Source organism: Oncorhynchus nerka, linkage group LG2 (assembly GCF_034236695.1).
Source record: "Oncorhynchus nerka isolate Pitt River linkage group LG2, Oner_Uvic_2.0, whole genome shotgun sequence".
Classification (NCBI taxonomy): Eukaryota; Metazoa; Chordata; class Actinopteri; order Salmoniformes; family Salmonidae; genus Oncorhynchus; species Oncorhynchus nerka.
Window position 1 is genome coordinate 39,611,324 of NC_088397.1, and position 67,480 is coordinate 39,678,803.

Sequence of the window (67,480 nt, forward strand, 5' to 3'; positions counted from 1 at the left end):
TCAGTAGAAACCACATTTGTTTCACCCGGTCAGCCATATCAGCTATGTATTTTTAAAAGGCAGTAAATGAGGCTGAATGAACCAGACAAGGCTCTGCTGATAGCCAGGTGTTACAAATCCCTTTTGGCCCGACAGTCTAGGGGGGGATGGTAATGAGACCCGTAACATAACTCATGCAAATTATAATTGTGACAAAATAAAAGTGAGAACGAAATAACCACAACTACTGAAATCTACCGTCAAACTCGGGGTTTATTAATAAACACACGGTAATGGGGGGGGGGGGGGGGGGGCAGGAAAAGGGGCTGAACTGGACCCAAGGAAAGAAATAATAAGTATTCAAAAACACCCCTAAACTAGACTAGCCTATTTTAACAACAACTAACTAACTAACCAAAAATACAGTGGGTGATCCGCCCAGTTCTAACTAGTGTATTCAACAAAGTTTACCTACGGGTAGTGTATGCCCATGGGCGACTTGTCTTGGTTCCCCCTTTTCCCACCAGCAAACAAACACCATAACCAAAAACAATACTCACAGGTGATGACAAAGTGCTATGGAGGTGCTCAAACAAAAGATGGCTCAATACATAAAGAGAGTGAACCAGCGAGATCTACAGACATGGCATTTACAGAGAGATTGAGCTCTAGAGCAAACAACTGACAGGGTTTTTAAACCAAGGGAAATTAACTGTGATAGGGTAGGAAACAGGAGGAGGTGTGTCTTCTGATTGATGATTGGATTGGTGACTGACTGGGGAGTGATGATTTTCACCTGTGAGGGGAGAAGGAGAGAAAAGAAACACACACAGGATACACACACAGGATACTTGTATCCGTCCGTAACACCAGGTGTAGCAGTGGTAAGGTGTTGGGACTATTGGGACTAACAGTTTGTGGGCACCGTTTGTCACCATTATAGTGCAGATAATGTATTGTTTAGTGTTGTGTTATGTAGTGTAATGGCTATTCGGGACCAGTTCATACAGGCGCTCTGTCCTACGAAACTGCACATACAGACCCAGCTGGCTCTTCCTGAGTCATTGCAGAAAGCCTTGGAGATTGCTTTGGAGAGGGAGCTCATGTGGGTTGGGGCTTCAGCTGCGGTTTCGGTGGGGGTGCATGGAGACACACCCACTGTGCGTGCGGGATGTGGTGCAGAGCAGCCCAGAGCCGGAAAGCCTGCATGGGTGGCTGAAATGACTGAACTCATTTGTGCTGTGTCGCTTCATGTAGCAAGCAACACACACCCTGGTCCCATGGTCTGTTGGGTGTGTGGCCAGCCAGGCCATCTGCGCCGGAATTGCCCCATGTTCCCCAGAGCTCAGGGAAACGACTCGGGGTCCACGTAGAATGAGCATTGCAGACCCCTGGCTCTCTTTACCATCCACCACCATCGCCAGGAGGAGCCCACGGGCAGACGGGGGAGCAAGGCTCCACTTCCCCCAGAAGCAGACGAATGCAAGCAGAGGCAGCCTGTTGTTATGGTGGGCCGGACCTCTGTTGGGGACTTTTGTCATGTGCCTGTTACTGTGGAGGGGGTGCCCTGCCCTGCCCTGGTGGACACTGGGTCCACGGTAACCATAGTGAGGCCGGATAATATTGTGCCAGGTTGGACTCAGTGTGAGCCCACAACTGTGCAGCTCCGCACAGTCACAGGTGAGCTGGCACCCATGAAAGGGAAGGGAATAATGACTCTGACAGTAGAGGGCAGGACTGTGCATCATCCTGTGTGGGTGGTGGCTATGCAGAATCAATCATCAATCAAATGTACTTATAAAGGCTTTTTTACATCAGCCTATGTAAAACGGCAAGCAATGCAGCTGTAGAAGCACGGTGGATAGGAAAAACTCCATGGAAAGGCCAAAACCTAGGAAGAAACCTAGAGAGGAACCAGGCTCTGAGGGGTGGCCAGTCCTCTTCTGGCTGTGCCAGGTGGAGATTATAACAGTACATGGCCAAGATGTTCCAACGTTCATAGACGACCAGCAGGGTCAAATAATAATAATAATAATAATCACTGTGGTTGTAGAGGGTGCAACAGGTCAGCACCTCAGGAGTAAATGTCAGTTGGATTTTCATAGTGACCATTCAGAGTTAGAGACAGCAGGTGCGGTAGAGAAAGAGAGAGTCGAAAACAGCAGGTCCAGGACAAGGTAGCACATCCGGTGAACAGGTCAGAGTTCCATAGCCTCAGGCAGAACAGTTGAAACTGGAACAGCAGCACAACCAGGTGGACGAGAGAGAGAGAGAGAGAGAGAGAGAGAGAGAGAGAGAGAGAGAGAGAACACAGGGGAAATACTCCAGATATAACGGACTGACCCTAGCCGACACAAACTATTGCAGCATAATTACTGGAGGCTGAGATAGGAGGGGTTGAGAGACACTGTGGCCCCCGGACAGCAGGATATAACCTCACCCACTTTGCCAAAGCACAGTCCCCACGACCAAATTACTACCCTGTACAGCAACCAAAGATGTAAAATACTAAATAATGGTTACTTCTCTGAAAGAGCTTGAGCTTTAAAGAGGAGGTTGTCTGTTGTCTCCATATCTATTTATTATGGCTATTGATAGAGGAAAATATAGTTTAGATAATCAATTATGTATACATTAATGATTAGAACCATTCATGCTAATACTTATGTTATGATTTGAAAAGTATGGGTTCTTAATTGTACTGTTACTGAAAATGTAAGCAGAAATGAATTGTGTCTGTGTCTCCTGGGAAAGGGATAAGATCGTTTTTCAAACTGATGAGAATGTTTTGGTTGGATTCCATTAGGGGAGAGGAGTTTATCCTTTAGGCAGGTTGAAATGTAGAGTTAACGTGGGAGCGAGGCTGTGGCGGTCCGACAGATAAGAAATGTCTGGGAGACGTTCCAGGCCTGATGAACAATGGGCTCTTGTGAGAATCAGAGAGAGGGTGTAACTGATGACGTCATTTTATGTTCACTTCCTTTAAAATGTAATGTTCTTTGTATTTTGGGTCAGTACTCATCATTGAGAATAAATAGGGGAAGATAACATATTTTGAGCCAACAGGGCAGGGAAGAAATTGAGGTATTTTTGTTTGATTTTAACACCCGTGTACAGGAGTGTCAAAAGATGGGGGACATTACCTGTGTAATGGGGGAGGGTGTCCGTATGGGGATTACATGATAACCAATTTGGGACAGTTCTGGGACTGGAGAAGAGGATATCCTTATGGCATAGGGAATCCCACAAAGGTGGATAGGTTTTCCATGATATGGGGGAAACCTGGGAGTACTGTTGAACTTTGTAAAGGTGATGAAATCCTACTAACCATCAAAACTATTAAGCTCTCTGATGCAGGCACTTACATCCCCGGACTACAAAGGACGAGGACAGACATGATGGGTGTGTTTTCTATTAAGGTACTGCCAAGACCAGAGGTAACCGGACACACTCCTCTACCACCACTGTGTTAAAAATACCATTCAGGTAATTAATGTTAGAGACTATTCGGCTATTGATCAATTAGGCATTGAGACTGGTTTTGATGGTAGGGACAATTTGTGGTTGTAGAAGAAAGGACTGCATTATTTGTAGTCATGCTAGACCTGTTCTGGCTACACATCCATTTGCTGTAGGAGAATGAGAGGGGTGGTTGTGTATTCTGAGAAGTTGTTACCAGGTTAAGCCCAAGGAGTCTGTTCTCTTGGCCTGGTTTGGTAAGTACACTGATATGATGGTTACTGGATTTCTGACCCTAATTCTTGTATTATTTGTTATTGATGTCATGTGCTGCTTGCATCATACCGTGTTATTAGAAGTCTGTTACAGATGCGTTGAAGGCTTCAGGCATGATGCCTTTGCTTGATGCTCCAGTTGGAGAGGCTGAGGTGAAGCATGCCTTGAGGGAAGGATAAGACTGACTGAGGATGACCCATGTATGTTTGTTCTACCTGTCGTGAAGGGTGGCATGGGGCCCACCTGGTGCTGGATAAGAATAGCTGAGAGGACCAGATGGGTTATAAGAATGCTTTGTTCTGCTTTACTCTGTTTTACAGGACCAAAGTTTTATTCCACACTTTGCAGCACATTAAATCCATGTTATTGTCAGATAGAATACTGAGGGTCCCCAAGGAGAGGGCTTGTTAGTGTAGGAAGGATTTTTAATATGGTTAGCATTTATTAGATTATAAGTTTTTAAATAGTATTATATTTAACAGGAATATAGGACATCTATGAGGAGTTAGGATTATTGTTAGGATTAAGGAATTTGGAGAAAAGCAGCTCATAGACATGTTTCTTTTCTCTAAAAGAGGGTCCATGGGTTTGGATGGAGCCAAACAGTGAGACATGAGTAACATAGCTATAGGCAGACAGAGGAACCATCCCCCGCACTGCAGAGACCTTGAAGGTTGGAGAGCAGAGAAGTTTTACAGGGGGGCCAGGACGAGCAAAGATAGCATAATGGGTGGATAGAGTTGCTGGGTGGAGACAGGGGTGAGAGTTGGACATGTGGAAAATGAAAGGGACACTCCTAAATGGAATTTCAGACATAAGGATAATTCACTAAATCTTATCTAAGTCATTGTATAAGAATAAGGCAAGGTTGTTACCTGGGCAGAGCCAGGTAACAAAGGGGGGATGGGTAAATAGTGTTCTAGAATAGGATGTGACCTACGGGATAATTAACTAATAAAAAATAAAAAAAATGTTAATTGGTTTGACGAATAAGAAACTATTTATAGCGACAATGGTTCCCATTTTTCTAATCAAGTAATTGATCATATAGGTCAGAAATTGGATATAAATATGAAGAAACGTTGTTCTTATCACCCCCAAAGCGCTGGCCTTATCGAGAACATGAATCGATCGGTAAAAGGTCGATTAAGGAAAACACACCTAAGTACTGGAATGAACTGGGTAAAATTCCTGCCCATAGTGTTAATGACTATTAGAATAACCCCTGATAGGGAGGGGCTATCTCCATTTGAGAAGGTTTTTGGTAGACCCTATAGAATGCCCCAATTAGGGCGATTGGAGGAAGCAAATGTAGAAATAGAAAGCAGTATGGTGGAACACATGAGGAGGTTGTTCATTAATCAAACACGTATGTCAAAAGTTTTATGCCCAGCAGGAGAACTACAGAGGGAGGTGGCACACGAGATTCAACCAGGAGACTGGATCTGGGTCCAATCGCTAAAGAGAAAAAACTGGAAACAGCCTCGGTGGGAGGGACCATTCCAAGTACTACTGGTGACTGCCTTCGCTGTGAGAATAGCCGAAAGAGCTACCTGGGTGCATATCACACATTGTAAGAGGGTGAGTCACACAGCACTGTCGGACGTTCGCAGGAGTTGGAGAGGAACCGTGACCCATATGGAACGGGGGTCAAACTCCTTCTGAAGATTCCCTATACCTGACCTTTCCCCAGCTGTGAGCGTTCATAGAAGTGAAGTGATGGCTTGACCTCTGGCTGTTGATATGTTCTCGGGGAGAGGGTGGGGCTTCACGTGTGCACTGACCGTCCTGAGCTGTTTTATTGTGGGGGCCATATTCCTGGTTCACCATGGTCCCCCGGAAAGTGCCAAAGAGCCAAATTTGACTCATGTGCTAGATGAGGGAAATGGGATGTTACCTAAGATTCTCAAAAGGTCACTGAAACAAAATAGTAAGGAAGTGAGGGTGGAATTGGGCAAGGATCTCTCAGTAGAATTTTGTGTAGACCAATTGGGGTCATTCACCCCTTGGCAGTCTAGAGCCATGGGACTCTATGGGAAGTATTTGTGTAAATCACCGTGTAAGTCGTGGAGCCAGGTCATAGCTCACACTGAAAGGGATGGCTACGTAAACCCATACACTCAATTTGGGACCAGGTGGAGTATAGTAAGGGTTGGCGTTTTGGACTGTGTTCCCGAGCAAAGGAAGTATTGTATAAAGGTGCGAACTAACATTAAGGCGGTCAATACTCAGGACCTCGGTTATAGTATGTGGGCTTCGACCAGTTAAGTTATAGAGGTGGAGACTGGGTTTGGGGAGTCCAACTTATGGTTGGAATGGATTCAATATACGGCCAGATCAGTGGCTAAAGAAGAATGTTATGTCTGTGCGAACGCTAAACCCCAGTTAACAACTATCCCTATCCCACTGAACGGAATTAATTCCCCTAAGGGAATGGCATGTATGGTAAAGCTGTTCATGAAAGCAGGAATGCCAGATAATGACAGTTGTAAAATGGGCCAGTGACGCCATCTGGTGGTTGTGCGGGGGAATGAGTTTGACTGATTGGACTGGTTAGGAATGCATTTTACACTCATACAACAACAACATTTACATTTACATTTAAGTCATTTAGCAGACGCTCTTATCCAGAGCGACTTACAAATTGGTGCGTTCACCTTAAGACATCCAGTGGAACAGCCACTTTACAATAGTGCATCTAAATATTTTAAGGGGGGGTGAGAAGGATTACTTTATCCTATCCTAGGTATTCCTGAAAGAGGTGGGGTTTCAGGTGTCTCCGGAAGGTGGTGATTGACTCCGCTGTCCTGGCGTCGTGAGGGAGTTTGTTCCACCATTGGGGGGCCAGAGCAGCGAACAGTTTTGACTGGGCTGCGCAGGAACTGTACTTCCTCAGTGGTAGGGAGGCGAGCAGGCCAGAGGTGGATGAACGCAGTGCCCTTGTTTGGGTGTAGGGCCTGATCAGAGCCTGGAGGTACTGAGGTGCCGTTCCCCTCACAGCTCCGTAGGCAAGCACCATGGTCTTGTAGCGGATGCGAGCTTCAACTGGAAGCCAGTGGAGAGAGCGGAGGAGCGGGGTGACGTGAGAGAACTTGGGAAGGTTGAACACCAGACGGGCTGCGGCGTTCTGGATGAGTTGTAGGGTTTAATGGCACAGGCAGGGAGCCCAGCCAACAGCGAGTTGCAGTAATCCAGACGGGAGATGACAAGTGCCTGGATTAGGACCTGCGCTGCTTCCTGTGTGAGGCAGGGTCGTACTCTGCGGATGTTGTAGAGCATGAACCTACAAGAACGGGCCACCGCCTTGATGTTAGTTGAGAACGACAGGGTGTTGTCCAGGATCACGCCAAGGTTCTTAGCGCTCTGGGAGGAGGACACAATGGAGTTGTCAACCGTGATGGCGAGATCATGGAATGGGCAGTCCTTCCCGGGAGGAAGAGCAGCTCCGTCTTGCCGAGGTTCAGCTTGAGGTGGTGATCCGTCATCCACACTGATATGTCTGCCAGACATGCAGAGATGCGATTCGCCACCTGGTCATCAGAAGGGGAAAGGAGAAGATTAATTGTGTGTCGTCTGCATAGCAATGATAGGAGAGACCATGTGAGGTTATGACAGAGCCAAGTGACTTGGTGTATAGCGAGAATAGGAGAGGGCCTAGAACAGAGCCCTGGGGACGCCAGTGGTGAGAGCGCGTGGTGAGGAGACAGATTCTCGCCACGCCACCTGGTAGGAGCGACCTGTCAGGTAGGACGCAATCCAAGCGTGGGCCGCGCCGGAGATGCCCAACTCGGAGAGGGTGGAGAGGAGGATCTGATGGTTCACAGTATCGAAGGCAGCCGATAGGTCTAGAAGGATGAGAGCAGAGGAGAGAGAGTTAGCTTTAGCAGTGCGGAGGGCCTCCGTGATACAGAGAAGAGCAGTGTCAGTTGAATGACTAGTCTTGAAACCTGACTGATTTGGATCAAGAAGGTCATTCTGAGAGAGATAGCGGGAGAGCTGGCCAAGGACGGCACGTTCAAGAGTTTTGGAGAGAAAAGAAAGAAGGGATACTGGTCTGTAGTTGTTGACATCGGAGGGATCGAGTGTAGGTTTTTTCAGAAGGGTGCAACTCTCGCTCTCTTGAAGACAGAAGGGACGTAGCCAGCGGTCAGGGATGAGTTGATGAGCGAGGTGAGGTAAGGGAGAAGGTCTCCGGAAATGGTCTGGAGAAGAGAGGAGGGAATAGGGTCAAGCGGGCAGGTTGTTGGGCGGCCGGCCGTCACAAGACGCGAGATTTCATCTGGAGAGAGAGGGAGAAAGAGGTCAGAGCACAGGGTAGGGCAGTGTGAGCAGAACCAGCGGTGTCGTTTGACTTAGCAAACGAGGATCGGATGTCGTCGACCTTCTTTTCAAAATGGTTGACGAAGTCATCTGCAGAGAGGGAGGAGGGGGAGGGGAGGAGGATTCAGGAGGGAGGAGAAGGTGGCAAAGAGCTTCCTAGGGTTAGAGGCAGATGCTTGGAATTTAGAGTGGTAGAAAGTGGCTTTAGCAGCAGAGACAGAAGAGGAAAATGTAGAGAGGAGGGAGTGAAAGGATGCCAGGTCCGCAGGGAGGTGAGTTTTCCTCCATTTCCGCTCGGCTGCCCGGAGCCCTGTTCTGTGAGCTCGCAATGAGTCGTCGAGCCACGGAGCAGGAGGGGAGGACCGAGCCGGCCTGGAGGATAGGGGACATAGAGAATCAAGGGATGCAGAAAGGGAGGAGAGGAGGGTTGAGGAGGCAGAATCAGGAGATAGGTTGGAGAAGGTTTGAGCAGAGGGAAGAGATGATAGGATGGAAGAGGAGAGAGTAGCGGGGGGAGAGAGAGCGAAGATTGGGACGGCGCGATACCATCCGAGTAGGGGCAGTGTGGGAAGTGTTGGATGAGAGCAAGAGGGAAAAGGATACAAGGTAGTGGTCGGAGACTTGGAGGGGAGTTGCAGTGAGGTTAGTGGAAGAACAGCATCTAGTAAAGATGAGGTCGAGCGTATTGCCTGCCTTGTGAGTAGAGGGGAAGGTGAGAGGGTGAGGTCAAAAGAGGAGAGGAGTGGAAAGAAGGAGGCAGAGAGGAATGAGTCAAAGGTAGACGTGGGGAGGTTAAAGTCGCCCAGAACTGTGAGAGGTGAGCCGTCCTCAGGAAAGGAGCTTATCAAGGCATCAAGCTCATTGATGAACTCTCCGAGGAACCTGGAGGCGATAAATGATAAGGATGTTAAGCTTGAAAGGGCTGGTAACTGTGACAGCATGGAATTCAAAGGAGGCGATAGACAGATGGGTAAGGGGAGAAAGAGAGAATGACCACTTGGGAGAGATGAGGATCCCGGTGCCACCACCCCGCTGACCAGAAGCTCTCGGGGTGTGCGAGAACACGTGGGCGGACGAAGAGAGAGCAGTAGGAGTAGCAGTGTTATCTGTGGTGATCCATGTTTCCGTCAGTGCCAAGAAGTCGAGAGACTGGAGGGAGGCATAGGCTGAGATGAACTCTGCCTTGTTGGCCGCAGATCGGCAGTTCCAGAGGCTACCGGAGACCTGGAACTCCACGTGGGTCGTGCGCGCTGGGACCACCAGATTAGAGTGGCCGCGGCCACGCGGTGTGGAGCGTTTGTATGGTCTGTGCAGAGAGGAGAGAACAGGGATAGACAGACACATAGTTGACAGGCTACAGAAGAGGCTACGCTAATGCAAAGGAGATTGGAATGACAAGTGGACTACACGTCTCGAATGTTCAGAAAGTTAAGCTTACGTAGCAGGAATCTTATTGACTAAAATAATTCAAATGATACAGTACTGCTGAAGTAGGCTAGCTGGCAGTGGCTGCGTTGTTGTTGTTCTATCTCTCTATAGTGCTGTTTCTTGTATTATGGTCTCTTGTTTCTTTAGAGGTTTCACTTTGTTGTCCTTTTTCTTTTCCTTTTTCTTCTGTCCTTATTTTGTCTTCCTTTCTTCTGTTAACTAGATATTTTTTAACAAGACATGAAGTTAGCCAAACGAGAGAAAAGAGATGCTCCATCTGGGTCTTTTGACGACAGAGTATATATTGATAACATTGGGGTTCCACGAGGGGTGCCAGATGAGTTCAAGGCAAGAAATCAGATACTAGCAGGATTAGAGTCAAGTATTTTTTGGTGGTCTACTCTCAATAAGAATGTAGACTGGATTAATTATATTTATTGTAATCAACAGCGCTTTATCAATTATTCCAGAGATGCGATTAAAGGGTTTGTAGAACAGACTGAAGCAATCAGCTGGAAGACCTGACAGAATAGAATTGCATTAGATAAAAGGAGAAAGTGGGCGTGGTAATCAGGACCGTGTCTTACATCCCAGGTAGCACAGCTCCGGACGAATCAGTGCCCGAAGCCTCAGCTGTTTTGACCACCCTGGCTCACAGATTGGCAGAAACTCTGGGGTGGATACTTCTCTGAACTAAATTGGGTAGACAGTATTTATGGAAAAATGTGCTGTTATGGGCCACTTTAACCGGTGTGACTGTGTTAGTCTTGTACGTACGTGGTTGATTGCGTGTATGTATGAAAGTTATTGTTTCCAGGACTCTGGAGAGATCAATGACACTACAGATTCCAGATTCCAGGTTCTGACCCATGGAGGACTGAAGGCATGTCTACAGAGGAAGTGGACGAATCCGGATCTGTCATTTGTGGGGAATTTATGTTTGATGAGAATAGTGTTGAGATGTAGGGGAATTGGATTGTAATTTGTTTCAATGATTAAACTGTTTTTTAATAAAGATTGTAAAAAGAAAAAAGATCCTGAAAGAGGAGTTATGATTCTGATGCAGGTTTAAAAACAGTTGGAGTTAAGGTTAGAATTGATTAATGAAATGTGGAGAGTTGGATAAACATTTATAATTGATTTGTTGATTATTTGTCTATTCATATGATAATCTGATAAACCTCTATAAAAAGGTTAATTAAGTTCGTTTATACTTTCATTTTTTATGATTAAATAAAACTAGATGTAGAATTGAATGTATAATATTTGATCAAAGGGAGGATTGATAGAGGAAAATATAGTTTAGATAATCAATTATGTATACATTAATGATTAGAACCATTCATGCTAATACTTATGTTATGATTTGAAAAGTATGGGTTCTTAATTGTACTGTTACTGAAAATGTAAGCAGAAATGAATTGTGTCTGTGTCTCCTGGGAAAGGGATAAGATCGTTTTTCAAACTGATGAGAATGTTTTGGTTGGATTCCATTAGGGGAGAGGAGTTTATCCTTTAGGCAGGTTGAAATGTAGAGTTAATGTGGGAGCGAGGCTGTGGCGGTCCGACAGATAAGAAATGTCTGGGAGACGTTCCAGGCCTGATGAACAATGGGCTCTTGTGAGAATCAGAGAGAGGGTGTAACTGATGACGTCATTTTATGTTCACTTCCTTTAAAATGTAATGTTCTTTGTATTTTGGGTCAGTACTCATCAAGAATAAATGCTGAACTTGTTTTTAAGACTGGTCTCGTGCTAATTCATGCAAATGATAAACTTACAACTTATCATGAATTAGAAATGAGTGTGAATTTAATTGGTTTTGGCAATTAAACATAATCAGCTATTGAAATGCTAGCTATTAAAATTAGATCCAACAATTACATCAAGGGCTTAGAAATCCAGGGGATAAAAACAAAAGTGTTAATGTTTTTAATAGCTAGTTTATTCTTAAATCTGTAATCTGGATCCCAGCACAGTCTCATTGAAGATCTTGATCACTTTTCTAGCCTCTCTGGATTAAAACCTAATTATGACACGTGTACCATGTTACGTATTGGATTGTTAAAAAATACAATGTTTACACTACCTTATAGTTTACCAATCAAATGGGGGGGGGGATGGTGAAGTAGACATACTTGATCTTCACATCTCAAAAAATATAAATTAACTTACCACAATTAATTTCAATAGAAAGTTTGCAAAAATAGGTAAGATTCTGCACCCACGGAGAGGTAAATACTTGTCTATTTATGGAAAATCACATTGATTAACTCTATGGTCCTATCACAGTTTACGTACTTACTAATGGCAGGCTATGGCTCTATGGCTCTATGACTTGTTTTTTAAAAATCATATGAGCAAAAAATATTTTACTTTATTTGGAATGCTAAGCCAGACAAAATTAAATGTCAAATCAAATTTTATTTGTCACATTCACATGGTTAGTAGATGTTAATGCGAGTGTAGCGAAATGCTTGTGCTTCTAGATCCGACAATGCAGTAATAACCAACGAGTAATCTAACGTAACAATTTCACAACAACTACCTTATACACACACACACATGTGTGAAGGGATGAAGAATATGTACATAAAGATATATGAATGAGTGATGGTACAGAACGGCTTAGGCAAGATGCAGTAGATGGTATCTGTCAGGACCCGGTTATGAACCCGGGTCTCCGGTGTGAGAAACAAACAGTCACTTAGCAAACTGAGCCACGAAGTCGGCAGAACCCAGAAGATGAGGCAGACACAGCAGTACTTGAGACAGTGTTTTAATAAAGTAAAAGGAAAGTTTTTCAGGCAAAAATATAAATCCACAACGTCAAAATTCCAAGAGAACAAAGGTGATCCTCCAAGTCAAAAAGGTAAATCCACAAGGTGGTAGGTACAGCAGAAAAAAGCCTCAAAAGATAATCAAAAAATAAATAAACAAGAACAAAAACAGAGTACCACAAGATCGTCCAACTGGAGCAACAAATGTTCACAGCATCACTGGGTCTGGGTGCTAACATTCAAACACAGAGCAAAGAACTGAGGAAAACTAAGGGTTTAAATACAATCAAGGGAAACGAGGCACAGGTGCAAATAATAACTGGGAACAAGGTCAAAAAAGCACAATGGCGGCATCTAGTGACTAAAACCGGAACAACCCTGTCCAAATCCTGACAGTATCGAGTACAGTATATACATATGAGATGAGTAATGTAGGGTATGTAAACATATACAAGTGGCATTGTTTAAAGTGGCTAGGGAAACATGTATTACATAAAGATGGCAAGATGCAGTAGATGGTATAGAGTACAGTATATACAGTGGGGCAAAAAAGTATTTAGTATTTAGTCAGCCACCAAATGTGCAAGTTCTCCCACTTAAAAAGAAAAAATCCAGAGGATTTTTAATTAATATATTTGCGAAATGATGGTGGAAAATAAGTATATGGTCAATAACAAAAGTTTATCTGAATACTTTGTCATATACCCTTTGTTGGCCTTGACAGAGGTCAAACGTCTTCATAAGGGTTTCACACACTGTTGCTGGTATTTTGGCCCATTCCTCCATGCAGATCTCCTCTAGAGCAGTGATGTTTTGGGGCTGTTGCTGGGCAACACAGACTTTCAACTCCCTCCAAAGATTTTCTATGGGGTTTAGATCTGGAGACTGGTTAGACCACTCCAGGACCTTGAAATGCTTCTTACAAAGCCACTCCTTCGTTGCCCGGGCGGTGTGTTTGGGATCATTGTCATGCTGAAAGACCCAGCCACGTTTCATCTTCAATGCCCTTGCTGATGGTAGGCTTTGTTACTTTGGTCCCAGCTCTCTGCAGGTCATTCACTAGGTCCCCCCGTGTGGTTCTGGGATTTTTGCTCACTGTTCTTATGATCATTTTGACCCCACGGGGTGAGATCTTGCGTGGAGCCCCAGATCAAGGGAGATTATCAGTGGTCTTGTATGTCTTCCATTTCCTAATAATTGCTCCCACAGTTGATTTCTTCAAACCAAGCTGCTTACCTCAGTCTTCCCAGCCTGATGCAGGTCTACAATTTTGTTTCTGGTGTCCTTTGACAGCTCTTTGGTATTGGCCATAGTGGAGTTTGGAGTGTGACTGTTTGAGGTTGTGGACAGGTGTATTTTGTAGTGATAACAAGTTCAAACAAGGTGCCATTAATACAGGTAACGAGTGGAGGACAGAGGAGCCTCTTATTAAAGAAGAAGTTACAGGTCTGTGAGAGCCAGAAATCTTGCTGGTTTGTAGGTGTTCAAATACTTATTTTCCACCATAATTTGCAAATAAATTCATTAAATATCCTACAATGTGATTTTCTGGATTTTTTTTCTCATTTTGTCTGTCATAGTTGAAGTGTACCTATGATGAAAATTTACAGGCCTCTCTCATCTTTTTAAGTGGGAGAACTTGCACAATTGGTGGCTGACTAAATACTTTTTTCCTCCACTGTACATATGAGATGAGTAGTAGGGTATGTAAACATTATATTAAGTGGCATTGTTTAATTAAAGTGGCTAGTGATACATTTTTTACATCAATTTTCCCAATATTAAAGTGGCTGGAGTTGAGTCAGTATGTTGGCAGCAGCCACTCAATGTTAGTGTTGGCTGTTTAACAGTCTGATGTCCTTGAGATAGAAGCTGTTTTTCAGCCTCTCGGTCCCAGTTTGGATGCACCTGTACTAACCTCACCTTCTGGATGGTATCGGTGTGAACAGGCAGTGATTCAGATGGTTGTTGTCCTTGATGATCTTTTTGGCCTTCCTGTGACATCGGATGCTGTTAGTGTCATGGAGGGCAGATAGTTTGCCCCCGGTGTGATGCGTTGTGCAGACCGCACCACCCTTTGGAGAGCCTTGCGGTTGAGGGCGGTGCAGTTGCCATGCCAGGCTGTGATACAGCTCGACAGGATGCTCTCGATTGTGCATCTGTAAGAGTTTGTCAAGGTTTTGGGGGAAAAGCCTAATTTTTTCAGCCTCCTGAGGTTGAAGAGACGCTGTTGCACCTTCTTCACAACACTGTCTGTGTGGGTGGAACATTTCAGTTTGTCTGTGATGTGAACGCCACCTTCCACCTTCTCCACTGCTCTCCTTTCGATGTGAATAGGGGGGTGCTCCCTCTGCTGTTTCCTAAAGTCCACGATCATCTCCTGTGTTTTGTTGATGATGAGTGAGAGGTTATTTTCCCTACACCACACTCCGAGTGCCCTCACTTCCTCCCTGTAGACTGTCTCGTTGTTGTTGGTAATCAAGCCCACTACTGTTGTGTCGTCTGCAAACTTGATGATTGAGTTGGAGGCGTGCATGGCCACGCAGTCGTTGGTTAACAGGGAGTACAGGAGGGGGCTGAGCACCCACCCTTGTGGGGCCCCAGTGTTGAGTGTCAGCGAAATGGAGGTGTTGTTTCTTACCTTCACCACCTGGGAGCGGCCCGTTAGAAAGTCCAGGACCCAATTGCACAGGGCGGGGTTGAGACCCAGGGCCTCCAGCTTGATGATGAGCTTGGAGGGTACTATGGTGTTAAATGTTTAGCTGTAGTCAATGAACAGCATTCTTACATAGGTATTCCTCTTGTCCAGATTGGATTGGGCATTGTGCAGTGTGATGGCGATTGCATCATTTGTGGACCTGTTGGGGCGATATGCAAACTGTAGTGGGTCTAGCGTAGCCGGTAAGGTAGAGCTGATATGACCCTTGACTAGTCTCTCAAAGCTGTTAATGATCACAGAAGTGACTGCTATGAGGCGATAGTCATTTAGTTCAGTTATCTTCGTCTTCTTGGGTACAGGAACAATGGTGGCCATCTTGAAGCATGTGGGGACAGCAGACTGGGATAGGGAGTGATTGAATATGTCCGTAAACACACGAAGTCCGCAAGTTGTGACTGGAAATGACGTATCTACACACACACCTCTACACAATCACTCAATGCCTGTGTATGAAAGAGAGTGAAGAGCTCTGAGAAAAAAGGACCCTTGTATCCTGGGGTTGGACTTTCTTAGGAGCACAGACTGCCAGTTAGACTTAAATGGGGGCACACTGAGCTTCCAGGGAAGGCCGGCAGTCACCATAGCCCCCCCCCCCCCAATGTCACATTCACACAACCCAACAACTCCCTCACGCCAACAGTTAAAGCAGCAGAGACTCATAGGCCCCTTTGTCACCTACGGCTGTGTGTTACATTCCCCCAGTTACCTCCATAACACATCCCTCCGCTAGCCCAGATGGGAGAGGACACTGTCTGCAGTGAGGGAGATAAGGGGGAGGAACTGTGTTGGTCTTGACCCCGAGCAGCAGAAACGGGGGGAGGGGGCGCTGGAGAGGCTGGCTGCCGCAGGCCTGAAGCTCTACCCACAAGAAGTGCCATTTCATGAGGAGAGGAGTTTCCTTCTTGGGCCATTATGTGGGGAGGAGGGTATCAGCACCATAGAGGACAAAGTTGTCCGAGGCCCCCCTGACCTCACCTTTATCCTGGTCACAGACGCAAGCAATGTGGGCATGGGTGGGGTGCTGGCCCAAGTGGGGCCAGAGGGGAAGAGAGTGGTGGCGAACTATAGCAAAACATTTGACAAACATGAGCGCCGCTACTGTGTCACCCGGTAGGAGCTCTTGGCTGTTGTGGCTTCCATCAAACACTTCAAGTACTACCTGGGTGGCCTGCCCTTTACTGTAAGGACTGACCACTCTGCTCTCCAGTGGCTCATGTCTTTGAAAGAGCCAGACGGGCAGGTTGCACGCTGGTTTGAGGACTTCACAGTCATCCACAGTCAGCACAGTCATACGACTTCACAGTGGTGCACAGGGCAGAGGCACGCCACTCCAATGTCATGACCCGTCGACCCTGTACTGCAGACGGGTGCCACCACTGTGAGCGGAAAGAGGCCATGAGAGAGAGCTGTGTGCTGAGGAGGGGGTCTGGGCCACAGTGTGTCAGTCGAGAGGGCCTGTCTGCTATCAGAGGCAGACTGTCGACGTGGCTGAATCAGGGCAGCAGCAGGGACGGGACATAGACTTACAGCCAGTGCTACAGTGGGTAAGAGGCACAGCTGAGACCACCGTGGGAAGAGGTGGCAGCCCCGTGGCAGCTCTCTCACTCGCAACCAAAGGGTTGAGGTCAAGTTTGAGAGACTGCGGCTGGCTTATGGCGTGCTACAGCGGACATGGAAGGAACCAGCTATGGGAGAGGTGAGGTGGCTGGTGGTGGTACCTAAAAGCTCTGCGGGAGGCTGTGCTCCAGGGCACTCATGGGGGGGTGGGGACTGGACACTTTAGGATCACAAAACCCTCCGCCAGGGCTTTTACTGGGGCAGCACAAGAGGGACGTGTCCAGGCCGTTCTCATGCTCAGCTCTAACAGTTCCCAGTTAGGGCTCCCATGGAGAGGGTGGGAGTGAATGTGGTTGGGCCATTCCCCACCACACCACTTTGAGTCAAGCGTGTTTTCCACCATGTGTGAGAGGCTGGGTATGCACAAGACCCGCACTACTTCTCTCCATCCTCAAAGTGATGGCCTTGTGGAGCGATTCAACAAAACGCTTGGACAGCAGCTTTCCATCGTCTCTGCCAAACACCAGCGTGACTGGGACAAGTACCTGCCCAAGGTCCTCATGGCATGCCGCTCCGCTGTCCAAGATTCCACCTACTGCATGCCTGCCCTCATGCTGGGGAGAGAAATCCGCACCCCTGCAGAGATGGTGTTTGATCGGCCCCTGGGTATAGATAGATATGCCCGGAGACTCCAGGACTGCCTGGAGATAGCCCACATCTTCGACAGAGAGCAGCTGGTGAATGCAGGTGTGAGGCAGAAGAGGTACTATAACATGCACATCTGGGGTAGGCACTTTGTGGCTGGGGAGCTGGTCTGGGAAAGGGAGATACCCCAAGTTGGACAGCCACTTGGTGGGGCCCTGCAGCATCCTGGAGAGGTTAGGGAAGGTTGTGTACTGGGTGCAGGGTCCGACATGTCAGTCGACCTGCTATCTGCCAACCACGTGAATGCCTGGAGTGTTCCGATTCGGGGCATCCTTGTGGTTGGTGGTGTGGTGTGGGGGGGGGGTGGAGCACTGCAAGTTTAAGAACATGCTTAGCCATTGTTCTCTCTCTTTACGTCTGGTCATAACAAGAGATGGGTCACCGTTGTTTGATACTGTTTTCCTTGGTTTATTTGGGGTGGGCTACGGCCAAACAAGCAGCCTGTGTTGAGTTTGGTTAATAAACTGGGAATTTGTAAACACAATCCTCTGTCCGGACATTTGTTCATTTATGATCTAGCCAGGTCATTACAATATAATCTGTGTCTGGAATAAATCCATTCAGTAGTATCCAGACATGCATTAGGCTATTTATTGATCATTTGATAATTTTGGTGATAATTGAATAGGACTAAGTATGTAAATTATGTGCATTTTCATCTGTCGGAGTCGTTTACCTTTGAACAATGTGTATGAATCTGAAGGACCATAACGATGCTCTCTGACTGGTTGCCCAGTAATGTGCACTTGAGATCCACTCTATAGCGCCATTGAAATTTAAAGGCAATGTTCCTGTTGTCGCGTAGACCACATTCACAGTAAATGCTGCACAGTAAATGCTGTGGGAAAAGTCCCACACAGATGTAGATGTAGGGGGTAAATGCTGTCAGCTCAATTGGAAATTACCTTAAATTTCAAAGAGCAATAACACGGATCTTTAGCAGTACGGATTGAATCTAGCCCTTTCCTATTGGTTGTCACTCTTTGTTGCTGCTGAAAAATCATGCTGAAGAGGAAATGTACAAACAAATAATGGTTGTTGCTAAGGCACAGTTAATAATGCGCAGATCCTACTGCCTGCATTGGAGAAATATACTTGGTGGTGGCCAGGATTTTGACCCTTCAGTTCAAGAATGTTTCAGAAATAAAGGGAGGCAGTGTGTTGATTGGTAATTATGTTTTTATTAAACATGAACAAGAATAACACCACAGCTTGATTATAGTCAACCACACACAAACAAAATTCAACCATATGTCCTCACAAATTCAACTTTCTTTCACTCACACACAGATACACACATACATTTGGGATTTCAAATACAAATGCATTAGAAATTGTCAATGTGGACAATAAAATGTAAAGTATGAAAGTGCATTGAGCAATAAGGACGATAACTACTCAAAATAATACGTACAGTATGCTCATGTCACATTTGCTTCATAAGGTAAGGTTTATTTAAAGTCAGTGTTCAGTATTCCTATATTTCAATGTGTTTTTCCATGTCGAAGTCTTTGGGGTCACACCATGGTCCAAGAGTAAAATATTTTAAATATAATTATACCACACTGTTTTAAAATTATTCATTTGTATTTTAGTATATGTATTTATTAAGGATCCTCATTTTATAATTACGAAAAATAACAAACCACTCATTTCCAGCCTTGAGAACATACAAAACAACAAGTCCATCTCGGAAATAGATGTAACAGCAATCAACCACATACATAGCTATCTTTACCTAATCTCAGGCATTTGTTTGCGCAAACCAGTAGACAAATAATGAGATCACTTTGAACTGTTGTGTGGGAACAGTTTAACATGATTCACCCCACAGACACATACACATGGATTTTGTACTCTTCCTGGTGTCCAGCAACACTAAGGCAGTTATGTATAACTTCAAATATTACATTATATTATATTTCAAAACACTTTTCACAACACATTAAGTGTGTTCCCTCAGGCCAATACTCTACCACATATCTACAATACAAAATCCATGTGTGTGTAGTGGAGTGCGTGGTGAATCATGTTAAACTGTGCGGGGTGCATCATGTTAAACTGTTCGAGATGTAGATTACATCTAGCATTCCAGTGTTTGAACGTATAAACAACGCATGGAACTGATGCAGACAATCTATCTGCAATATTAAAGCTAATCCTCCCCCCCAGGCTCAAGATTTATATTCTTTGGAATACAACACGAGTGAAGTTTCCATAGTTTAAAGCGCGTGTTATTAGATAAAATGAGGGTCAACCTAATACTGGGCAACATACTGTAAATGTGTACATTACAGGAACTGATTATGAAAGCTGTAAAATAATATGGTATAGATTGACTACGAATGGCAGCTCAAAACGGTCTCTAAAAAGACATTAAACTGTAAAACTCCTTATTAAGGACAAAAGCGCTGTGTTTGCGAGAGTGCAAGAACCATATCTATGTATATTTCTCTTCTTTGTGGGGACATAAAAGGGCAATGTTTGAGTCACATTAATTCAAGCATTTTCACTGCAATGGAACCATAAGGATTGATTTAATGCTTTTTCTGTGGTTGTGGTTTAACCGTCAGTCAAAGGCCCTCGGGTTCTTGAAGGTTCCTTCAGTATAAGGCTAGTTCAGTGCAGCATGACGACATGTACAGAACAGGGAAGAAAGTACATTGACTTCAGAAAGTATTCATACCCCGTGACTTATTCCACATTGTGTTGTGTTACAGCCTGATTTTTTTTTAAATCTCACCAATCTACAAACAATACCCCATAATGACAAAGTGAAAACAGTTTTTTTGATATTTGTGCACATTTCTTAAACATAAAAAACAGATACCTTATATACATAAGTTTTTAGCCCCTTGGCTATGAGACTCGAAATTGAGCTCAGGTGCATCCTGTTTCCATTGGTCATCCTTGAGATGTTTCTACAACTTGATTGGAGGCCACCTGTCCACCTGTACATTCAATTGATTGGACATGATTCGGAAAGTCACACACCTGTCTATATAAGGTCTGACAGTTGACAGGGCATGTCAGAGCAAAAACAAGTCAGGATTGTGTCGAGGCACAGATCTGGGGAAGGGTAACAAAAAAATTCTACAGCATCGAAGGTCCCCAAGAACACAGTGACCACCATCATTCTTAAATGGAAGATGTTTGGAACCACCAAGACTCTTCATAGAGCTGGCCGTCTGGCCAAACTGAGCAATCGTGGGAGAAGGGCCTTGGTCAGGGAGGTGACCAAGAACCTGATGGTCACTCTGACAGAGCTCTAGTGTTCCTCTGTGGAGATGGGAGAACCTTCCAGAAGGACAACCATCTCTGCAGCACTCCACCAATCAGGCCTTTATGGTAGAGTGGCCAGACGGAAGCCACTCCTCAGTAAAAGGCATATGACAGCCCACTTGGAGTATGCCAAAAGGCACCTAAAGACTCTCAGACCATGAGAAACAAGATTCTCTGGTCTGATGAAACCTAGATTGAAATCTTTAGCCTAAATGCCAAGCGTCACATCTGGAAGAAAGCTGGCACTATCCCTACAGTGAAACATGGTTGTGGCAGCATCATGCTGTGGGGATGTTTTTCAGTGGCAGGGACTCATACTGGGACAAAAGTTCACCTTCCAACAGGACAAGGACACTAAGCACGCAGCCAAGACAATGCAAGAGGGGCTTTGGGACAAGTCTCTGAATGTCCTTGAGTGGCCCACTAGTCACATTCCCTACTGGGAAGCATGCTGTGGGGATTTTCTTTTTTCAGTGGCAGGGACTGGGAGAGTAGTCAGGATCAAGGTAAAGATGAACAGAGCAAAGTTCAGAGCAAAGTTGATGAAATCATGCTCCAGAGCACTCAGGACCTCAGACTGGGGTGAACATGACCCTACGCACACAGCCAAGAAGATGCAGGAGTGGCTTTGGGACAAGTCTCTGAATGTCCTTAAGTGGTCCAGCCAGAGCCCAGACTTGATCCCGATCGACCATATCTAGATAGACCATAAAATAGCTGTGCAGCAACGCTCCCCATCCAACAAGACAGAGCTTGAGAGGATCTGCAGATAAGAATGGGAGAAACACCCCATTAAAGGTGTGCCAAGCTTGTTGCGTCATACCAGAGAATAATCAATGCTGTAATCGATGCCAAAGTTGTTTCAACAAAATACTGAGTAAAGGGTCTGAATACGTAAATGTAATATTTCAGTTAATTTTTTTATAAATTTGATTTGTCATTATGGGGTATTGTGTGTAGATTGATGAGGGGGGGGGGAATAATACATTTTTTAATTAGGCGGTAACAAAATGTGGAAAAAGTCAAGGGGTCTGAATACTTCCCAAAGGCACTGTAAGTATTCACACCGTTTTACTATGAAACTCCAAATTGAGCTCAGGTGCATCCAGTGCATCCAATTTCTTTTCATCATCCTTGAGATGTCAATACAACTTGATTGAAGTCAACCTGTGGCCAATTCAGGATTTAGAAAGAAACACATCTGTCTATATAAGATCCCACAACTGTCTGTAGATCTCTGAGGCTGTAACACAACAAAATGTGGAATAAGTCAAGGGGTATGAATAGTTTCTGAAGGCAATGTACATGATTCAAGTTTTTGTTGTGATTTGAGGACTCCCGTTTGTGGTTTTGGTTGTTTGTGTTGCTCATAGGCACTAGTTGCAGAGAGCAGGGCACATATTTGACTGTCTCTGACCACCAGACCACTACACTCTAATGGCTTCATCCTGTACACACCACCCCTGCTCATTCTCATCTCCTGTGCAGCTTAATTTTGCCCTCTGTGTCAAGCTTTTGGATAACCTCCATCTCAAAATCAGCATGGTGGACTCCGGTTTTCCTAAACGCGCCGCCGTACTTGTTTTCCTCCCAGTAGTGATGCCAGTTCCCATGTTGATCGGCTCCATAGCCAAATACCGACACCTGTAGAGGCGTTAGCATTAGCATTACTAGTGTTATTAGCATTCTGTTTACTTTCAACCAGGCTTCTCATACCAAAGATACGGCTCTTGATATCAAAGGATACACACCTCATCGCAGATGTGCAGGGCAAATATTATGGCCAGCATGCCCGTGGATGGGTATCTGCCATGGCGCTCTGTCCACCGGTCGTGGGTGTACTTAAAGAATGCTGGATTTATCACCATTACCTGCAAACAAGAGGGTGATTAGCTGTAACGCAACACACAAAAAGCATTAATAATTAAATGTTTTCATCCAAAATTACAATAAAAAATAAAAAATAAATGTGTTTTTTCAGCTTTTTCTTTTGTTACATGTACAGTCCATGCTACACACATTTTACATAAATGGCATTTTGATTACATTTTTCACAGTAATTGCATTGCAAAAATCAAGTTATTTGATATTTTGATATACATAACATTTCTGTAGATAGATAGTAATTTTACATTGTAAATCATGTTTTCAGAATTTTGTACAATCATTTAAATTGAATAACACTAAGTTTTGAATCAAGTGTTGGTTTGTGTATCAGTTCATAAACCATGTGCCATGGAATTGGCACATCACAAACTCTTTCCAACTATTTTGCAACCTGTATGGCGCCGCAGTCAACATTTTGTCAAGTAAATGACAAGACTTACCTTATCCTTGTCAGCCTGTACTCGATCTTTCACCCTCATGTATGTCCTGAAGAAACATGAAAGGAAAACAACAATAAGATAGTTTTATTTATTTAACCAGGTGGGTCAGTTGAGAACAGTTCTCATTTACAATGCCAAACATTTGTCACGATTAAAACGGAACAGTAAAAATTGACACAACAAAGACAACTGTCACATACCTCATTTGCACATACTGTATATAGATTTTTCTACTGTATTATTGACTGTATGTTTGTTTATTCCATGTGTAACTCTGTGTTGTTGAACTGCTTTGCTTTATCTTGGCCAGGTCGCAGTTGCAAATGAGAACTTGTTCTCAACTATCCCACCTGGTTAAATAAAGGTGAAATAAAATGTAAATAATAAAAAAACATAAAAAAACAGACTAGGGCCTAGATTCAATCAGATCAAGTGTTAACCGGCGATAGCCTACATACTGTAGTGGAGGTGTGACTATGTTGGAGCTGTCAAATCTGTGAGCAGCTGGTCTTGATCATTGTCACGAAGCCACATCTATCCCACACACTTTAGAAGTCCAAAACGAGAAAGTGTAGACTATTTAGAAATAATGGCACTCAAAAAGAAAATCATTAAACTAAATAATGAGGATTTATATCAGCCTAGTCGAGGTGTAGATTACACCTCACATTCCAGTGATCGAACTTGTCAACAAGACTGCATGAATGTCAGCTTTGTGGATATGACAGCTCAGACACCACTATGTGGATGTCGGCTTAAGTGGATCTGATTGAATAGAGCCCTAAGCGTCAGTATAGAGACAAAGTAGAATCTCAATTCAACGGCTGGGTCTGGGTCTACAGTCAATCACGGACTACAAGAAGAAAACCAGCCCAGTCACGGACCAGGATGTCTTGCTCCCAGGCAGACTGAATAACTTTTTTGCCCGCTTTGAGGAAAATACAGTGCCACTGACACGGCCTGCAACGAAAACATGCGGACTCTCCTTCACTGCAGCCGAGGTGAGTAAAACATTTAAACGTGTTAACCCTCGCAAGGCTGCAGGCCCAGACGGCATTCCCAGCCGCGCCCTCAGAGCATGCGCAGACCAGCTGGCCGGTGTGTTTACGGACATATTCAATCAATCCCTATACCAGTCTGCTCTTCCCACATGCTTCAAGAGGGCCACCATTGTTCCTGTTCCCAAGAAAGCTAAGGTAACTGAGCTAAACGACTACCGCCCCGTAGCACTCACTTCCGTCATCATGAAGTGCTTTGAGAGACTAGTCAAGGACCATATCACCTCCACCCTACCTGACACCCTAGACCCACTCCAATTTGCTTACCGCCCAAATAGGTCCACAGACTATGCAATCTCAACCACACTGCACACTGCCCTAACCCATCTGGACAAGAGGAATACCTATGTGAGAATGCTGTTCATCGACTACAGCTCGGCATTCAACACCATAGTACCCTCCAAGCTCGTCATCAAGCTTGAGACCCTGGGTCTCGACCCCGCCCTGTGCAACTGGGTACTGGACTTCCTGACGGGCCGCCCCCAGGTGGTGAGGGTAGGCATCAACATCTCCACCCCGCTGATCCTCAACACTGGGGCCCCACAAGGGTGCGTTCTGAGCCCTCTCCTGTACTCCCTGTTCAGCCACGACTGCGTGGCCACGCACGCCTCCAACTCAATCATCAAGTTTGCAGACGACACAACAGTGGTAGGCTTGATTACCAACAATGACGAGACGGCCTACAGGGAGGAGGTGAGGGCCCTCGGAGTGTGGTGTCAGGAAAATAACCTCAACAAAACTAAGGAGATGATTGTGGACTTCAGGAAACATCAGAGGGAACACCCCCCTATCCACATCGATGGAACAGTAGTGGAGAGGGTAGTAAGTTTTAAGTTCCTCGGCATACACATCACAGACAAACTGAATTGGTCCACTCACACAGACCGCATCGTGAAGAAGGCGCAGCAGCGCCTCTTCAACCTCAGGAGGCTGAAGAAATTCGGCTTGTCACCAAACGCACTCACAAACTTCTACAGATGCACAATCGAGAGCATCCTGGCGGGCTGTATCACCGCCTGGTACGGCAACTGCTCCGCCCACAACCGTAAGGCTCTCCAGAGGGTAGTGAGGTCTGCACAACGCATCACCGGGGGCAAACTACCTGCCCTCCAGGACACCTACACCACCCGATGTTACAGGAAGGCCATAAAGATCATCAAGGACAACAACCACCCGAGCCACTGCCTGTTCACCCCGCTATCATCCAGAAGGCGAGGTCAGTACAGGTGCATCAAAGCTGGGACCGAGAGACTGAAAAATAGCTTCTATCTCAAGGCCATCAGACTGTTAAACAGCCACCACTAACATTGAGTGGCTGCTGCCAACACACTGACTCAACTCCAGCCACTTTAATAATGGGAATTGATGGGAAATTATGTAAAATATATCACTAGCCACTTTAAACAATGCTACCTAATATAATGTTTACATACCCTACATTATTCATCTCATATGTATACGTATATACTGTACTCTATATCATCTACTGCATCCTTATGTAATACATGTATCACTAGCCACTTTAACTATGCCACTTTGTTTACATACTCATCTCATATGTATATACTGTACTCGATACCATCTACTGTATCTTGCCTATGCTGCTTTGTACCATCACTCATTCATATATCTTTATATACATATTCTTTATCCCCTTACACTGTGTATAAGACAGTAGTTTTGGAATTGTTAGTTAGATTACTTGTTGGTTATTACTGCATTGTCGGAACTAGAAGCACAAGCATTTCGCTACACTCGCATTAACATCTGCTAACCATGTGTATGTGACAAATAAAATTTGATTTGATTTGATTTTGATTTGATAAGACAAGATCAAGGTCAACAATTGTCAACAATTAACTACGCCATGTGTTTTAGTCAGTCAGACGAATACCATGCAGTAGTCAGTTGAGTGCACAAATGCAGCTACTGCAATTTGGGAAGTGACAGTAAAAAGCTTGTAATTGGCGTAGAGTAGACCTACGTTTTGATCTCTCCCGTCGACAGGGCGCTGGCTACCCACTGTAGATCGCGGAGTTTAAAGGGCAGCAGGACGAGGTGGACCCCAGGGCCGATGTCCACTGCACTCTCAGGGTACATGAAGTGGTGTGTCGTTCTGTTGCCCACGTCCGCCTCAAACCCTAATGTGGTGGCTTTATTCATTCTTGACAGAAAAGCGAGAACATTGCTTCAGCTCACAGGCATGTCATGTATGGCGTGCGAGATAACAATCAGACACTATTAGATTTATTAACATGGTAACCCTGCAGCTATTGCGCTGTAGTGTACTGTATTCATTCATTCCAGACAGTCAGTCAACCACCTGACTTAACCAATAGTTAACTAATTATGGTGTTGATTGAGCTCATGCGGTATGCCTCACTGGTTTCAGGAGATGAGGTAATTGGGTCAGGTGGTTTGTTGCGTGTCTGGAACTGAAGCCTGGTCACTGCAGTTCATCAGGCTCATTATTGCCTAATCCTGCCAATGTGAATAGCGGTGGGTTGTTTGGATCATGGCAGTGATTGTGTAAAGCCTGCTCTCGCTTTTTAGACTATGTTGGTGTGTGATAAGCATGATTCTTTGGATTTTCTATTGTGGATGTTTTGTCTGTTAATGGTTGTTTTGAATGTTTGATTGATTGTGTTGTCTGCATTGGGTCATGTTTTCTCTGGGCCATACCTTATGACACTGTTATGGGAGTCTATCAAGGAGCCATATTGAGAGCCCAGCAGGTTTCCTGAGTTCCCCACCACTGCACACTTCCTGCATTGAGCTTGTTTGGGTTGGACATCCCTGGGGGAGCGATGACCTGGAACATCTTCTGGATCACCTCGTATATCGTACGCTCATCGGTGGACCGCTGCAAAGCCTGACGGGAATGTTCAAAACTCACTTTAGATGTGGAACAAGAATATCTCACAGGAATAATGCCTGTGCTCTCCTTTGGCTACCAACAAACAAAAACAGGGCAATATACAAGGGTCCTTTTAATATTCAGTACTCAGGAAATCACCAGACTAAATAGATTCTAATTTTGGCAGCTCCAGAGGGAGGCCTTGTGTTAAATGTGCCTCTTCATAACCAGCCAGCCTCTTTGTGGCCATCTTACTAACAATTTTGGCATGGCATTCTTAGCAGACCAACACTGTGTGTGTGTGTGTGTGTGTGTGTGTGTGTGTGTGTGTGTGTGTGTGTGTGTGTGTGTGTGTGTGTGTGTGTGTGTGTGTGTGTGTGTGTGTGTGTGTGTGTGTGTGTGTGTGTGTGTGTGTGTGTGTGTGTGTGTGTGTGTGTGTGTGTGTGTGTGTGTGTGTGTGTGTGTGTGTGAAATTTAAAATTCAGCATTAGTGGAGACTGCATTCACGGTAAACGCTGCATATCTCTTCTCGATTGGAAGTTGCCGTTGAATTTCTAACGAATTTCAGCGATAAAGATTAAATAGAGCCCTAAATTCCTCATATGAATAAAATGATAATTGGCGAGTATATCTGGGAATACACACATTACAGATCCATATACAGTGCCTAGTGAAAGTCTACACACCCCTTGCATGGTCTTTACATTTTGCTGCCTTAAAATTACATCTAAAAGGGATTACATTTGATATTGTTTCCCGAAGATCTACACAAGCTACTCCACATTTTCAAATACTTGGTGGAAGCACTATTACTAGCAGCTATTACTACTGTGAATATTTTGAAATAATATCCAACCGACTTTGCACAACTCTTAGAGCAGAGAGTATATACTTTTTCCACATTTTGTTGTGTTCTAGCCTGAATTTAAAATTGATTAATTTGAGATTTTGTGTCGCTGGCTTACAAACAATACCCCATAATGTCAAATTATTGTTTTCGACATCTGTACAAATTAATAACACAAATGAAAAGCTAAAATGTCTTGAGCCAATACATATTCAACCCCTTTGTTATGGCAAGCCTAAATAAGTTCAGGAGTAAATGTTTGCTTAACAAGTCACAGACTAAGTAGCATGGACTCACTCTGTGTCCATTAATAGTGTTTAACATGATTTTTGATTGACTACCTCATCTCTGTACCCCACAATCGAGCAGTGAATTTCAAACATAGACCAGGGAGGTTTTCCAATGCTTCGCAAAGAAGGGCACCTATTGGTAGATGGGTAAAGATAATAAAAAAACAGACATTGAATATCCCTTTGAGCATGGTGAAGTTAATAATTACACTTTGGATGGTGTATCAATACACCCAGTCACTACAAGACACAGGCATCCCTCCTAACTCAGTTGCAAGAGGAAGGAAACCGCTCAGGGATTTCACCATAAGGCCAATGGTGACGTCAAAACTGTTAAGAGTTTAATGACTGTGATAGGAGAAAACTGAGGACGGATCAACAACACAAGACATCACTGAGTACCACTCTTCATATCTTCAAACATGGTGGTGGCTACATAATGTTATGGTTATGCTTGTCATCGGCAAGGAATAGGGAGTTTTTTGGGGGGAAAAGAAACAGAATAAAGTTAAGCACAGGCAAAATCCTAGATGAAACCTGGTTCAGCTTGCTTTCCAGCAGACACTGGGAGATAAATTCACCTTTCGGCAGGACAATAACCCAAAACACAAGGTCAATTATACACTGGGGTTGCTTGCCAAGATGACATTGAATGTTCCTGAGTGGCATAGTTACAATTTTGACATAAGTCAGATTGAAAATCTATGGAAAGGCTTGAGAATGGCTGTTTAGCGATGATCAACAATCAACGTCATGAATAATGTGCAAATATTGTACAATCTTGGTATGCAAAGCTCTTAGACTTACCCAGGAAGACTCACAGCTGTAATCACAGCCAAAGGTGATTCTAACATGTATTGACTCAAGGGTGTGAATATTTATGTAAATTACATAATTGCTAAAAGTTCTAAAAACATGTTTTCCCTATAATAAGATTTTAAGGCAACAAAATGTCGACTGTGCAAGGGGTTTGTAGACTTTCACTGTACCTTGAATTCTTTTCAAATGACTTATTATTGAACGATAGTGAACAGAATATATAGTAATACAATGTAATACTACATTATTACTATCATTACTGAGTAGAAATGTATTACATTGTACTGATGTACTTCTAATAATGTACAGACATATTATTTGGGAAAGTGTCAGAGATTACTTTCTGTAATTTTTGTTACAATATACAGAATTTTTGCTGTATGGTCCTACATCTTTAACAATAAGCTGACAGTATTTGGCCACATACATGGTCACAGTCTTTGGCCCCTCTCATCAATAGTAATGGTCTTACCAGCCACCACTTTAGGGACAGGGGGTCCATGTTGTTGTCTCTGTCTGTGAGGAAGGGCTGCTGCTGGGGGTCATAGTGCTGAGCGAACCACGCAGAAACCTTCATGTCCGCTATGCAGGATGGGCACTCACATATCCTGTCTGGACTGAGCACCATGGCACTGGGTGTTGCCCATGTTCGGTTAACAGCGGGCCCTGGCACAGTCCTGGAGGTGGCATGGGTCTCCATCAAAGTCATAGACAGGATGTTGTTCTTCTGAATGGTGATCATGACAAAGAGAATCCCACCAAACAGAGAAAACAAGCACAACTTCCTCTTGAAAAGCATGACCGGACGTTGTGATGTAGGTAGAGAGGTGTACAGTCAGTGCCCTGGTGAAAAGGCAGTCCAGTGATAGGCGTTGGCACCAGGAGTTTCAGTGATGGAACCCAACTTAGGCAGTCCAGTGTTATTGTCTTGGCTTATATACTTAGTGATTCTGGATTCAAAGTTAAGAACCAGAAACATTCAGCAACTACTTTCTGATGTTCTATCTCCCTGCTGTCCCAGCCAGAGAGATGGCACACTTCTTAAAATCACAGGTAACACAAACATGCAGAAGAATTGGTTGACACCTGAGTTTATAAAGGAAAGAGGGTGTCAGCTGGATTTTGACCCTGGCCTGATGTGTCCTAGTTGATCGAGGAGAATAAGTCCCATGAAACAATTTGACCCAAAAATGTTGTCTGCCGCTTACGAGGGAGACTGCCTTGCTCTGCTCAAGGCAATCGCAGAGGAAATGTAAAAGAGGAAGGGAAACATATAGCCTTCGGTTTCCAAATTCCCTACCCAAGCCTAAAGAAGGCCTCTCATTGGTAACACCTCCATGTTTCTCTCCAGAGCTCCGCACAGCTTCCTGCTTCTAGAAGACACAAACACACAGCATCAATGCAACGATTCAGCTGCTTTAAGTAACAAATAGGAGATGGGGAGAAAAATCAATACTCCAAGAGCCACATACTGAACAGTCAACGGCAGCTTTTGATAAACTGCCCATCAATTTAGGACTAAATACATACCGTATCTTGAAAACATCCATCAAAAATATACTGTGTGCATGGCCATCTGTTATTTACAGTATTTGCACTGAATATATGCGCTCAGTACTAACTCCACTTCTTATCAGCACGATCGATAACAAAGCTTGCTGTGAAACTTCTGTTGTTAGCACCCCTCTTCCTGTGTGTGCAGAAAGAGGAAATTCAGCAGAACTGTTAACGTGCAGCCTTTTTTCTTCACCTTGAGTTCTCAGAGCACAACACTACCATCGAATGAGTGGAAAGCCAAAACAACTGTTGCCTCTCGCTGAGGCACACAACTGAGCCTGAGCGTCCACTCTGCAACACACAAGTTTATAAATAAAGTCACACGCTGGCCCTGCATTAATGCATCTCCCATAGATGCAATACCCCCCCACCCCCTTTGGGGCCAGACTCAGTGACACCAGGGGTGCAGAATCACTTGCATTGAACTCACTTGCATTGAATAAGCCAGCCTGCTGACTTCCCTCACTGGGATCCTGCTGCCTCTGGATATTAGCAACAGAGACTCCCCACCTGGCTGCCAAACTAAAGCCACAGTGGTTATAGGATCCGAGAGAGGAGGGGTTGGAGGGAGAATTCCCAGGGATCAGCTGATCGTCAGCTGATGCAGTGGAAGAGTTCTGTTAGATGAGATGAGATCATATCGGTGTATCCCTGCCTGCGTGTCTGTCTGCCTGTCTGTCTGGTCCTGGTGCATAACAAACATCCCTGCATCTTATCCTCAGAACAGCGCAACAAAAGACCCAGGCCCAACCAACAGGCCAAGGCCCAGACACTTCACATTCATTATTCAATCAAATGAAGCCAGTGAATCCTGAATTACAATGGCAGGGCAAGAGAGAGAACACCCACATAGGGATACACACAGGGCATCACAGCAGAGTCTGCTTTGTATGTGCCAAGGCATATACACATATGCTTAAAAGGAGTAGCTACAGGGCCTTCAGAAAGTATTCATAACTTTGTTGTGTTACAGCCTGAATTCAATATGGTTTAATTTTTCTACACACAATACCCCATATAATGGGTCAATACTTTGTAGAAGCACTTTTGGCAGTGATTACAGCACTGAGTCTTTTCTAGGTAAATCTGTAAGAGCTTTCCACTCCCTGGACTGTGCAAAACATTAGCCCATTGGTCTATGCAAAATTCTTAAAGCTCATTTTCAGGTCATGCCATAGATTTTAAAGTAGATTTAAAGTGCTGTGGAAAAGTATTTGCCCCCTTCCTGATTGTATCTATTTTTGGGCATATTTTTTTATACTGACCGGACGGATGTTATCAAATCTTCAAACAAAACCTAATATTAGATATAAGGGAACCTGAGTTAACAAATAACAAAAAAATATATAGAATGATTTTATTTATTGAATTAACAAAGATACGCAACACTCAATTCCCATGTGTGAAAAAGTAATTGCTCCCTTACACTTAATAAGTGGTTGTCCCACCTTTAGCTGCAATGACTGCAACCAAATACTTCCACATCCCTGGTCGCTCCTCATTTCAGTTCGCTGCAGCTAGCGACTGAATCAAGCTGCAACAAACACTCAAACTGCACAGTTTTATCACAATCTCTTCATTCAAAGACTCAATCATGGACACTCTTACTGACAGTTGTGGCTACTTTGTGTGATGTATTGTTGTCTCTACCTTCTTGCCCTTTGTGCTGTTGTCTGTGCCCAATAATTTATGTTTCATCTTTTGTGCTGCTACCATGTTGTGTTGCTACTATGTTGTTGTTATGTTGTGTTGCTACCATGCTGTGTTGTCATGTGTTGCTGCCTTGCTATGTTGTTGTCTTTAGGTCTGTCTTTATGTAGTGTTGTGTTGTCTCTCTTGCTGTGATGTGTGTTTTGTCCTGTATTTATATGTATTTATTGATTTATTTATTTTAATCACAGGCCCCCATCCCCGCAGGAGGCCTTCTGCCTTTTGGTAGGCCGTCATTGTAAATGAGAATTTGTTCTTCAGTGACTTGCCTAGTTTAATAAAGGTTCAATAAAATAAAATAAACGAAGTTGCTGGTCAGTCTCTCACATCGCTCTGGAGGAATTTTGGCCCACTCTTGCATGCAGAACTGCTTTAACTTCTTAAGGTACAGAGGGCAGCATTTTCACTTTTGGATAGATAGCGTGCCCAATTTCAACTTCCTGCTACTCATGCTAAGAATATAAGATATGCATAGTATTAGTAGATTTGGGTAGAAAACACTCTGAAGCTTCTAAAACTGTTTGAATCATGTCTGTGAGTATAACAGAACTTATGTAGCAGGCAAAACCCCGAGGACTAACCGTTCAGAATTTCTTTTTTTAGGTGTCTGTCTGTTCACTGAGGTCTCATTGGCAAACGATATTTCTTAGAAACTTGTTTTCAGTTCCTACCGCTTCCACTGGATGTCATTAGTCTTTGGTTGAGGATATTTGGTTGAGGATATTCATTTGTGCAATGAAGAAGTATGGCCATCCTGGAAAAGGGTAACGCTGTTGAGAGTTGGCCAAGACTTGAAAAGTAGCTTTAGTTTCCTCTCATCCTCTATTGAAAACAGATAGACCCGTCGTCAATTTGATCGATTATTAACGTTTAAAAATACCTAAAGTTATATTGCAAAAGTAGTTTGAAATATTTTGGCAAAGTTTATAGGCAACTTTTGAAATATTTTGTAGTGACGTTGCGCATTTTGGAAGCTGTTTTTTTCTGGATCAAACGCGACAAATAAACTGACATTTTGGATATATATTAATCGAACAAAAGGACCAATTGTGATGTTTATGGGACATATTGGAGTGCCAACAAAAGAAGCTCGTCAAAGGTAAGGCATGTTTTATATTTTATTTCTGCGTTTTGTGTAGCGCCTGCAGGATTGAAATATGCTATCCTCTTTGTTTACTGTTGTGCTATCATCAGATAATAGCTTCTTATGTTTTCGCCGAAAAGCCTTTTTAAAATCTGACATGTTGGCTGGATTCACAACGAGTGTAGCTTTAATTGAGTATCTTACATGTGTGATGTAATGAAAGTTTGATTTTTATATCAATTTATTTGAATTTGCCGCGCTGCATTTTCCCTGGTTTTTGGCCAAGTGGGACGCAAGCGTCCCCTATACCATAAGGAGTTCACTCAGTGACATTTGTGGGTTTTCAAGCATGTTTTCACCGCTTGTTTCAAGTCCTGTCACAACATTATTGTTGTCTATCAACAATGACAAGCCACCGGGTCTGACAATCTGGATGGAAAATTACTGAGGATAATAGTGGACGATATTGCCGCTCCTATTTGCCACATCTTCAATTTAAGCCTACTAGAAAGTGTGTGCCCTCAGGCCTGGAGGGAAGCTAAAGTCATTCTGCTACCCAAGAATAGAAAAGACCCCTTTACTGGCTCAAATAGCCGACCAATCAGCCTGTTACCAACCCTTAGCAAACTTCTGGAAAAAATTGTGTTTGACAAGATACAATGCTATTTCCAGTAAACAAATTGACAACAGACTTTCAATACGCATATAGAAAAGGACACTCAACAAGCACAGCACTTACACAAATGACTGAAGATTGCCTGAGAGAAATGTATGATAAAATGATTGTGGGGGCTTGTTAGACTTCAACGCAGCTTTTGACATTATCGATCATAGTCTGCTGCTGGAATAACTGATGTGTTATGGTTTACACTGCCTGCTATAATGTGGTTAAAGAGTTATATGTCTAACATAACATAGAGGGTGTTCTTTAATGGAAGCCTCTCAAACATAATCCAGGTAGAAGCAGGAATTCCCCAGGGTAGCTGTTTAGGCCCCTTGCCATGACTACTACGTTTCCACATTAGGTAACTGATGCGAGCAGTAGAATCAGATTTAAAAAGCAGGTAAAAATACACTTTATTGAACAGCAGAGAGTGTGAAGTAACACAAACATAGACACATACATTTACATTTACATTTAAGTCATTTAGCAGACGCTCTTATCCAGAGCGACTTACAAATTGGTGCTTTCACCTTATGACATCCAGTGGAACAGCCACTTTACAATAGTGCATCTAGGTCTTTTAAGGGGGGTGAGAAGGATTACTTTATCCTATCCTAGGTATTCCTTAAAGAGGTGGGGTTTCAGGTGTCTCCGGAAGGTGGTGATTGACTCCGCTGTCCTGGCGTCGTGAGGGAGTTTGTTCCACCATTGGGGGGCCAGAGCAGCGAACAGTTTTGACTGGGCTGAGCGGGAACTGTACTTCCTCAGTGGTAGGGAGGCGAGCAGGCCAGAGGTGGATGAACGCAGTGCCCTTGTTTGGGTGTAGGGCCTGATCAGAGCCTGGAGGTACTGAGGTGCCGTTCCCCTCACAGCTCCGTAGGCAAGCACCATGGTCTTGTAGCGGATGCGAGCTTCAACTGGAAGCCAGTGGAGAGAGCGGAGGAGCGGGGTGACGTGAGAGAACTTGGGAAGGTTGAACACCAGACGGGCTGCGGCGTTCTGGATGAGTTGTAGGGGTTTAATGGCACAGGCAGGGAGCCCAGCCAACAGCGAGTTGCAGTAATCCAGACGGAGATGACAAGTGCCTGGATTAGGACCTGCGCCGCTTCCTGTGTGAGGCAGGGTCGTACTCTGCGGATGTTGTAGAGCATGAACCTACAGGAACGGGCCACCGCCTTGATGTTATTTGAGAACGACAGGGTGTTGTCCAGGATCACACCAAGGTTCTTAGCGCTCTGGGACGAGGACACAATGGAGTTGTCAACCGTGATGGCGAGATCATGGAACGGGCAGTCCTTCCCCGGGAGGAAGAGCAGCTCCGTCTTGCCGAGGTTCAGCTTGAGGTGATGATCCGTCATCCACACTGATATGTCTGCCAGACATGCAGAGATGCGATTCGCCACCTGGTCGTCAGAATGGGGAAAGGAGAAGATTAATTGTGTGTCGTCTGCATAGCAATGATAGGAGAGACCATGTGAGGTTATGACAGAGCCAAGTGACCAGAGCCAATACACACACATGATAACATGTGCACTATACACACAAGTACACAAGGATTTTGTATTGTAGATATGTGGTAGTGGAGTATGGGCCTGAGGGCACACACTTAGTGTGTTTTGTGAATTCTGTAATGAATGTATTGTAATGGTTTTAAAATGGTTTAACTGCCTTATTAATTCTGCTAGACATCTCAAGTGGGATTAGGTCTGGACATTGACTAAGCCATTCCAAAACTTAAAAAGTGTTGCATTTTAACCATTTATATGTAGACTTGATTATGTGTTTTGGATCATTGTCTTGCTGCATTACCCATCTGCGCTTCAGCTCACAGATGGATGGCCTGACATTCTCCTGTAGAATTCTCTGATACAGATCAGAATTCATGGTTACTTCTATTAAGGATTAGCCCCTTTTTTTAAATGTTTGCCTAAAATAACATACCCAAATATAACTGCCTGTAGCTCAGGCCCTGAAGCAAGGATATGCATATTCTTGGTACCACTTGAAAGGAAACACTTCGAAGTTTATGGTAATGTGAAAGGAATGCAGTAGAATATAACACATTAGATCTGGTAAAAGATAGTACAAAGAAGAAACTCAGTCAGCTGTATAAGGAAATAAGCAAACAGAAAACCACTCACCCAGAGGTGGCGCTCCTAGTGGCCGGAGACTTTAATGCAGGGAAACTTATATCAGTTCTGCCAAATTTCTATCAACAGGTTAAATGTGCAACCAGAGGGAAAACAATTCTAGATAACCTGTACTCCACACACAGAGACACGTAAAAAGCTCTCCCTCACCCTCCATTTGGTAAATCCGGCCAAAACTCCATCCTCCTGATTCCTGCTTACAAGCAAAAATTAAAGCAGGAAGCACCAGCAACTCGGTCTATAAAAAAAGTGGTCAGGACTGTTTCGCTATCACAGACTGGGACATGTTCCGGGGTTCTTCCGATGGCATTGAGAAGTACACCACATCAGTCACTGGCTTTATCAATAAGTGCATTGAGGACGTCGTCTCCACAGTGACTGTACATACATACCCCAACCAGAAGCCATGGATTACAGGCAACATTCACACTGAGCTAAAGGGTAGAGCTATCGCTTTCAAGGTGCGGGACTATAACCCAGAAGCTTACAAGAAATTCTGCTATGCCCTGCGACAAACCATCAAACAGGAAAAGCGTCAATACAGGGCTAAGATTGAGTCATACAACACCGGCTCCGATGCTCGTCTTATGTGGCAGGGCTTGCAAACTATTACAGACTACAAAGGGAAGCACAGCCACGAGCTGCCCAGTGACACGAGCATACCAGACGAGCTAAATCACTTCTATGCTCGCTTCGAGGCAAGCAACACTGAGGCATGCATGAGAGCATCAGCTTTTCCAGACGACTGTGTGATCACGCTCTCCGTAGCCGACGTGAGTAAGACCTTTAAACAGGTACACAAGACTGCAGGGCCAGACAGATTACCAGGACGTATGCTCCGGGCATGTGCTGACCAACTGGCAGGTGTCTTCACTGACATTTGCAACTTGTCCCTGATTGAGTCTGTAATACCAACATGTTTCAAGCAGACCACCATAGTCCCTGTGCCCAAGAAGACGACGGCAACCTGCCTAAAAGACTACAGACCTGTAGCACTCACGTCTGTAGCCATGAAGTGCTTTGAAAGGCTGGTAATGGCTCCCATCAACACCATTGTCCCAGAAACCCTAGACCCACTTCAATTTGTGTACCGCACAAACAGATCCACAGATGATGCAACCTCTATTAGAGGTCGACCGATTAATCGGGATGGCCGATTTCAAGTTTTCATAACAATCGGAAATCGGTATTTTTGGACACTGATTTGACCTTTTTTTTTTACACCTTTATTTCATCTTTATTTAACTAGGCAAGTCAGTTAAGAACACATTATTGGGCCTCCTGGGTAGTGCAGTGGTTAAGGGCGCTGTATTGCAGCGCCAGCTGTGCCACCAGAGACTCTGGGTTCGTGCCCAGGCTCTGTTGTAACCGGCTGCGAACAGGAGGTCTGTTGGGCGATGCACAATTGGCCTAGCGTCGTCCGAGTTAGGGAGGGTTTGGCTGGTTGGGATATCCTTGTCTCATCACGCACCTGTGACTCCTGTGGCGGGCCGGGCACAGTGCACGCTAACCAAGGTCGCCAGGTGCACGGTGTTTCCTCCGACACATTGGTGCGGCTGGCTTCCAGGTTGGATGCGCGCTGTGTTAAGAAGCAGTGCGGCTTGGTTGGGTTGCGTATTGGAGGACGCATGACTTTCAACCTTCGTCTCTCCCGACCCCGTACGGGAGTTGTAGCGATGAGGCAAGATAGTAGCTACTAACAATTGGATACCACGAAAAAGGGGTAAAAATTAAATAAAAAATAACACATTCTTATTTTCAATGACGGCCTAGGAACGGTGGGTTAACTGCCTCGTTCAGGGGCAGAACGACAGATTTTTACCTTGTCAGCTCGGGAGATTCAATCTTGCAACCTAACAGTTAACTAGTCCAACGCTCAAACCACCTGATTACATTGCAATCCACGAGGAGACTGCCTGTTAAGGAATGCAGTAATCCAAGGTAAGTTCCTAGCTAGCATTAAACTTATCTTATAAAAAACAATAAATCATAATTACTAGTTAACTACACATGGTTGATGATATTACTAGTTTATCTAGCGTGTCCTGTGTTGCATATAATTGATGCGGTGCGTATCGTTGCTCCAATGTGTATCTAACCATAAACATCAATGCCTTTCTTAAAATCAATACACAGAAGTATATATTTTTAAACCTGCATATTTAGCTAAAAGAAATTCAGGTTAGCAGGCAATATTAACCAGGTGAAATTGTGTCACTTCTCTTGCGTTCATTGCACGCAGAGTCAGTGTATATGCAACAGTTTGGGCCACCTAATTTGCCAGCATTTTACGTAATTATGACATAACATTGAAGGTTGTACAATGTAACAGGAATATTTAGACTTATGGATGCCACCCGTTAGATAAAATACGGAGCGGTTCCGTAATTCACTGAAAGAATAAACATCTTGTTTTTGAGATGATAGTTTCCGGATTCGACCATATTAATGACCTAAGGCTCGTATTTCTGTGTGTTATCATGTTATAACTAAGTCTATGATTTGATAGAGCAGTCAGACTGAGTGATGGTAGGCAGGAGCAGGCTCGTAAGTATTCATTCAAACAGCACTTTCGTGCGTTTGCCAGCAGCTCTGCTGTTTATGACTTCAAGCCTATCAACTCCCGAGATTAGGCTGGTGTAACCAATGCGAAATGGCTAGCTAGTTAGCGGGTGCGCGCTAATAGCGTTTCAAATGTCACTCACTCTGAGACTGGAGTGGTTGTTCCCCTTGCTCTGCATGGGTAACGCTGCTTCGAGGGTGGCTGTTGTCGTTGTGTTCCTGGTTCGAGCCCAGGTAGGAGCGAGGAGAGAAAGCTATACTGTTACACTGGCAATACTAAAGTGCCTATAAGAACATCCAATAGTCAAAGGTTAATGAAATACAAATGGTATAGAGAGAAATAGTCCCATAATTCCTATAATAACTACAACCTAAAACTTCTTACCTGGGAATATTGAAGACTCATGTTCAAAGGAACCACCAGCTTTCATATGTTCTCATGTTCTGAGCAAGGAATTTAAACGTTAGCTTTCTTACATGGCACATATTGCACTTTTACTTTCTTCTCCAACACTTTCTTTTTGCATTATTTAAACCAAATTGAACATGTTTCAGCATTTATTTGAGGCTAAGTTGATTTTATTGATGTATTATATTAAGTTAAAATAAGTGTTCGTTCAGTATTGCTGTAATTGTCATTATTACAAATAAATAAATAAAATAAAAAATAAATCGCCCGATTATTCGGTATCGGCTTTTTTTTGGTCCTCCAATAAATCGGTATCGGGGTTGAAAAATCATAATCGGTCGACCTCTAATCTCTATTGCACTCCACACTGCCCTTTCCCACCTGGACAAAAGGAACACCTATGTGAGAATGCTATTCATTGACTACAGCTCAGAGTTCAACACCATAGCACCCTCAAAGCTCATCACTGAGCTAAGGATCCTGGGACTAAACACCTCCCTCTGCAACTGGATCCTGGAATTCCTGACGGGCCGCACCCAGGTGGTGAGGGTAGGTAGCAACACATCTGCCACGCTGATCCTCAACACTGGAGTCCCCCAGGGGTGCGTGCTCAGTCCCCTCCTGTACTCCCTGTTCACCCACGACTGCATGGCCAGGCACGACTCCAACACCAGCATTAAGTTTGCAGACGACACAACAGTGGTAGGCCTGATCACCGACAACAATGAGACAGCCTATAGGGAGGAGGTCAGAGACCTGGTCGGGTGGTGCCAGAATAACAACCTATCCCTCAACGTAACCAAGACTAAGGAGATGATTGTGGACACCAGGAAAAGGAGGACTGAGCACGCCCTCATTCTCATCGACGGGGCTGTAGTGGAGCAGGGTGAGAGCTTCAAGTTACTTGGTGTCCACATCACCAACAAACTAGAATGGTCCAAACACACCAAGACGGTCGTGAAGAGGGCACGACAAAGCCTGTTCCCCCTCAGGAGACTGAAAAGATTTGGCATGGGTCCTGAGATCCTCAAAAGGTTCTACAGCTGCAATATCGAGAGCATCCTGACTGGTTGCATCACTGCCTGGTACGGCAATTGCTCGGCCTCCAACCTCAAGGCACCACAGAGGGTAGTGCGTATGGCCCAGTACATCACTGGGGCTAACCTGCCTGCAATCCAGGACCTCTACACCAGGCGGTGTCAGAGAAAGGCCCTAAAAATTGTCAACCACCCCAGCCACCCCAGTCATAGACTGTTCTCTCTAGTACCGCATTGCAATCGCTACTGGAGTGTTAAGTCTAGGACAAAAAGGCTTCTCAACAGTTTTTACCCCCAAGCCATAAGACTCCTGAACAGGTAATCAAATGGCTACCCGGACTATTTGCGTTGTGGGCCCCCCAAAACCTCTTTTATACGCTGCTGATACTCTCTGTTTATTATTTATGCATAGTCACTGTAACTATACATTCATGTACATACTACCTCAATTAGCCTGACTAACCGGTGTCTGTATGTAGCCTCACTACTTTTATAGCTTCGCCACTGTATATCGCCTCGCTGCTGTTATATTTCACTATCTTTTTACTGTGGTTTTTATTTATTTTCTTACCTATTGTTCGCCTAATACATTTTTTGCACTATTGGTTCGAGCCTATACGTAAGCATTTCACTGTTGTATTCAGCGCACATGACAAATAAACTTTGATTTGAAATTATTTGTATATTGGACAGTGCCGTTAGATTAAAAGAATTTAAGCGCTCTGCCAATATCAGATATGTCTATATCCTGGGATATTTTCTTGTTACTTACAACCTCATGCTAATGGTATTAGCCTTCGTTAGCTCAACCGTCCCATGGAAGGGACACCGATCCCGAATAAGTTTTAAGAGGCCTCAAGGCAATTCGTCCAGGTCCTGAGGTACCAAATCATCCCCAAACCCTCACACTACCACCGCTGTCACGTTCTGACCTTTATTTCCTTTGTTTTGTCATTATTTAGTATGGTCAGGGCGTGAGTTGGGGTGGGCAGTCTATGTTTGTTTTTCTATGATTTGGGGATTTCTATGTTTCGGCCTAGGATGGTTCTCAATCAGAGGCAAGTGTCATTAGTTGTCTCTGATTGAGAATCATACTTAGGTAGCCTGGGTTGCACTGTTTGTTTGTGGGTGATTGTCTATGTTAGTTGCTTGTGTCAGCACAGTCCTTATGATAGCTTCACGGTCTTTATTTGTCTATTGTTTTTGTATTCAGTGTTCAGTTCTTTCTTTAATTAAACATTCATCATGAACACATACCACGCCGCATTTTGGTCCTCTGATCCTTCTCGCCTCTCCTCTTCAGATGAAGAGGAGGAAGATCGTGACAACCGCCATGTTTGAGCTTGGGTATAAGGTTTTTCCCATTATGTAAATTACTTTTTCAAACAGGGGAATTGCGTAATTAAATAGTATAAATATATATTTTATTGTTTTACTCAGTTTCTCTTTCTCTAATAGGTTTTGGTTGAAGATCAGTATCAAAAATATGCAAAAATAGAGAAAATCAGAAAGTGGGCAAAATACTTTTTCACAGCACTGTAAGTCATAAATATAACTCGGAACATTCACCGTCTTCTTGGTAAGCAACTCTAGTGTAGATTTAGCCTTGTGTTTTAGGTTATTGTCCACCTGAAAGGGGATTTAATCTCCCAGTGTCTGGTGGAAATCGCGCTGAACCAGGTTTTCCTCTAGGACTTTGCCTGTGCTTAGCTTCATTCCATGTATTTTTTATTCAGAAAAACTCCCCAATCCTTAATGATTACAAGCATACTCATAACATGATGCAGCCACCACTATGCTTGAAAATATGGAGAGTGGTACACAATAATGTGTTGTATTGGATTTGACCCAAACATAACATTTTGAATTCAGGACAAAAAGTTAATTCTTTGCCAATTTTTTGTTGTTGCAGTTTTACTTTAGTGCCTTGTTGCAAACATGATGCATGTTTTGGAATATTTGTATTCTGTACAGGCTTCCTTCTTTTCACTCTGTCATTTAGGTTAGTATTGTAAGTAACTACAATGTTGTTGATCCATCCTTAGCCTTCTCCTATCACAGCCATTACAATCTGTAACTGTTTTTAAAGTCACCATTGGCCTTATGGTGAAATCCCTGAGCGGTTTAATTTCTTTCTGGCAACTGAGTTAGGAGGGATGCCTGTATCTTTGTAGTGACTGGATCTATTGTTACACCATCCAAAGTGCAATTGATAACTTCTATCACGACACAAGGCGAGACCCATATGCAGACACAGGAGGCAGATGGTTTGAGCTCTGGTATTTATTATAATCCAAGGGATAGACAAAAGGCAGGTTGCGGACAGGCAAGAGTTCATAGCCAGAGCAGAGTCCAAAATGGTACAGGGCGGCAGGCAGGCTCAAGGTCAGGGGTAGGCAGAGTGGTCAGGCAGGAGGGCTCAGAGTCAGGACAGGCAAGGGTCAAAACCAGGAGGATGAGAAAAAGAGAGACTGGGAAAAACAGGAGCTGAGAAAAAAACACTGGTTGACTTTGCAAACACGATGAACTGGCACAGACAGAAAACACAGGTATAAATACCCAGGGGATAAGTGGGGGAAATGGGCGACACCTGAAGGGGGGTGGAGACAAGCACAAGGACAGGTAAAACAGATCAGGGTGTGACAACTTCACCATGCTCAAAGGGATATTCAATGTCTGCTTTTTTTTTTGACCCATCTAGCAATAGGTGCCCTTCTTTACAAAGCATTTGAAAACCTTTCTGGTCTTTGTGGTTGAATCTGTGTTTGAAATTCACTACTCGACTGAGGGACCTTACAGATAATTGTATTTGTGGGGTACAGAGATGAGGCAGTCATGAAAAAATTATGTTAAACACATGCAACCTATTATGTGACTTGTTAAAACCTCTCTGGGATATGTGGGACGCTAGCGTCCAGTGAAAATGCAGAGCGCCAAATTCAAATAAATTACTATAATTGATTGATGAAATCACATTCAATATACCAAATTAAAGCTACACTTGTTGTGAATCCAGCCAACGTGTCAGATTTCAAAAATGCTTTTCGGCGAAAGCAAACGATGCTATTGTCTGAGCATAGCACCCAAGCAAACAAACACAGACCATCATATTTCAACCCTCCAGGCGCGACACAAAACGCAGAAATAAAGATAATTCATGCCTTACCTTTGACGAGCTTCTTCTGTTGGCACTCCAATATGTCCCATAAACATCACAAATGATCATTTTGTTTGATTAATTCCGTTGATATATATCCAAAATGTCAATTTATTTGGCCCGTTTGATCCAGAAAAACACAGGTTCCAACTTGCACAACGTGACTACAAAATATCTCAAATGTTACCTGTAAGCTACTTTTATAATACAACTTTGGGTATTGTTTTACGTAGAAAATCGATAAAATTGAATACGGGAGGATCTGTGTTCCATACCATAGGAAAACAATGTGTAGCGAGCCTCTAACAAATTGTACACTTCCATCCAGCCTCATTCTGAACAGTGTTACTTCTTCATTTCTCAAAGGGAAAACCTCAACCAATTTCGAAAGACTGTTGACATCCAGTGGAAGTGATAGGAACTGCAAGAAGGTCCCTTGGAAATCTGGATTCCCAATGAAAATGGAAAAGAGAGTGACCTAAAAAAAAGATATGAATGGTTTGTCCTCAGGGTTTCGCCTGCCAAATAAGTTCTGTTATAGTCACAGACATGATTCAAACAGTTTTAGAAACTTCAGAGTGTTTTCTATCCAAATCTAGTAATATGCATATCTTAGCATCTGGGCATGAGTAGCAGGCAGTTTAATTTGGGCATGCTTTTCATCCAAAATTCCGAATGCTGCACCCTATCCTAGATAAGTTTTAAGCACATTTTTACACCTACACTTAATTTAGGCTTGCTATAACAAAGGGGTTGAAAAAATAAAAATGTAATTACTCTTTGACATTGTGGGTATTGTGTGCAGGCCAGTGACCAAAAATCAAAATGTAATCCATTTTAAATTTAGGCTGTAACACAAGAAAATGTGTAGAAAGTCACTTTCTGAAGGCACTGTACAACACTGTACTATTATTCTATCTCAAGGCCATTAGACTGTTAAATTAGACTGTTAAATAGCCATCACTAGCCAGCTACCACCCGGTTAACTCAACCCTGCACCTTAGAGATGCTGCCCTATATACAGTACATAAACATGGATTCACTGGTCACTTCAATAATGGAACACCAGTCACTTGAATAATGTGTACATACTGCTTTACTCATTTCATACACTATCGTTCAAAAATTTGGGTCACTTATTTCCATGTTTTTTTTAATGAAAAGCACATTTTTAATCCATTAAAATAACATCAAATTGATCAGAAATACAGTGTAGACATTGTTAATGTTGTAAATGACTATTGTAGCAGGAAACGGTAAATTTTTTAATGGAATATATACATAGGTGTACAGAGGCCCATTATCAGCAACCATCACTCCAGTATTCCAATGGCACATTGTGCTAATCCAGGTTTATCATTTTAAAAGGCTAATTGATCATTAGAAAACCCTTTTGCAATTATGTCAGCACAGCTGAAAACTGTTGTGCTGACTAAAGGGATATTTAATTGTATGTTAGCATTTGCCTAGTTAAATAAAGGTAAAATGAAAAATTTATCAAATAAAGAAGCAATAAAACTGTTCTTCTTTAGACTAGTTGAGTATCTGGAGCATCAGCATTTGTGGGTTTGATTACAGGCTCAAAATGTCCAGAAACAAAGAACTTTCTTCTGAACCTCGCCAGTCTATTCTTGCTCTGAGAAATTAAGGCTGTTCCATGCGAGAAATTGCCAAGAAACTGAAGATCTCCCTTCACAGAACAGCGCAAACTGGCTCTAACCAGAATAGAAAGAGGAGTGGGATGCCCCGGTGCAGAACTGAGCAAGAGGACAAGTACATTAGAGTGTCTAGTTTGAGAAACAGACGCCTCACAAGTCCTCAATGGGCAGCTTCATTAAATAGTACACAAGTCTCAACGTCAACAGTGAAGAGGCAACTCTGGGATGCTGGCCTTGACAGTTCACAGAATTGTCAATTTAAAGAAATTCAGCAAATGTATTCATTACTAAATTTTGCTAACGTTAGATAGTAATCCAAAGATTCTTACCTTTTCCTCGAGTCGGCAGTCTCAAATAAAATAAAATCTTTTTTTTGTCACATGCGCTGAATACAACAGTTCTTGTAGACCTTACAGTGAAATGCTTACTTACAAGCCGTTAACCAGCAATGCAGTTCAAGAAATAGAGTTAACTTATTTGGTACTGGGGGGCTGCATTGAATAGCTTGGATAAATAAGGTGCCCAGAGTAAACTGCCTGCTACTCAGGCCCAGTTGGTAATATATGCATATTATTAGTAGAGTTGGATAGAAAACACTCTAAAGTTTCTAAAACTGTTTGAATGATGTCTGTGAGTATAAAAGAACTCATATAGCAGGCAAAAACCTGAGAAAAGAATCCAAGCAGGAAGTGGGAAATCTGAGGTTTGTAGTTTTTCAAGTCATTGTCTATTGAATATACAGTGTCTATGGGGTCATATTGCACTTCCTAAGGCTTCCACTAGATGTCAACCGTCTTTAGATCCTTGTTTGAGCTGCGTTCCATCGCATTTCTACAGACAAAGGAATTCTCTGGTTGTAACATTATCGAAGATTTATGTTAAAAACATCCTAAAGATTGATTCTATACTTCGTTTGACATGTTTCTATGAACTGTAATATGATTTTTTTTCTGAACTTTCGCCTGGACTTGCCCGCGCGTCGTGAATTTGGATTGTGTACTAAACGCGAGAACAAAAAGGAGGTATTTGGACATAAATGATGGACTTTATCGAACAACTCGAACATTTATTGTGGAACTGGGATTCCTGGGAGTGCATTCTGATGAAGATCATCAAAGGTAAGTGAATATTTATAACGCTATTTCTGACTTTGTTGACTACACAACATGGCGGATATCTGTATGGCTTGTTTTGTTGTCTGAGTGCCGTACTCAGATTATTGCATGGTGTGCTTTTTCAGTAAAGCTTTTTTGAAATCTGACACAGCGGTTGCATTAAGGAGAAAAGGATCTAAAATTCCATGCATGACACTTGTATCTTTTAGCAATGTTTATTATGAGTATTTCTGTAAATTTGATGTGGCTCTCTTCAAAATCACTGGATGTTTTGGAACTACTGAACGTAAGGCGCCAGTGTAAACTCCGATTTCTGGATATAAATATGAACTTTATCAAACAAAACATACATGTATTGTGTAACATGAAGTCCTATGAGTGTCATCTGATGAAGATCATCAAAGCTTAGTGATGAATTTTATCTCTATTTCTGCTTTTTGTGACTCCTCTCTTTGGCGGGAAAAATGGCTATATTTTTCTGTGACTAGGTACTGACCGTACATAATCGTTTGGTGTGCTTTCGCCGTAAAGCCTTTTTGAAATTGGAGACTGTGGCTGGATTTACAACAAGTTCATCTTTAAAATGATGTGAAATACTTGTATGTTTGAGGAATTTTAATTATGGGATTTCTGTTGTTTTGAATTTGGCGCCCTGCACGTTCACTGGCTACCGTCCCGAATATCCCAGAGAGTTTAAAAAGCTGTTAACCTCTCTGGGACCATTCGGGACGTGAGCGTCCCACCTTTCAACAGCCAGTTGAAAGGCTGTTGAAATATCCCCTTGTCCGGGGGTATCATCGGATAGGGCCACAGTGTCTCCTGACCCCTCCTGTCTCAGCCTCCAGTATTTATGCTGCAGTAGTTTATGTGTTGGGGGGCTAGGGTCAGTTTGTTATATCTGGAGTACTTCTCCTGTCTTATCTGGTGTCCTGTGTGAATTTAAGTATGCTCTTTCTAATTCTCTCTTTCTCTCTCTCTCTCGGAGGACCTGAGCCCTAGGACCATGCCTCAGGACTACCTGGCATGATGACTCCTTGCTGTCCCCAGTCCACCTGGCCGTGCTGCTGCTCCAGTTTCAACTGTTCTGCCTGCGGCTATGGAATCCTGACCTGTTCACCGGACGTGCTACCTGTCCCAGACCTATTATTTGACCATGCTGGTCATTTGAACATCTTGGCCATGTTCGTTTATAATCTCCACCCAGCACAGCCAGAAGAGGACTGGCCACCCCTCATAGCCTGGTTCCTCTCTAGGTTTCTTCCTAGGTTTTGGCCTTTCTAGGGAGTTTTTCCTAGCCAACGTGCTTCAACACCTGCATTGCTTGCTGTTTGTGGTTTTAGGCTGGGTTTCTGTACAGCACTTTGAGATATCAGCTGATGTACGAAGGGCTATATAAATACATTTGATTTGATTTGATTCCGTATTGAGCGAGTCACTGGTACTTCCTGCTTTAGTTTTTGCTTGTAAGCAGGAATCAGGAGGATAAAGTTATGGTCAGATTTGCCAAATGGAGGACGAGAGAGCTTTTTATGCATCTCTGTGTGTGGAGTAAATGTGTACTAGAGTTGCTTTCCCCTTTGGTTGAACATGTGACATGCCTGTAGAAATGAGATAAAACGGATTTAATTTTGCCTGCATTAAAGTCCCCGGCCACTAGGAATGCCGCTTCTGGATTAGCCTTTTCTTGTTTGCTTATGTCCTTATACAGCTTGTTCAGTGCGGTCTTAGTGCCAGCAACGGGTTGTGGTGGTAAATAGACAGCTATGAATAATATAGATGAGAACTATCTTCGTAGATAATGTGGTATACAGCTTATCATGAAGTATTCTACCTCAGACGAGAAACATCTCAAGACTTCTTTAATATTAGACATTGTGCACCAGCAGTTGTTGACAAATAGACACACCCCCGCCCCTCGTCTTACCAGAGCTGCTCTGTCCTGCCGATGCACGGAGAAGCTAGCCAGCTCTATATTATCCGTGTCGTCGTCCAGCCACATCTATGTGAAACATAAGATATTAAAATAGCACGATTGGAACCATTTCCTTGTTTGACCGCTAGGTTTTGGGGGTATTATAACTCATACTGTGGTACTCTATAGCATTCACCAGCCACCTTCTCTCATTGTTATTATAATAATACTTTATTTATTTATTTCTAGCGCTTTCTCAAAGAATCTAAAGTGCATAAAAAGTTAAATAAAGTCGGCCCTCGGATTAAGTTGAGGCAGTTTGGGCTGGAAAGGCAGTGTAGGTTCACTGGAAGAGGCTGATGGGACAGCCAGGGAGAAACAAAGACAGTCTTAAAAACTGGCCCTGTTCTCTTCAACAGAGCTTGACAAATCACTATTTGTTACATGAGCACACAACATATGTGTCCTTTACATTGGGGTGTGGAGAGATTAATGATTAGAACATCTCAAAGGCTTTCCATGCTGAAAACATCTGCCTTGCAGAGTGAATGGATTTGATTTTAATAACAATGGTAGATTCAAGCTAAGGGTCTGTTCATTTTTATAGTGCTCTTCCTTAGTGTATGAAGAAGAGCTAGAAGAGCACTTCCATTAACCTCTTCTTGCAACTGTTTTTATTGTGCAGAGGTTGTTGACACTTCCATCAGCCTGGGTGATGGAAACACAATTCACCAAAATATCACTAGTGCTTTCATTAATATAAACTCTTCGAGATACCTCTGTGGTGCTGTTTGTTTTTGGTTAACCACTAAAGGACAGGTTACACAAAATATAGAAAATATTGTTTTCTCCACTACAGCACAATGTCCTATGGCTTGTCTACAATTCTGTCAACGTTCATTCACGGGGACATCCAAGCTTTTCAAGATCCTCCAAGAAAACTTTCCGTACACTACATTCACAGAGCGGGTTTCCCGTTAATTTTATGGTACAGATGACTATCCCCCATAACTCTTATAGGGTGGATAATTGTGTAATATTTTTCTGAAACTAATTTGAAACTATACCTATAGTCTATAGGCTAAATAAGATTTAGAAAAAAATGATGATTGTATCAAGTAGGCTACGTGCAACTCAAAGTTGCTACATTGTAATTTGTATATACTCTTTTAGTGGTAGGTAGGTTACACAAAAAAAGTTCTGGGAGGGATTTCTTACAATGCAATTTAAAGACCCTTGTAGTGGGTTAGTATCCTACTATACATTGTGATACAATGGGCAATTGGAATGGATTTTGAGTCAACCATGATTAGCCTGTACCTATGTCATGAAGCACAGATTTAAATCATATTTACATAGATTAATTGACCGATCTTAGGGTAATTTAAAAATAAAACATTTGTTTTATTTTAACACTATAAACGTACAGTAAAAAGCATATAGCTGCTACCACAAGTTCTAAATAGCCTAATGGGGTTCTGGAACAGTCACAATTAGATACACCTATGCCAATCAATACAATGAGAAATCAATTTAATGTTTACAAAAGAGGGTCAACATTTTATTCTGCTCATTTTGCACACCGGAACACCTACACTATACACCCTAGTTCTGACCATTCTGCCTGCTTTGATCCAGAGTCTGCCTGCCGTTCTGTACCTGCCTGACTCTGACCCAATTACAAACTTCTGCCTGCCCTGACTCAGAGCCTACCTGCTGTTCTGTACCTTATTGACTCTGCCCTGGATTCTGGAACTCTGCCTGCCCTTGACCTGTCTTTTGCCTGCCACCTGTTTGGGTAAATAAACATCTGTGATTCTAGCTGTCTGCATCTGGGTCCTGAGTTCTAATAGTACGAACTGGCCATGACTGACCCAGCATTCCAGCTCCACAATGCTGTCTCCCAGCAAGGAGCCACCATTGGAAGACACAAGGAGTTACTGCAATGCCTTATGGAAGGACTCCATACCCTTGTGAACACCATGACCAGGCGTTCAATACATTGCTGGAGCAATTCTGCCAATTCCCTACAAGGCAGCAAGCCATACCAGTAATTCCTCAGCAATGCCATCACCAGAGGCGCTTCTTCCCAGCCTGCCCCAGTGTCCCGAGAACCCCGTTTACCTCCTCCTGAGCATTACGCTGGAGATTCTGGAACCTGCCGGGCCTTTCTCTCCCAGTGCCCCCTCGTCTTCGAGCTGCATCCTTCTTTGTTCCTCTTGGACAGCTCAAGCATAGTGTACATCACAATGCTGATGTCCAGGAGGGCACTCGCCTGGGCTACGGCGGTGTGGGAACAATCCGTCATCTGCATCAGTCTGGAGGAGTTTGTGGCGGAGTCTCCATTTTCCAGAAGAGATGCTGCTCATAAACTCCAGCTACGTCAAGACGCCCGTAGTGTGGCAGACTACACGGTGGAATTTTGCACATTAGCGGCTGAGATTGCCTGGAACCCAGACACATTGTTCGACATGTTCCTTCACAGATCATCAGAGGTGATCAAAGATGAGCTCACAGCCTGGGAGTTGCCCATGGACCTCAACTCCCTCATAGCCTTGACCATCCAGATCGATAGGCAGCTGCGAGAACGTAGGAGGGAGAGGGAATGTGTTCCTTGTCGCCTTCGCTCGCCCTCGATTCCCACCTCGACTTCGAGGAACACCAAAGGCAGTTCCCGAGAGACTCCGACGTCACCCGAGTGCTCACGGGAAATGCCGAGGGCGGTGGTCTCGCATCCTCCAGAGCCCAAGCTACTGGGAAGGGCTCGATTGTCTCTGGTTGAACATTTACGTAGATTGAACACCAGGAGCTGTCTACATTGTGGGACAACAGGACATTATATTTCCACATGTCCATTGAAAAGACCAGGCTCATCAGTAGGAACGAGTACTCTGGTGAAACGTACGGGGAGTTTCAAATCCCCCATTACTCGCACCTCTCTCCAAAACACCCTGTTGTGGGGTGACCAGGCCAAATCACTCCAGGTGTATATGTATTTATTATGGATCCCCATTAACTGCTGCCAAGGCATATATACAGTACCATGTGTACGTGTGTGTGTATTGTGTGTCTGAATGCGCCAATGTTTGTATTGCTTCACGGTCCCTGCTGTTCCATAACATGTTTTTTTATTTGTTTTTTTTTATCTAATTTTACTGCTTGCATGAGTTACTTGATGTGGAATAGAGTTACATGTAGTCATGGCTCTATTTAGTACTGTGCACCTTCCATAGTCTGTCCTGGACTTGGGGACTGTGAAGAGACCTCTTGTGGCATATCTTGTGGGGTATGCATGTGTCGGCCAGTAGGTCAAACAGACAGCTCGGTGCTTTCGACATGTCAATACCTCTCATAAATACAAGCAGTGATGAAGTCAATCTCTCCTCAACTTTGAAAGATTGACATATTATTAATATTAGCTCTCTGTGTATATCCAAGGACCCGCCGTGCTGCCCTGTTCTGAGCTAAATGCAATTCTCCTAAGTCCATTTTTGTGGCACCTGACCACACGACTGAACAGTAGTCCAGGTGTGACAAAACTAGGGCCTGTCAGACCTGCCTTGTTGACAGTGCTATCACGGAGGTAGAGTAGAGCCTTACCATAGACATACTTCTCCCCATCTAAGCTACTGCTGTATCAATATGTTTTTGACCGTGACAGTTTACAATCCAGGGATAACTTCAAGCAGTTTAGTCACCTAAACTTGCTCAATTTTCACATGATTTATTACAAGATATAGTTGAGGTTTAGGGTTTAGTTAATGATTTGTTCCAAAGGTTTTAGCCAGACAAGTGATTTAACTACGATGTAAAAGTAATTGTTTGTCTGGCTACAACATAACACAATCTGAAGTCATATAGGGCAGAGTCTCACAAGCATTAGAAACAGCATTGGGTGTGGATACGGTGGGAATGTGGATCTGAGCAAGTGTGATGTCATACATTTTTGTGGATCTGTATGTAAATGTTAAGTTGTCTATTGTTTTTGTCAATGTATGTTTTTATTTGTCCCAACAACAAAAAAAGTCAAATAAAAAATGACAAGAAAAGTAATTGTTGACTTTATTACAGACTGCTCAGGACTTTTTAAACCCAGACTGCTTGTGGAAACTTACTGATAACTGGATCGTGGTCTTCAATGACAAAAAAACTTTGTTTCGCCAGCCCAGAGAGAAGTAGGCCCAAGATCTTCACTTCAAAGTGCAGGTATAGTTTGAAATGACCAGGCTGGTGGAGCCTCAAATGCTTATTTATTTTTAGCCTGAAACAGTCAAGTTATTCACTAAACATTCTTCTCTCCAGATTCACAAGGTGACATCACTTTAAGACTCTGCCAGTGGTCTTCCCAATACCAGTCTACAAGATAGGCAAGAAGGCATTCCTTCCCAGCTTCAATGAGACCAGAAAGTCCTTCATTGACTTGCAGCCTGTAAGTTTAAATAGTGGATAGACATAAGGAAATTGATGGGGAAATTAGATGATGGCATTTTGTAAACCTTGAATGAAAGGAGCAGCATTCAAAATCTGTTACGCATAACTGCACACTCCAAGACATTAGATAGGTTTCCATCCGATGCAAATATTCTAAAATCTGCTTAAAACAATATGCCTATGTGCGTGATGATGTAGTGCACATAAAAATAACTTTTACCGTTAAATCCCCATTCACCGAATAGCAAAAATACAAGTTAATGGGTTTCCATCGCATGGTTTTCTCATAAACGGTTGCGTTATTTCACAAATGTGCCCTCTCTGGTCTTGATACGTGCACTCTAGCCAACAGCTCACACACACAGTGGCGGTGGGCTATGTACATTATGAGATTAATACCGATCATCATGTCAGAAGAATTAGACCCTCCATACTTATTGGAAAGACGCATCAAGCTCATCACCTTGCACATTCATATCATCGGGTGACTCCACGTTTACTTCGATATGATCAAATCAAATCAAATCAAATTGTATTTGTCACATGCGCCGAATACGAGCCCCTAACCAACAATGCAGTTAAAAAAAATATGGATAAGAATAAGAAATAAAAGTGAAACGTAATTAAAGAGCAGCAGTAAAATAACAATAGCGAGACTATATACCGGCGTGTACCGGTACAGAGTCCATGTGCGGGTGCACCAATTAGTTGAGGTCATATGTACATGTAGGTAGAGTTATTAAAGTGACTATGCATAGATGATAACAACAGAGAGTAGCAGTGGTGCAAAGGAGGGGGGGGCAATGCAAATAGTCTGGGTAGCCAGTTGATTAGATGTTCAGGAGTCATATGGCTTGGGGGTAGAAGCTGTTTAGAAGCCTATTGGACATAGAATTGGTGCTCCGGTACCACTTGCCGTGCGGTAGAAGAGAGAACAGTCTATGACTAGTGTGGCTGGATTCTTTGACAATTTTTAGGGCATTCCTCTGACACCTCCTTGTACAGAGATCCTGGACAGCAGGAAGCTTGGCCCCAGTAATGTACTGGGCCGTACGCACTACCCTCTGTAGTGCCTTGTGGTCAGAATCCGAGCAGTTGCCATACCAGGCAGTGATGCAACCAGTTCTCGATGGTGCAGCTGTAGAACCTTTTGAACATCTGAGGATCCATGCAAAATCTTTTCAGTCTCCTGAGGGGCTATAGGTTTTGTCATTCCCTCTTCACTATTGTCTTGGTGTGCTTGGACCATGTTAGTTTGTTGGTAATGTGGACACCAAGGAACTTGAAGCTCTCAACCTGCTCCACTACAGCCCTGTCGATGAGAATGGGGCGTGCTCAGTCCTCCTTTCCTGAAGCCACAATCATCTCCTTTGTCTTGATCACGTTGAGGGAGAGGTTGTTGTCCTGGCACCACACGGCCAGGTCTCTGACCACCTCCCTATAGGCTGTCTCGTCGTTGTCTGTGATCAGGCCTACCACTGTTGTGTCATCAGCAAACTTAATGATGGTGTTGGAGTCGTGCCTGGCCGTGCAGTCATGAATGAACAGGGAGTACAGGAGGGGACTGAGCACGCACCCCTGAGGGGCCCCAGTGTTGAGTATCAGCATGGCTGATGTGTTGTTACCTACCCTTACCACCTGGGGCGGCCCGTCAGGAAGTTCAGGATCCAGTTGCAGAGGGAGGTGTTTAGTCCCAGGTTCCTTAGCTTATTGATGAGCTTTGAGGGCACTATGTTGTTGAAGGCTGAGCTGTAGTCAATGAAAAACATTCTCACATAGGTGTTCCTTTTGTCCAGGTGGGAAAGGGCAGTGTGGAGAGCAATATATATTTCATCATCTGTGAATCTGTTAGGGCGGTATGCAAATTGGAGTGGGTCTAGGGTTTCTGGGATAATGGTGTTGATGTGAGCCATGACGAGCCATTCAAAGCACTTCATGGCTACAGACGTGAGTGCTACGGGTCGGTAGTCATTTAGGCAGGTTACCTTTGTGTTCTTGGACACAGGGACTATGGTGGTCTGCTTAAAACATGTTAGTATTACAGACTCGGACATGGAGAGGTTGAAAATGTCAGTGAAGACACTTGCCAGTTGGTCAGCACATCCTCGCAGTATACGTGCTGCGCCCAAGTGAATGTTGACCTGTTTAAAGGTCTTACTCATATCGGCTGTGGAGAAAGTGATCACACAGTTGTCCGGAAGAGCTGGTGCTCTCATGCATGTTTCAGTGTTTTTTGCCTAGAAGCGGACATGGAAGTAGTTTAGCTCATCTGGCAGGCTCGTGTCACTGGGCAGCTCTCAGCTGTGCTTCCCTTTGTGCTCTGTAATGGTTTGCAAGCCCTGTCATTCGATCTTAGTCCTGTATTGACAGTTTGCCTGTTTGATGGTTCGTTGGGGGGCATAGCGGGATGTCTTGTAAGCTTCCGGGTTAGAGTCCCGCTCCTTGAAAGAGGTAGCTCTAGCCTTTAGCTCAGTTTAGATGTTGCCTGCAATCCATGGCTTCTGGTTGGGGTATGTGCGTACAGTCACTGTGGGGACGACATCATTGATGCACTTTTTGATGAAACCAATAACTGATATGGTGTACTCATCAGTGCCATAGGAAGAATCCCGGAATATATTCCAGTCTGTGCTAGCAAAACAATCCTGTAGTTTAGCATCTGCTTCATCTGACCACTTTTTTATTGAACAAGTCACTGGTACTTGCTCCTCTTAGTGCCAGCATCGGTCTGTGGTGGTATGTAGACAGCTACGAAAATACACATGAAAACTCTTTAGGTAGATAGTGTGGTCTACAGCTTATAATGAGATACTCTACCTTAGGCGAGCAAAACCTCAAGACTTCCTTAGATATCATGCACCAGCTGTTGTTTACATATATGCATAGTCCGCCACCCCTTGTCTTACCAGATGCCGCCTTTCTATCCTGCCGATACAGCGTTTACCCAGCCAGCTGTATGTTGATAATGTCGTCGTTCAGTCACGACTCCGTGAAGCATAAGATATTACAGTTTTTAATGTCCCATTGGTAGTTTAATCTTCCTCGTAGGTTGTCGATTTTATTTTCCAATGATTGCACGTTAGCTAGTAGAATTCTCAGAAGGCAGTTTGACCTCCATCCTCCTTTTCTCCGTCATCTCTTCACGCAAATGACAGGGATTTGGGCCTGTTCCCGGGAAAGCAGTATGTCGTTCACGTGGGACTCGTTAAAGGAAAAAACTATTCTGCCAGTTCATGGTAAGTAATCGCTGTTCTGATGTTCAGAAGTTATTTTCGGTCATAACAGCAGCAACATTATATACAAAATAAGTTTAAAAAAACAAGTGACAAACATCACAAAAAAACTAACGTAAAAACACAATTGGTTAGGAGCACGTAAAACGTCAGCCATCTTCTCCGGCTCTGTCTAATCAATAAGTTATCACTTGGCTCATGTAAATAATTCTGTAGTTGTCCTTTTAAACATTCTAAGGTCAACAGCTCCATATTGTTCACATTTCTCTCATGTAAATGTTGTAGCTACATAAAAAGATTAAACAATTTATTTTGGAAATATCCCGTCGTTGATATTTTCTTCATTACCATGCTGATGATTTCAAGTTTTATTGGATTTATTTTTTGTCTGTTAAAGACATTGAGTACATGTTGTTTAGTATATTTACTACATTTAGTGTGTTGAATTTTTTCAACAGTTCATTTAAAGTTATGTGATTTGATTTATGTAAGTACATTTAAGTATTGTTTAAAAAACCAAAAACCTGATTTCATTTATATATTCATACTGAGTTTGCAGCAAACAGAATGTTCATAACAAGTTTTCCAGAATTGTTTGCCAGAAGTTCACAATTTGCCTAAAATTTACCACAACATTTTGCCACAAAACTAATTTTCATGTGAAAATATGCGGCAAATTGGCTGAAGTTTTTTTTGGTAAGGGTTGTTATGATTCTCAATGTTCAAATAGCTAGAAATAATGACAAGAATCTGCCATGTGGGGAATCGTAGGTGGCTCGTTTCAGCATTCAGTGTCTTGTTTTGATGCGTTTTGACTGATGTCATGTCAATGCTAATTCAGCTGAAATTCACCTGTTAGCTAACCAACAACTGTAACAAGTGCTCATTGTGAAAATGTATTTGTTTTCAATAAACATTGAGACTAGATATAGTTTTCATGTTGTCAACAGTTGCGCACGCTTTTGTTGCTAAACAACCAACCCGTGTGTGGAGAATGGTGTTATTTCTATCAGAAAAAAATCCAAAGTATATATTGTTCCACTTGGAATCGATAGGTTGCGCGGCATTATTCATAATTTCATCACAAGTAAAGGTGTTGGAATTATGAGGGAATTTAGTCAAGGTCAGAATACGACTCATCTGTAGACACACCTTAATTTGTTTGATCTTCACCCCAAGCGAATAGCGGGTGAAGAGCATGCTATTCTCATGCTTAAATTCAAGGTCAGAATACGCATAGAAAGTATTCACACCCCTTGACTTTTTCCTAATTTTGTTGTGTAACAGCCTGAATTTAAAATGGATTAAATGTTGATTAAAAAAATCACTGACCTACACACAAAACCCCATAATGTCAAAGTGGAATTATATTTTTTCGAAATGTTTACAAATGAATTAAAACTGAAAAACTGAAATATCCTGAGTCAATAACTATTTAACTCCTTTGTTATGGCAAGAGTAAATCATTCAGGAGACATTTTTTGCTAAACAAGTCACATAAGTTGCATGGACGCCCTCTGTGTGCAAAAATAGTGATTATCATGATTTTTTGAATGGCTGTCTCATCTCTGTACCACACACATACAATTATTTGTAAAGTCCCTCAGTCGAGCAGTGAATTTCAAACACAGATTCAACCACAAATCAATATCAGTATCAATACACCCAGTCAATACAAAGATACAGGCGTCCTTCCTAACTCAGTTGCCGGAGAGGAAGGAAACCGCTCAGGGATTTCACCATGAGGCCAAATGGTGACTTTTAAACCATTTGCAACAAGGCACTAAAATAATACTGCAAAACATGTGTCAAAGGAATTCACTTTTTATCCTGAATACAAAGTGTTATGTTTGGGGAAATCCAATAAGGACATTACTGAGTACCACTCTCCAGCTTTTCAAGCATAGTGGTGGCTGCATCATGTTATGGGTATGCTTGTAATCGTTAAGAACTGGTAAGCTTTTCAGGATAGAAAAATAAATGGAATGGAGCTAAGCACAGGCAAAATCCTAGAGGAAAACCTGGTTCAGTCTGCTTTTCAACTGTGAATGTTCCTGAGTGGCCGAGTTAGTGTTGACTTAAATCTACTTGACAATCTATGTCAAGACCTGAAAATTATTGTCTAGCAATCATCAACAACATTTTTGACAGATCTTGAAGAATTTTGAAAAGAATAAGTGGCAAATGTTACACAATCAAGGTGTGGAAAGCACTTAGTCTTACCCAGAAAGACTCACAGCTGTAATCACTGTCAATGGTGCTTCTACCAAGTATTGACACAGGGATGTGAATACTTATGTAAATGATTATTTCTGTATTTAATTTTCAATACATTGGCATGGTTTCATTGTCATTATAAGGTATTGTGTGTAGAAGGTGAGATTTTTTTTTACATTGAATCCATTTTGAATTCATGCTGTAACACAACAACATGTGGAATAAGTCAAGGCGTATGAATACTTTCTGAACACTGTATCCCAGTTTGCTTTCAGAATTTAGAACCATGGAAAGTGAGGTCATTTCCTGCCGTATTCAGTTGTCAGTCCAAGTGCAATACTTTCTTGGCAGGCTTCTCCATATGTTTTGAGGTCACACAGTCATACTGTAGGATGGGCCCATCGGGTTACTGGAAATACTGATCTATAAATCAGCAGGCAAAGGACCTCAAAACCTAATGGTGCTTATCTCCTTGCTTGGCTTCCTTCCTGTGTCTGGTTTGTGTAGTGCCCAGATAACAATCCATTAAATGTAGAGGTACTGTTCTAAGTGCAAGGGTTACACAAAATGAATTAGCTTGAAGTTAATTTGAAAGATAAATTGACTGCATAGAGAAGTACACCAGGGCTTGTCTGACCAATACATCTTCTCTGTAATGAAGTACCATGCCATACAGTTTGGGGCACATAGGGGTTTGTATTACATTTTTGGGACAACATATACTGTTCTCTGTGTTGAACTTTGGATTTGCAAACAGCTGTTACACACTGTTGAACAGGATGTGTTCTATCTGATGAACTGTGCTGTCTCACAGCTTTATGATTAGAAATAAACAAATAAAGAACCATTTTAAGATTGGATGGGACTCTTTGAAAACGTTAAAATTACAGTTGAAGTCGGAAGTTTACACACACCTTACCCAAATACATTTAAACTCAGTTTTTCACAATTCCTGACATTTAATCCGAGTAATCCCTTCTTAGGTCAGTTAGGATCGCCACTTTATTTTAAGAATGTGAAATATCAGAATAATAGTAGAGAGAATTATTTATTTCAGCTTTCATTTCTTTCATTACATTCCCAGTGGGTCAGACCTTTACATACACTAAATAGGTATTTGGGAGCATTGCCTTTAACTTATTTCACTTGGGTCAAACGTTTCGGGTAGCCTTCCACAAGCTTCCCACAATAAGTTGGGTGAATTCTGGCCCATTCCTCATGAAAGAGCTGGTGTAACCGAGTCAGGTTTGTAGGCCTCCTTGCTCGCACACGCTTTTTCAGTTCTGCCCACACATTTTCTCCAGGGTTGAGGACAGGGCTTGGTGATGGCCACTCCAATACCTTGACTTTGTTGTCCTTAAGCCATTTTGTCACAACTTTAGAAGTATGCTTGCGGTCATTGTCCATTTGGAAGACCCATTTGTGACCAAGCTTTAAATTCCTGACTGATGTCTTGAGATGTTGTTTCAATATATCCACATACTTTTCCTCCCTATTTTGTGAAGTGCACCAGTCCCTCCTGCAGCAATGCACCCACACAACATGATGCTGCCACCCCCGTGCTTCACGGTTGGGGTGGTGTTCTTCGGCTTGCAAGCCTCCCCCTTTTTCCTCCAAACATAAGATGGTCATTATGGCCAAACAGTTCTATTTTTGTTTCATCAGACCAGAGGACATTTCTCCAAAAAGTACGATCTTTGTCCCCATGTGCAGTTGCAAACCGTAGTCTGGCTTTTTTATGGCAGTTTTGGAGCAGTAGCTTCTTCCTTGCTGAGAGGCCTTTCAGGTTATGTCGATATAGGACTAATTTTATTGTGGATATAGAGAATTTTGTACCGGTTTCCTCCAGCATCTTCACAAGGTCCTTTGCTGTTGCTCTGGGATTGATTTGCACTTTTCGCACCAAAGTATGTTCATCTCTAGGAGACAGAACATGTCTCCTTCCTGAGCGGTGTGACGGCTGCGTGGTCCCATGGTGTTTATAATTGCATACTATTGTTTGTACAGATTAACGTGGTACCTTCAGGCGTTTGGAAATTACTCCCAAGGATGAACCAGACTACCATTTTCTTTCTGAGGTCTCGGCTGATTTATTTTTATTTTCCCATGATGTCAAGCAAAGAGGAACCGAGTTTGATGGTAGGCCTTGAAATACATCCACAGGTACACCTCCAATTGACTCAAATTATGTCAATTAGCCCATCAGAAGCTTCTAAAGCCATGACATCATTTTCTGGAGTTTTCCAAGCTGTTTAAAGGCACAGTCAACTTCGTGTATGTAAACTTCTGACCCACTGGAATTGTGATACAGTGAATTGTAAGTGAAATAATCTGTCTGTAAACAATTGTTGGAAAAATTACTTGTGTCATGGACAAAGTAGATGTTCTAACCGACTTGCCAAAACAATAGTTTGTAAACAAGACATTTGTGGAGTGGTTGAAAAACAAGTTTTAATGACTCCAACCTAAGTGTATGTAAACTTCCGACTTCAACTGTAGATAAATTACTACCTAGGGATAACACTGTTGTGTGGCGTCCACACACTTGTTTTGATTGACAATGATATTGTGAACGAATATGATGATAACCATTGTCCATTTTCTCTGTTGAGTAACTTAGCCACACAACCCAAATAAGTCCTAATAATATTCCTCATATTACAATCAAAATGCCAGCTTCACCATAATAGAAATGGAAACGGTTGAGAACGCACCATCTAATAGAGATTTTGTCTTTGCAACCTTGGCAAGAAATAGCAGCTGGACCAAAACCTCTGTGTACTTCTATCATGAAACTTTGGGTGGTTTGGCTGCTATTCCCAAGAAGAAAGCAACACACAGGAAATTACTCATGTTCAAAATTCACAGACATGCTTTTTAGTCAGTTTGTCTGAGTGAGAGAGAGAGAGAATATGAAAGTATGACTAATTCTAATCAACTTGAACATATGTATAGAATGTCAAAAGAAAGAAAAATAACTGCTCTTTTAGTTTGAGAATGAGAGAAAAAGAGAGGCATGGTTACCTTGTTTGATGCCTGATAATAAGAGTCCTGTCTGTAGCTCCAGTCTGGCTGTATGTCCCATTCCTTGCGCTGTGGGGGAGTGTAATCTGCACAAAATGGTTTATTATGACGTGAGGGGGCATGTCTGTATGTGAGAGGCTCTTTTTTCTATACAAAGAGGTGGAGCAGAGCATTTTTTGTCCACTTCAGTTCACTTTCAAAAGACTAATGCACTTCCCAGTCCCAAGCTTCATTCATACCTGGTTTTAATATGTGTCCTGTGTCCTGCTCCTGTTCACATTCTAATTGTTCCCACATTTTCAGACATGAGTCTACTCATGGTATTAAAATGTGTCTCTTATTCGTCCATTGTGTCCCCATTGTGACCAGATTTCCTGGTCCCTCCCTGTACGCAAATAATTTGACAGGTATTCTTTCAAAATAATATTTATTTTGACACATATTGATGCCATAAATGAATGGTGCCACCTGTCAATGATTTTAGAGGGCGGAGTTATGATTTAAATGGTTTTGCTGTCCAGATCCGTCTACACTTGTAAGATATCCAGACAATGTGTGCCTGACTACCTCCAAAGGTGGGCAGGAGGAATTGATCACAATCAGATCACAATTTGTCTTTTGATTGTCTACACCTGTCTAAAAATGTGGGGACAATCATTTTAGAACCAGGTATAATGGGGCTCCAGTCATAGTCATTTGGTTCTTACAATTTGTCAATGTCATCAACCTGATCACTGAATGCATTGCTTCAATAGTCATTAGCAGTGCCTCTGAACTCATATTTAGGAAAGACTGACACTAAACAAATATGGAGACTGCAGAGAAAGTTGATTATTTTTAATAAGTGTGGTGATGAAAACAAAATGTTGCTCTTAAAATGGGATAAGTATGAATTTATTCATGTATAATTATTTATTAGCGAAGAAGTTATTAGCGATTACTTTTCATCAGGAATCGCTTGTCTGTTCTAATTCGGTTTAGAATTGTGCAACGAGGTAAATGATCTACAGCAATGGCTGTGTTTTTTGAAAGACACCAGCTGTGAAGGCTGTATGATAAGCTGGGTGAAGAGGAGGTGGGGGTGGGGTACACAGAGCCAGTATGTGCCTGGACACCTTAGGAACTGATAAACAGGAGGAATGGGGGAACAAAGTCTTACTGTTGCCAAAGTGTTTCAATTCAAATTCCTTGAGGGAACATTCTGTGTGGTGCCGAATTGGTATATACAAGACACATAACAACATAAAACATATGAGGTTCAAACTTAACTGCCCACGGTGTCAAGGTGTTTTGGTGCAGAGATGGAGTGGTTTTAGGATTTGCCATCAGCCAGTGGAAGATGATAAGATGGAAGTGGTTATGGGTAAGATTTGTTGTTCTTTTGTGTGGAGAGACGGCAACATGTACAGCCATGTCTGTGTCTCAGTCACGTCACATTACTCTAATACTGCTCTTTCTCTCCCTCCAGATCCATGGAGTCTTGACATGCTCTCTCCACTCTGGCACATTTAGGTTTGGCATTGAACATAAGAAAAACAGATTTGATCAATACTTAGTAATACTTTCAGTCAGATTTCTTGGCCAGAATGCAAAGACCCATAGCCAATCCAGAGAGATGCCATGGTAAATGAGTTCTCGTGTGTGTGTGTGTGTGTGTGTGTGTGTGTGTGTGTGTGTGTGTGTGTGTGTGTGTGTGTGTGTGTGTGTGTGTGTGTGTGTGTGTGTGTGTGTGTGTGTGTGTGTTTAGATTGTGAAAATGCTGGTACGGCCAAACAAAGAGCTTTCACATAGGAGTTGTAAAAATGAACCATATATCAGTTTCCAGTAAACAAACATCGACATGTTTCGACAAATCTTGGCATCCAGTTGCATAACCAGAGGGAATTGGGATGATGCATTACATCTGCTATTGTGTCGTTAAATTGATGAAAATAAGGATTGGGATGAATTCCTCATCAGTCATCCCATAGAGCACACAGGAAACATTGTTGTTATTCCTTGAGGAACATACCAGAGATATACAACGAGGGTGATGAATGATTCAAAACACATTGGAATGAGTTCGTAAAACTGAATTGTCATGCTGATTTACTGCTTGTATGTTTATTTTCTTCCAAGAAAAATGGTAAATTCTACTTAAAACCCATAAGCTACAATTATGTGAAGCATAATGTACATGGATGTGAATCATTGTATACTTCCTCTAATTATTTCACAGAAAAGCATAAGGCAAACGTGAGCGTGTGATGATGTTGACTTGACATCATCAACTTTAATTCACTCTGAACTTTGTCTTCCTTCCTATTCAGTGTACAGTCAGTCGCCCATTGGTTACATGTCTTCAGATCGACCATGACTGTAATTGTTCCCTTCCATTTTGGAAGGGCTAATGTAACCCAGACAACTGTAAAATGCCACCCAGAGGAGGTGGAACGAGTGAGGAGGGGTCAATGAGGACTCTGCTTCAACGAGCACTGCTCTGTGGTATTTTTGTCATGTGGTACCCGAGCCAAGAAAGCTCGAAAGATAGACATTACAACTGATATAACTATTTTTCCAAATGGGAATTACTCTGTTGATAGGTGTAGAATCATTTCTGTTTCCTCATCAAAAAGTAATTGATCTTTGCAACTTTACAAACTGTGATAGAGGGTGACACAATCATTAATTGGACCAGGGAGAACTTAAGATTCTCAACATGGGAGAGGGTAAGAAAACATGCATGATTGTTTGTCCTGAGGGAGTTTGATTTCACAACTGCAGAGACATGACAGATCTCCCTGTGCTCCTCTGCTCCTCCATAATTTATGTGCCAAGGGGATATCTCTTTCAGTGCAAATGTAAAGAGGTTATTTGATAAACTTTCCTAAATCAAACACAAAAAAAATAAAAAGAGAGAATGTCCAAGATGGTGCCGACAGAGATGGTCGCCTCGCTTCAGGTCCTGAGGAAACTATGCAGTTATTTGTTTTGTTTTTATGTATTATTTCTTACATTGTTAGCCCAGAAAACATCAAGTGTTATTACATACAGCCGGGAAGAACTATTGGATAAAAAAGCGATGTCAATTTAACAACATTACGACCAGGAATAAGTTTTTCGCGAAGCGGATCCTTTATTTGAACCTCCACCTTGGACATGGGATCTTATCCCAGTGCCCGACCCAAAACAACGCGGTCGCCGCAGGAGAGGAAGATGGAGCGGCCTATGGAGCTGGTCAGACTCAGAAGGCGAGCACACCATTCATCAAGCATATTACTCGCCAATGTCCAATCTCTAGATAACGAGGTGGACGAAATTAGGGCACAAGTTGCTTTCCAGAGAGACATCAGAGATTGTAACATTCTCTGTTTTACGGAAATATGGCTCACTCGGGATATGTTGTCAGAGTCGGTACAGCCACTCGGTTTATTCATGCATCGCTCCGACAGAAACAAACATCTTTCAGGCAAGAAGAAGGGCAGGGGTGTATGCCTTAATATTAACGACTCATGGTGTAGTCGCAACAACATACAGGAACTCAAGTCCTTTTGTTCACCTGACCTAGAATTCCTTACAATCAAAAGCCGACCGCATTATCTTCCAAGAGAATTCTCTTTGATTATAGTCACAGCCGTGTATATCCCCCCCAAGCAGATACCTCGTCAGCCCTGAGAGAACTTCACTGGACTCTATGTTAACTGGAAACCATACATCCTGAGGCTGCATTTATTGTAGCTGGGGATTTTAACAAAGCTAACCGGATAACAAGACTTCCACAATTCTATCAGCATATCGAATACGCAACATGGGCTGGTAGCATTCTGGATCATTGTTACTCTAACTTCCGCAATGCATACAAAGCCCTCCCCCGCCCTGCCTTCGGCAAATCTGACCATGACTCCATTTTGTTGCTCCCAGCCTACAGACAGAAACTAAAACAGAAAACACCAGTGCTCAGGTCTGTCCAACACTGGTCTGACCAATCGGATTCCACGCTTCAAGATTGCTTCGATCACGTGGACTGGGATATGTTCTGGATAGCCTCAGAAAACAACATTTATGTATACGCTGACTCTGTGAGCGAGTTTATAAGAAAGTGCATCAGAGATGTTGTACCCACTGTGACTATTAAAGCCTTTCCTAACCAGAAACTGTGGATTGATGGCAGCATTCGCACAAAACTGAAAGAGCGAACCACCGCTTTTAATCATGGCAAGGCGACTGGAAACATGACTGAATACAAACAGAGCAGCTATTCTGATTCAACAGCTCAAACACAAGACTTATGTGGCAGAGTCTACAGTCAATCGCGGATTACTGTAGCATTTAACACCATAGCATTTAACATCATAGTACCCTCCAAACTCGTCATTAAGCTCGAGACCCTGGGTCTCGACCCCGCCAAGTCCAACTGGGACCTGGACTTTCTGATGGGCCGCCCCCAGGTGGTGAAGGTAGGAAACAACATCACCACACCGCTGATCCTCAACACAGGGGCCCCACAGGGGTGCATTCTCAGCTCTCTCCTGTACTCCCTGTTCACCCATGACTGTGTATCCATGCACGCATCCAACTCAATCATCAAGTTTGCAGACGACACTACAGTGGTGGGCTTGATTACCAACAACAACGAGACGGCCTACTGGGAGGAGGTGAGGGCACTCGGAGTGTGGTGTCAGGAAAACAACCTCTCACTCAACGTCAACAAAACAAAGGAGATGATCGTGGACTTCAGGAAACAACAAAGGGAGCTTTAACTTCCTGATTGATGTCTTGAGATGTTGCTTCAATATATCCACATAATTGTCTTGCCTCATGATACCATCTATTTTGTGAAGTGCACCTGTCCCTTCTGCAGCAAAAAAAAAAACACAACATGACGCTGCCACCCCCGCACTTCACGGTTAGGATGGTGTTCTTCAGCTTGCAAGCCTCCCGCTTTTTCCTCCAAACATATCGATGGTCATTATGGCCAAACAGTTCTATTTTTGTTTTATCAGAGCAGAGGACATTTCTCCAAAACATACGATCTTTGTCCCCATGTGCAGTTGCAAACCGTAGTCTAGCTTTTTTTATGGCGGTTTTGGAGCAGTGGGTTCTTCCTGGAATTGTGATACAGGGAATTATAAGTGAAATAATCTGTCTGTTAACAATTGTTGGAAAAATGACTTGTGTCATGAACAAAGTAGATGTCCTAACCGACTTGCCAAAACTATAGTTTGTTAACAAGAAAATTGTGGAGTGGTTGAAAAATGAGTTTTAATGACTCGTGTATGGAAACTTCCGACTTCAACTGTATATACTGTTCTATTATACCATCTACTGCATCTTGCCTATGCCGCACAGCCATCGCTCACCCATATATTTATATGTACATATTCTTATTCATCCCTTACATTTGTGTGTATAAGTTGTTATGAATTTGTTAGATTACTTGTTAGATATTACTGCATTGTCAGAACTAGAAGCACAAGCATTTCGCTACACTCGCATTAACATCTGCTAACAATGTGTATGTGACCAATAAAACATGATTTGATGTGATTTTTTAGTGCTGCTGAAATGTTTCGCAATGATATTCAGATAAGGCTGATTCAAGCAACTCTTGCACTAAGCTGTTAATCAAGGGTTACATAAAAACTGAATTTTTATTTATTTTACCTTTATTTAACCAGGTAGGCCAGTTGAGAACAAGTTCTCAGTTTCAACTGCGACCTGGCCAAGATAAAGCAAAGCAGTGCGAGTTTGAGTCAGGGGCTGAGTTTGGGAAACATTGCTTTAAACCAAAGTAATAGTTAGTGTTACTACAGTTCATTGGAAAAGTATTCATTCCCCTTGGCGTTTTTCCTATTTTGTTGCATTACAATCTGTAATTTAAATACATTTTTATTTGTATTTCATGTAATGGACACACACAAAATAGTCCACATTGGTGACATGAAATTAAAATAATTACTTGTTTCGAAACATTCAAAATAATTTAAAACGGAAAAGTGGTGTGTGCATATGTATTCACCCCCTTTGCTATGAAGCCCCTAAATAAGATCTGGTGCAACCACTTACCTTCAGAAGTCACATAATTAGTTAGATTGCACACAGGTGGACTTCATTTAAGTGTCACATGATCTGAGTATATATACACACCTGTTATGAAAGGCCCCAGAGTCTGCAACACCACTAAGCAAGGGGCACCACCAAGCAAGCGGCACCATGAAGACCAAGGAGCTCTCCAAACAGGTCAGGGACGAAGTTGTGGAGAAGTACAGATCAGGGACGGGTTATTAAAAAATATCCCAAACTTTGAACATCCCACGGAGCACCATTATATCCATTATTGAAAACATTTAAGAATATGGCACCCCAACAAACCTGTCAAGAGAGGGCCACCCACCAAAACTCACGGACCAGGCAAGGAGCGCATTAATCAGAGAGGCAACAAAGAGACCAAAGATAACCCTGAAGGAGCTGCAAAGCTCCATAGCGGAGATTGGAGTATCTGTCCATAGGACCACTTTAAGCCATACACTCCACAGAACTGGGCTTTACAGAAGAGTGGCCAGAAAAAGCCATTGCTTAAAGAAAAAAATCGGTGTTAAAATCTATTTTAATTCCAGGTTGTAAGGTAACAAAATCGGAAAAATGCCAAGGAGGTAAATACTTTCGCAAGCCACTATTACTGTGGCTTAAATATTGAGGATATTGAGACATGCAGAGAGTGAGTGGTGAGATACTGACAAATAGGGAGGGATAGAATCCTGGGGATTTCATGAGAGCGCTAGTGAGCTGGGTGGATGGGAAGTTAGGAAAATTGCCACATAAACCACAAACTGAGTCATGATGACCAGACACATGGGTGGAGAGGCTGAGTCTGTCAAT

General features: G+C 43.0%; 1 pseudogene; it reads right to left on the reverse strand.

Moving 5' to 3' along the window:
* Positions 1-18,383: 18,383 nt before the first annotated feature.
* On the reverse strand, positions 18,384-60,708 carry LOC115135129 (CMP-N-acetylneuraminate-beta-galactosamide-alpha-2,3-sialyltransferase 2-like; annotated as a pseudogene).
* Positions 60,709-67,480: the final 6,772 nt, after the last annotated feature.